The 64,516-nt window shown below is 40.8% G+C and overlaps 2 protein-coding genes across 2 annotated transcripts; both read right to left on the reverse strand.

Moving 5' to 3' along the window:
- Nucleotides 1-12,095: 12,095 nt before the first annotated feature.
- On the reverse strand, nucleotides 12,096-60,273 carry LOC106924681 (teashirt homolog 1-like). Its single transcript, XM_088010269.1, has 2 exons — nucleotides 59,400-60,273; nucleotides 12,096-16,613 (listed from the first exon to the last, which is right to left on the reverse strand). Exons 1-2 carry the CDS (start codon nucleotides 59,437-59,439, stop codon nucleotides 13,282-13,284), a joined length of 3,372 nt encoding a protein of 1,123 aa, XP_087866395.1. The 5' UTR covers nucleotides 59,440-60,273; the 3' UTR covers nucleotides 12,096-13,281.
- LOC148156432 (uncharacterized) lies at nucleotides 46,156-49,680 on the reverse strand. Its single transcript, XM_088010268.1, has 4 exons — nucleotides 48,126-49,680; nucleotides 47,755-47,901; nucleotides 47,409-47,510; nucleotides 46,156-46,649 (listed from the first exon to the last, which is right to left on the reverse strand). Exons 1-4 carry the CDS (start codon nucleotides 49,176-49,178, stop codon nucleotides 46,344-46,346), a joined length of 1,608 nt encoding a protein of 535 aa, XP_087866394.1. The 5' UTR covers nucleotides 49,179-49,680; the 3' UTR covers nucleotides 46,156-46,343.
- Nucleotides 60,274-64,516: the final 4,243 nt, after the last annotated feature.

Raw genomic sequence — 64,516 nt, forward strand, 5'->3', positions numbered from 1 at the left:
TTTCAAGTTGAACTCTCACTATGTTGCGTTTTTCCACTACAGGACTGGTGGAACCAAAAACATGGAGGTTTAGTGTCTCTTGCCTCACAACTTGCAGTCCTAGGGCTCGGACAATGTCTCTGTGCACAAAACTACGCTGGCTACCTCCATCTAACAGACAGCGAGATATTCTTTTTTCTTTTGGTCCTACAGCCCATGCCTTAACCGTTTGGAGCAATACTGTGTTCTGAGTATTTGTCTCCACTTTGACTGGGCTGGTCAACGAAGACAACACAGCTTCTGCATTTCCACTATTACTTGTACTGTCGACTTCTGGTTTAGCTTCAGATTGTTCACAAACTGACAAGTGGTGTTTTCGATTGCACTGTCTGCACAAAATCTTCACTCTGCAGTATTTCGCAATATGTTTCGGGCCCAGGCAGACAAAACACCGTCCAAGCCTTTTCAGTTTCTCCCTGCGTGCACTTATTGTAAAACCAGGACAGTTCTCTGGTTTGTGGTCATTACCGTCACAAAACACACAGGTTTGTGGCACGACGCTGGCTGTGTGCAAAGCAGTCGCTGATGGAATGCTCCACTTTCTAGGTTGATCACAGGCATAGGATGGCTTACCCACATGCTTGTGTTGTGGGCTCGGGCTCTTCAATGTGTGGCCTGGTCTGGTCAGCAGAAGCGCCCGTTCTCTGCTTTGCACTTCATTTTGCAGAAACTGAATCAATTCTGGGACTTTCCATTCGTTAGTTGAGTTTTGTTGCCGTGTATAAGCAAGTGCTATGTCTTCTGGAATAAGCTGTAGCAACACTGGACATAGGAGACAGCCGTAAGTATCACTTTGCACTCCAAGAGACTCCAAGCTGCGTATCTGGATCTCACATTCATCATAAAGGTGCCTCAAAGCTGCAACATCAGATGATCTTCTCACAGGTGTCAAGTTCAGCAATTTAGACATATGAGCACTTATCACAATATCCTTCCTTCCAAAACGATTCTGGAGTAACTCTATTGCAGCATCATAGTTGACATCTGTCATTGTCAGTCCTGCAATAGTCCGAGCAGCTGCTCCATTTAGGTAAGATCTCAGGTAAGTGAACTTGTCTGTCTTACTTAGTCCATCATTTCTGTGAATGGCTGATTCATACTGTGACCAGAATTCCTGCCATTGGCTTATTTCTCCATCATACTTGATTATCGTTAGTTTGGGCAGTTTAACCGTCTGTTTGGATTGTGATGAAAATGAGCCGTTGTTCACGTCACTCACATGCGCTCTTAGGGTGTCTGTAGCGGTCTCCTGCAATCCAATAACGTTGGTGGTGCGAACCTTCCAAATGAGAATCCGGTCCGTGTAATCCTGTGAGTTCGTTATCTCAGTGTCCAAGTCTTCAATTGACGTTTCATCTTCTATGCTCTTGTCCAAATCCAATAAAATTTCCTCCTTAGAAGATAAAACTGCCAGGAACTCACGCAGTCTATCCATATCGGGACTCTCCTTGCCCACCTCATCCTCTAGTCGAGTTAACAGCTTCGTCGTTGCTGTTCGGATAGTCGACCGTTTCCTCTTTAACCGCTCCAGTCCTTCCGTCATGTTGGCTGCTAAACTGAGCCTTAGCTTCACTTCGTTCAGAAAAATCAAAAAAAATCTTATTCCCGGGTTTCGGCACCAAAATGTAGCGGAGTAAAGCTTCTTCTCAAACAAGACGGAGGCTCGTATTTCCTTTACTGAACCCTTTTGTTCAGTATTTATTGAAGAGGAAAAAAAGGGCTTCAGCCGATAAAAACAGAACAACAGCAACAACAACTGCTCGTAACCAAGCAATAAAATCAACAAAGCAAGATAGTGACTAAACAGTAACAGATCCTTAAGCATTCTTCAAAATAAAAGACTTCCTCTATTCAAATAAATCATGTCTTACACTGAAATATATTTCACTTCGCCTTTGTAATTGTATACAATCATATTCAATATAATAATAATAATCATCATGTAAATTATGCTTAACATATAATTGTAATCAGTCACTTATCATGCAAATATACTGAACAACATAAGTGTAAAAAAGTCACAACAACTGGCTGCAGCAGCCAAGAGTGGCAGAATCAGTGACGAGGTGTAAGGAAAATTACTTTTTCACATCAGGCCAGGTTGGTTTAAATATCTTTTTTCCCTCTTAGATGAAATAATCATTTCGCCAGATATTGGAGTTTCTATGATGATCTGAAACATGTAATTGTGACAATAAAGCAAAAATGGAGAAAATCTGAGAAGGGAAAATACTTTCTCACAGCAGTGCAAATAGGAAATCTTTTAAGAATGCATATGTACTGTACTAATTTGTTGAACAGTGCTGTGCTTTTAGCAGCATTAGGCCTTATGTAACGTGATAAACATCTCTATAGTTGACTGCTAATGGTCTCAGATTAGATCTACTCAGATACAGTTGGCCCTTTCTGTGAAAACAGCTGTTTGGGTGTGTTTGGCTCATTTAACTAACTCATCATATTAATGCAGTTTTGCACAAAGTCCACACTTGTCTCCGTCTCACGGCTCCTCCGCCGCCCTCCTGTCATTCCTCTGTCACTCTCACTCCTACTGTGATCATGATTGTTGGATAACTGTTAATTAACGAGATGTCAAACTCATCCTAATGATAGTGGCTTAATTTTGGGGCTGGAAAAAAAAATAAAACACTAATACATCGCGCTGCCGTGTCCTTAACAGAGTGGCAAAAGGCAGAAAGAGGGAAGCCTCTTCTGGCTATTCCAGGGAGCCGGTTGTGTTAACAGATCCAGGACATGGCTCACCCTCAGTGGAGATGTTAGGCAAGACAAAAGTGACAGGCCAACATTCATCCGCCTCCTCATCTTGTCTATTTATAAGTATATTCATATTCATGAGCTATTGGACCATGTGCATTTAGCTTTATTGGAAAAACTGGATCTCAGTCCTTATTCCTGGCAACTGACAGAGAAAGATTGCAGTGCCCAAGTGACAAAGGACTGGCAGCTTCTGGTGCTACATCATCGTCTTGACGTGGGCAACGAAAGCAGGATTTCCTCCTTGGACTTGCAAAAACGACTTTACCCATCACTTTGGACTCAAAGTGGGTTATTAGTTCCTCTTATATAAACTCCAAAATGATGGTAACGACTCAAATTTACAGAGTTCTGGATCCTGTTTACCCTTTTTTTTAATAAATCAAACTGTATATATGTATGAAACTAGCAAAAATGTAAGATAAAAAATTATAAATATTTTTAGCTTATTTAACTACCTTAAAAATCCTTTTCGTCAAAATGAGAAGAAAATCCTCCAAGTGCAGGGTAAAGCGAGGAAGTGAATGAACACTGTGATTAACATGCATTAAATGACCTGCATGCACTATAAAACTGACCACATTTAGACTGTGCAATCTACCTTTGTGGATCTACCGCAGACTAAAATCCAGAACTCAAACTTCAAATAACTCGCACACTGTGAGGCCTTTAGTGGTCTAAGCAGGTAGGGAGGATGTAGTCCACCACACTGCCATGACAGCACTGCAGAACTTGATCAGTAATGACACATTCCCCCACAGTGTCTAAACTGAACCAAGTCCAACTCAGAGTAAGTCATTAAAATGCCAGAAGGCACAGGTGAAGAAGAAACACTGGTCTCCTGAAAACCGGAACATCAAAGCCCTCGATCTGAGTGTAGAGCAAAAAAAAAAAAAAAAAAAAGTTTCGTAATGAACTCGTTTTTCTCCGTCTTCCTTCACAGACTAATATATTTATTCAGGTAATCACGACTTCCTCTGTTTCTCTTATTGATTTGCAGCTTGTCTCGCTCCTGTTCCTCCCCTCTCTCTTACCCCCTCCCATCCCCCCTGCTCCTACTCTCTCAGTTCTTCAAGCAGTGACAGTCGCGCTGCTCATAGACACTGCTGCCTTTGCATAATGCGTATGCGCCTCCTGTAGGTCGAATGAAGCTCCTTCGACATGTGTCAGAAGCTTGCCGTGTAGGTTTGGACTAATGATGGCATAACGGCCAGCCCACTGCCCCCTCAGCGTATGCCCACTCTCCTGTATGCATGTGTGTGCAGGGGGGTGGCAGGTTTCGTCATGCTGATTAAAAGCAACCCCCCCCCCCCCTTCTTCCAGCTCACTCACAAAGCCCTGCACAAAAAGACAGTGGGGAACATGAACCACTGTCAGGTTGGCCCAGATGAGGACACAGGATCCATGTCACCTGAATTTACCGGCCTAATATGACAGCCAAGTTGTGATCCCCTGTCTGGGACGTGTCACGTTTGCAGAGTTTGGGCTTATTCTCATGCAAATGATGTCAGGTTTGGACAGAATGTGAATGAGACTCGTCACACTGTCCGAGAGTCTGAATCCCAACCGCATGACAGTAGTTCCTCGAGCCGGCGCCGGATGAAATAAATACGACATTTGACATTCAAACCAGGCAACTAGAAAAAGAAGAAAAAAAAACAGAAATAGTTCGGAATAATGAGGAATTTGAGGGAGGAACCACAGCGCTGAGACTGTAACCTTTTTCCCTTTTCTGAGGTGCTAAATAGCACATGTCCAAACACTGAGGACATGAAGTCTCTTCACAGACGCATACTGGCATTTAGAAGTGGGAAACAAAGTCTTCGTGGTTTAAATAAAACAAATGAAAGAAGATTTTGAAGTATATTAGACCATCGAGGGCTGCACAGTGGCGCAGTTGGTAGAAGGTTGCAGCAAGAAGGTTCTGGGTTCGATTCCTGGCCCCGGTCTTTCTGCATGGAGTTTGCATGTTCTCCCTTTGCGTGCGTGGGTTTTCTCCGGGTACTCCGGTTTCCTCCCACAGTCCAAAAACATGACTATCAGGTTAATTGGCCTCTTCAAATTGCCACTAGGTGTGAGTGTGTGTATGCATGGTTGTTTGTCTCTGTGTTGCCCTGCGACAGACTGGCGACCTGTCCAGGGTGACCCCGCCTCTCGCCCGGAACGATAGCTGGAGTTAGACTTATTTCATCATCATCATTTGTGCACTCTGCCTAATAAAAGTAAACTTCTGTACTCAGATCTGGCCATTCAAAAATATAAATAAAATTCATTTTGTTGAGGCCACCAGACATGCAAGTCAAGATTTCTCACACTCAAGCTACATTTAAATTAAATGTTGCTGTTATTCAGCCAAAAGATTGTTTCTGATTGGAAATGATACAGGCATCTCTCAAAAGAAAGGACAACATAAAAGGTGTATAATTAAGTTAAGTCCTGTATAATACACTCTTCTCAACAGCCTTAAAAGGCGTTGCAGGAGTCAAAAGGTAAATATAATTTTAAATGTCTCCAGTCGTGTTTCTGATGTCTTTTGTGATAAATTCCAATTTCTTGGGGTTTGAAACAACAAGATGGTATCGTTTAAATCGGTGCGTTTCAATGAACAAAACTGACGATTGACAAAACTGCTTACAGACGGAAGGCCCCGTTGTTTCACGTTGAGCGCAAGTCTCCCTTGAAAGAGAATAGTCCAAAACACAACTACAAAAACAGCAGCTGCTGCAAAAATGGGCTCTTGGTCTTCACTGCTGGTAAACTTCCAGAGGAAAAAAGTTGGAAATCTTTAATGAGAAGATGATCTGAACATAATATTAAAAAAAAACTGTTGATTATTTGCAATGAGTCAAAAAAGCATAAAGCCAATCGGTAAAATTTTACAGCATAAACGTCAATTTCACATAAGAAAAATGGTGAAAATTATGCACTCATTCCAAATCAGAGAAACCCGGCGTGTTCGCCAAAGTGTGGACACTTTTGAGACTCACTGTAAACATCTCAATTTCTTTAAAAAAAAAAAAAAAAGATAGTTTAGCAGAGCTGTGATGTCATCCCGCGGGCCAGGAGGAAGACTTTGATAGATCCTAAAAGGTGCTCCATTCGTTCAGAACGAAGGCAGCCGTCATTATTCTCAAAAGAATCCACTTTGTCACTTCTCCATTCTTCAAGCACTTCCGCCTTGGCCTGACGAATTATGGCGTCTGTATCTTCGGAAACAAGGCTCTTCTCCTGACAGGTAACACAACACTTTACAAGACGCCTTTGACTGCTCGCAGATCTCAACAGGGACGAACGTGTCAACAAGCAATCGGATTCTCAACCCTCTGTCCATGATGAGACGTCTCGGGCGGTTTTAAGCCTTCAGCTTCTCTTGAAAACTGCCACTGAGTTCTTCTTCTTCTTCTTTTTTTTTTTAAAGTTATAACTTGAGGTGCTACATTGTCTCACTGTCAGGATGAGTGCGGCGGGAAGAAATTAGTCTGACACCTCTGTGCAGATTTATTTCGGCTCTGATCGACACCTCGACTTCTGTACGTGTTCATTTGTGATGAAATGATAAGTTGGATTTGCACAAGGAGGTGAAACATTTTAACATGTTCGACAATAAGAGCGTTTCAAGAGAATGAACCACAAGGAACTGGAAAGACGACTGCAGGACCAAATAGGTGCCAAAGACAGTTGCCACAGCTGTGCTTTTTTTAATGGTTGGAAATGTGTGCAAAAAAAAAAAAAAAAATTAGCAATAAGTCAAATTCTGACCCAAATCTTGTTAATAAAATAAATCTCTTCCGTATCATACATGTTTCAATTTTGTTCAACACACCTGGATCAAATGATGGCTCGTCAGCAGGCGCCTGCAGGACATTGATATGCTGTGGAGGTTGTTACTAAAACATGCAGGATACCGGCCCGTGGACATTGCTGCTTTATGCCAAACAGATGCTACGTTCTGGTGTCCAAATAATCATATTTTAGTCCAATCTGAAAAAATAGCATTACTGGTCTTTCTCTTTGTCTCTCTGGCGAACTCTAGGCTGGCTTTTATAGTCACAGTTTCATTTTTATGCTGTCAATTTTAGCTCTCACAGACAAACTGCAGTCTAAATGTGTCTATTATGTAAAATCGCATTTTTTTTTTTAGCCTTATGTTATAATTCCATATCCCATCATCCCAATGTACCTGGAGTGTTGCTTTGATTCTTTTATCCATGTTTTAGAAATTATTCAATCTCCTGTGGCAGCCATTCAGGGACGAATGCATTTCCATTTCCACAAAGCCCCGCCTTTGAGCGCCAGTTCCAAGCCGAGCTTCCGCTTCACAGCGCGCACCTCCTCCAGACTAGCCAGCAGCAATTAGCATCACCTTATGGAGCTACCAGTCTGATGAGCTCATCGGATGAACTACTCCTCAGTCCAGAAATGATGATGTGTTAAAGGCGGAGTTTCACAAACAGGAGAACAAAGGCAGATTTCTTTTACATTTTCATTTTTAGAACTACAAGTAAGAATTACTTATGCCTCAAAAATACACAATACTGCCCTTTAAACAAAATCAGAACAAGCAGGTCAAAGCTTTGCAAAAATCTCAACAGAAAAACTTTACTTGCATCAAAAAATATAAATATACATATATTTTTTCACATCATCATTCCTGTGTCTAGTTCGACAATAAAACAATTACTACATGGCTCTACTAGCTGCTTACTCACACAGGAATTTTTCCTCTTCCTTGTGTTACGTGTGTTTGTTCAGCCACATACATCAGCAGAACGTTGGTCCTAAAAGCATGCAGGAAAGGAAGAGGTTAACTCACCGAGTCCCTGCTGTCGCCATCAGCTGCTGTCTGCACCGACATGAGCTCCTCTCTGACACGTTCTTCATGGATGTACAGATGTTTGTACTCAGTACCAGGACAGCTTACCGTAACCCCAAACCCTCCACGTTGATTATTATAAATGGATAACAGGCTGCGCCGTGACGCCTCTTGTCACAAACAGCCTTTTGTTTTAACATCAGATTTGTGCCGCTGTCTTGTAAGTCTCTGTGCGTCTCATAACGCTGATGACACGAAGCCAATTTATTTTGGTTATTTATTTTTTTATTTTTTTTTAACACAAACAAGAGTCATGCAAGAACAAACAAAAGACTGACTGTCTTATGCCGCCGTACGTGGAGCTTTTTTTTTTTTTTTTTTGTCTGTTGTGACAAGATGACTTGTTTTAGAGCTTGTATATGAAGGAACATTGCCTATGCTATTTATTTGCAACATACTAATAAATGTGCAGTGACTTGATGTAGATGTGGAAACGATGCAGGAGTTGCAGCATGGATTCCCCTACTGTAATTACACAAATCGCATCTGAAATACACTGAAGTGTAAAGCAATCAGATCAATAGTTTGATACAGGATTCATCAAATGTCGACTAGTTGTGGTATTTTTTTTTAATTTTTGTAAAGCTGTAATTAAGCAATTTAATCAGATTCCATCCTAAATTGAATAAAATCAACAGCATTAAATAGTTATTTTCTCAATTTCCAACATTTTAAAAATTTTCTCAAAACCAGATTTCCTTTGTCAATCCCAGAAATCTTAATAGGTTTACACTAATCACCTAAAAAAACAACGAGAATCTCTCTCTCTCTTAGAAGTGGGATTATTATTGTTTGTACTAAAAAAATTAAATAATGCACTAAATAAATTAGTGCATTGTGCTGTACTGTAATTTTACAGATGGTAATTTACAGCTTGTTAATTAAAACGTGTATGCTGTCAATCTTTAATTCAATCTGTATTTATAGAGCTTTTTTCCCCATGTACCATGAAGAAAAGACAAAGTGCTTTACATCAGCTATGCAAGGAGGCAATGACAACTAAATTATGAGAATATATATATATATATATATATATATATATATATATATATATATATATATATATATATATATATATATATATAAGTTCATCTGTGTAAAAGCAAGTAACCTTTTAATATATGCAAAAATAATGGATCTATAAAACTGCTTAGTGTGTGGTTGATGGCTGTGGGAATGTGAAAATGTATGTTGAATTTATGTCTAAATATTTCACTGATCTCTGACCGTCAGTGGCTCCTACTGCTGTTGCTGTTCTGTGTAGCACAGAGGCACCTTAATAGAGACATATCGAGGCATGGGAGTAATGTCTAAAAGCTGCGACTTTCCATTCTCATATAATTTATTAGTGAGAATCTCACAGCAAGGTCAACTGTGCAAGATTGGTTATAACTTTTACTAAAACTGTCCTGGATCAATACGGAGACCTTGAAATGTAATTATTTTGTCAGTTGTTATTGAAAGGTTTAAAATTAACTTTGATGTTTGATTTTGGAGGTATAGGACTTTGCAGAGTTTTGGAGATATACACCAATGTAATATACTGTCTCAGTGCAATGAAATTCAATTTTTACCCAGTTTGGTAGAAGTAGGAGCCATTTTGACTGTTTTTCCAACACGTTGGGTCATGCCAAAGCACAGTTATGTAGATGAACTATAAAGCACATTGCAGAAGCGATCATAATCAGGAATCTCAATCACTTTATAGCCATAAAACTATGTATTTTATTGGGATTGCAAGTGATGAACCAAGAGAAAGTGGCTTGTAATTGTGAGATGGGGGAATAGTGGTACATTTTGAGATATTCTTTTTTTTTTTTTTTTTTTTTTTTTACAAATAGATTCTAAAAGTGTTCAACCAGTCAGTATTTTATTATAGGATTACTCATTTACATGTTTCTAACAAAGAAATGTCCCTGACCAGACATTGCCTGTAACAGAAACAGAAATGTGAAGTTAACAAAAAATAAATTATTGAATTCTTGTATTGAAAATCAAGTGTTGTTCCAAGACTCTATTAAACAGGTGACCAATGAGGTCATTTGGTTGCACTAGATTTTATTTGGGTGTATTGGAGAAAATGTATTTATTCATTTATTTCCATAAAAAATGTTTGAAAGGTCGTTTGACAAAGATTTAAGTTTGCTACTACTACTTGAAGTCATATTGTAAAAAAAAAAAAAATCAATGTGAATGAGGGCTGGAAGTCGTTCCTTCAATCTGATGTTTTTATGCAGATATCTACCTCATCTAGAAGCCGTCGGTTTATTTAGTCGTCGTTTGACATGAGTTAACTTCCCGCGTGTCGTACATGAGCAATACATTGTTCTGTACGTCTTTCTGCAGCTTCCCATGCCACCCAGACACAACAAGCATGCTGCAAGGCACTAGAACTTCATTGTTTCTTGAGAGAAATGCCTCAGGCTAGTGTTTAAGAGCTGCGTGGGGTGGGAGCATGTCGACTTAAATACCTTCAGTGGAGACATGTCATGGCCTCTTTTATCAGCTACTAGCTAAACTATAAAGCTCAGCCCTGTGTATTACTATAAAGTCAAAACTGGCATTTAAAAAAAATAAAATAAACGTTTTATTCTTCTCCTTCTGATGGGGGATTATGCTTGAATTTTAAATGCCTCACACCAGCTTAAATTTTAAAAAGCTCACCTTTTTAAAAAACTGAATAAGAGTCACACCAGTCATACTGGTGAAAGGAGCCACCGCCTTTTCTCGACCGTCGAGCTGAACTCTCGCGGGTTAACAACTTGAAAAATAAGATCTTTTAGAAAATACAGGTAAAGAATACAAAAAAAGGAAATGTTCATTATGATTTAGAACACTAAACGTTTTTAGTTCAGATGGTGTTTTGAAGAAATAAAATAAAAATCACCGTTTACATTTTATGCTACTTTTATAACTAGAAAGTATCAAATAGAAGAGTCGTATTTATTGTGGTACAATTTTTGCAACATGTTAAAACTTTTAATATACATCTGTTGGACAAGTATGACTATTACGAGTATCATAATAATGCAAAATTACACAAATCGGTTATTATATTGCAGGAATAAAGTAATATAACTGATTACTGCAGTTTTGTTCATGGCATTAATTCCATGTCATTTTGTTTGATGTAAGCCTACCTGTTTAAAATTGGTCACCCTTTTTGTGAACACCTGACTGTGCAAAAATATTTTTTTTCTCATATTTGTGGAAAAAAAAAATTCTACATCAGCCACTCAGAAAAAGTAAAGCTAAGAGCTGACATGCTGGGTCATTTTACAAAATTTAATATTCATTTTTATAACAGTTATAGTTTTTATAACAGCTTAAGAAAATTATTTAGCGAAAATCTGCTGAATTTAGAGCCATTTGTTTAAAGGTAGAATGTTTTGTACTTCTGCAGTTTACAGGGCAACATAGAAATAAATGAATAAGGAAAAGACACCGGAGGTTTTTAGCTTTAAAAGCTTGAGCGTATTTTCCTGTCATATGTAGCCAAACAACCTCATTGTGGAAGCAGAATAGTTATTATTTAAAGCTCTCTGTGAGTTTCCCCAACATATTTAAAAAGAAAAAAGAAATTAGGATGTTTTATTTGTTGCTGAAAACATAGATCGATGAAGAACAGGTAAGTTAACGGCAAATAAATGGATTTTTGAAATTTACTATTCCAGCTAAGCATATCACCTAACTCAACTTTAGTTTTAACATGATTAAAAAAATATTAACAAAAAGCTCAAGTCAGACTGGCATTCACCAACATCTTACTAAATGTACTTTAAACTAATTTTATTAAAGAACATTTTGAAAATGTAACTTTTTTAAGCGTGGGTATGCCTTGATACAGACAATTTACTCATACCCAGTAAGAAGATATCAAATTAAGAGAAGAGAGAAGGCATGTCCTGAAACACATCCTCAACAAGGTGGATGTGTAAAGTTGTTGCAGATAAAGTTGATGAGATGGATTCAAAGTGTTTGTGGCATTGCATCAGGTTGACAGATGACATTGTGATTGGTAGCTGCAGTATGGAGCACAGGTAAGCGACCTTGGAAAGTCGGAGGTATCCTGCGGCTTGATGAGGAATGAACGTCTGAAAACCGAATGCAGACCGTCTGTGCTGGACTGAGAAGCTGTTGAGATTTTGCATTGAAAGCGACAAAACCTGACAGGTTTAAAACCTAGAGTAAATTGTTTTGGAGGTAAAATTGTGGAGGCACGGCTTAGATAGTTTAGGCATTTGCGTAGGAGGAACAATGGATCCTTAACAAGGCAATTTAACGTGTTCATGTGACAGACGAAATTGTTAGAGACGGTGAGATGAAAGTAGATGATAGACTGTGGGCCACCAATTGACTTTGGCCATTTATTTGATTGTCACATCATTTTAAGAATCACAGCACACTGTAGTTTATTCCAGGACATGATGTTTATTTTACAACTAAGGATAAAAGGATGCCATTTAGAATAACTGGTCATGACAAAAAAAAACCTGGGAGTTTTGAGAGCAAATTTCTTTTTTTTCAAGCTTATGTACAGTCATGGACATCACATCAGATGCCGTTAACTTCATTTTATATAAACCACGTTGAGCGACCAACAATTCACTGAAAAAAATGGACATTTTTGGTCCAACAATATTCCGTAGCTTTACACCCACACCCCTGAACTGGTCTAGAAAATAACACTGTAAAAATGCACACAGTACAAATAATACTGAACTTGTAAGTAGCAAGATATGCCAACATACATTTTTTTTGTTTTTGGATTATTTACACATTAAATTTTCAACTTCGTTAACTTTACAAGCTTAGCTCCTTCATGATAAATTGGCGGACTACTTAGTAAGTACTGTACATGTTAAAAAGAGAACATTAAAATATTTTTTTAATTGAGGAAAAACAGGCATTTGTAATATATCTGTGGTATAATGGCAAACAATAATACAGTGTGATTAAGGGCCTTAAAAACCAAACTTGATCTTTTTTTTTTTATTTTCCATCAAATTTTTCTTCATTGGTTCACACTCACTGAAAGTGCAGAAACATTTTAGAATACCATCCAACTTTAGACAAGTATCTTTTTCCCCAAACTTTGTTCAACAGGGACATCAGTCAAGTCATTCTGAATAAGATGCAACCAGACTTACTGTACCCAATGCTTTACATGAAAACATGCACAGCTTCATAAATAATATGCAAGTAATGGTGAAATATATTCATTCAAAAACAATTCTTCAGAAACAGTGATGAACACAAGAGCATGGGTCAGTTTCAAAACAACAGACGGCTGTGAAAGGCTCAGATAAAATGCAGTGCATTGATGAAGCAACAATCACTCAATGACTGTATAGTGCCATGTTTGTTGCACCAATCTGTAGAGTCGTGTCAGTGAAAATAGAACCTTTACAATCTGGGGTTTTTTTTTGAGCTGCTTCACTGAAAGCGCTATTAATTCAAAACATACCAAATGATTAGAACTAGAATATGAGGTATGAAACCTCATGTTTGTGTTAAGAGTTGTGGCACTATCTGTGTTGACAGATTGAGACTTAGGAGATTTAGTGCAACAGAAATCTGTCAAATTATCACCGATTTCACTGTTTATCTAACTTTTCAAGTTCTTTCACAAAGATGAGATGGTCCTCCGGCGACTTTCCGTGCGTTTTACAAAGGTGCAATTTGATTGCATGTTTACTCACAAATGTCCGGTTGCACAGTTTACACTGATATGCTGAGCCAGAGTCATCTTCAGTAAGTCCAGAGGACATAAACGTCTTGTCCTCAATTCTGCTCACTGCCTGCTGCTCAAGTAAGTCTACGGAAAGCTTGGAGAGGTCCTTTAGGGTGAATCCCAGGTGGGACTCCAAATGGTTAATGTAGGACGAGGGAGTCCTGAACTGGGAAGCACAGTCACTACACAAAAACAGAGGTTGGCCGGAATCAATGTTTTTGAGGAATTTTGTTCCGCCTGTCCTCTTTAACTGGTATTTTACATTGGCCAGCCAATGTGAGATAGTGGTCATGGAGAGACCAGTGAATTTACAGATGTGGACTCTCTCTTGGGGTCCCAAGTCACTAATTATGAACTTTCCCTCAGGTGTCTCTCGAAGACTAGAAGCAAACTGAGCCTGAAGAATCAGGAGGTGCTGGGGATTCCAGTTCGACTGTCGGCCTTTCCTTCTTTGGATAGGAGACAGCTCCTCCATGCTGTCGTCAAAAGTAAAGCCATCCATGTCGGATTTCTCCGAGACGGAGGACGGCGTAGTAGACTTTGGTGTCAAACGGCCTGTGAGATTTTTAACCATGTCTGAAATATCCATCAAAGCATTTTCTCGAAGAGGCGGAGATGATGATGATGACGATGAGAAATTTCTAAAAGCTGCTTTGACACTATTTGTGTTACTATTGTTTGGTGTTGTAGGACTAGCTTTAGCTGAACTGATATTGCTGCTGCTTTTGGATTTTGTCAAGTCAATGGGCTGATCATATTCATCGTTACGATGTTGACTAGCTGGCTCTGCTTGCTTACTCTGGGCGTAACTGCTCATCTTATAAAGCATTGCAAATGGGTCCACAGAGGGTCTGGGAACTTTTGTAGCTTTCCCCAAGTGGTTGTTCATGACAGACTGCAAAGCACTGAGAGGGCTGATGAGAGGTTGCTCAGACAAGTGATCGGTGATAATGCTGAGGCTACTGCAGCCATTGCTACCTGTTTTTTGTGGTGAGTCATGCCCAGTTTTGATCTTTACTTCTGTTTTGGGCTCAGGTAGCTCTTCTTTACCTTTTAGATCAATAGGGATTTCAACTGTAGAGCTTTGCATTACTTTTGACAGAGCTTCTGCACTGGCCTTGGGATTTTGCAGTGGTGACTTTGCAGACATACACTTACTCTCACACGGTTTGTCTTCTTTTCTGTCATTGGTGGAACCACTCCTTGTCACTTTTTCCACCAGCTCCTCCATAGCCAACACATTGCTTTTGTGGCTAAGAGGTGGAGAGGGGCTATTTGGTGAATGGATCAGAGAACCCATGTCGGAGGACATCACCTTCAAACTGGAACTACTGAACAGAGGTTGAACTGATGCACAAGAGGGCAAATTAGACTTCAGGGATCCATGGAGCTGATAAGCAGCGTGAATGCTGGGGTATCCGCCCCATGTTGGTGCTCCAGTTTGGGCCTTGCTGATTGCACTTGAGACTGTATTTTCCAAAGACTTTAATATGTCTAAGCCACCCTTAGGTGTTTCCTCCAAATCCTCTTCAGTAAGATACTGATAAGATCGGGTCTTTACAGGCTTCTCAGGCTTCTCAGTAGGGTCTTCTTTTTCCTCTTTAATTTTTTTCTCAGGTTCTCTCACTTCAAACTTCTCTTCCTCTGTCTCGTCATCTATCTTTTCTTCACTTCTGTCTTCCGGGCTGCAGGGCTGCAACGGGGAGTCCGGCTGTGGCTTACCGTTGGGTGCCGGGAGACGTTTCGTGGTAGGAGGCAAAGGAATTGACTGAATTTTCTCCTCGATAACAGGATCCAAAACTAACTGCTTGCCTTTTTTAGAGGCTGAATTTGTAACTTTCAGAAAGTGTCCTGTGACCATCATGTGGGCTGTCAACTGTTGTAGTGTGTCGTGGGAGCTTCCACATTCCATGCATTTGAGAATTTGTGCCTTTCGTGCCTCAAACTGCCAGGTATAACTGGCACCATTTTGGTATCCATATCGATTGTTAGGAGTGACGTAGGGATTAGCTGCTTTTTGGTCTTTTGGAGAGTCTCCTAGGAATATACCCGAAGACACAGACTCTGGTGAGCTTGGAGACATCAGGTCCTGAAATGCTCTTTTTTTGGTCGGGGGCACCAGTTTCGAGGTAAGGGCTGGCATTGGTTCTTTTAGAGGCACTTTCTGATAGTGTTTTGTTTTTATCATGTGAACACTAAGATCTTGCAAGGATTCAAAAGAGTGGCCACAGTACATGCATTTAAGAACTTTCTGGGCATCTTCTTTGCCTTCCATCTCCAACAAAGAACGCTTGCGTGGCTTGGACCACTTCTTGCTCCGATCATCCTCTGGATCCTTGTTGTCATCGCGATAGTGGCCGGTCTCGTTCATGTGCACAGTCAGACCAACTAAGGTGTCATAGGCGGCACTACAGTCCTTACACCGAAATTTGCTGGCTCCAGTAAAAACCGGCCCATACAGTTTGTTGTTCTGCCTGTAAAGCTGCACGGTGCTGAAGAGGCTTGGCTCAGGGAGAAGTTGGTACGGATTTTGCTGAAGAGTTTTAGCCAAAGCTGCCTGATGCCAGTCGTATGCTAATCCTCCAGTGCTTGCAGAGCTGATGCCAGTGTTGCTGTTGCTCGATACTGTTTTTGCGGTTGTGCTGCTGCTGTTTAAGTGAGTGGTGACTGGGGTGTCGCTACATCTGCTCTTCGCATGGCTGTTGCTAGAACTGTGACTATTCAGGAACCCATTGCTGCCTTTGTAGCTGCTACCACTCCCATTGCTAGCTGCCAAATTGTTCCCTTGTTTACTTTTAAGCATGTCCAGGGCAATACTGGACCAGGAGGCATCTGAAATCAAGTTTGCATAGACGGCTTTCATTTTTGTCAGACTGTCCTGGAGAGAGAGGCCATTTATCGACTCAGTACCTTCACCAAGCTTTTCCTCTAGCTTTTCCTGATCGCTGGAGGAGGAAGCAGTGGTCTTAAGGTCCACCAGTTGGTCACTGGTGGTACTGAGTGGCGAAGCATATCCAGCATCTTGGTTAGTGCCATTGCTAAGTGGAGAGTTCTGGCAGCTATAATGCTCTCTCGGCTCCTCGTCGTCATTAAAGAGAAACTCTGCATCTTGACCATCGAGGGAAAGGCCATCGTCCAGGAGGTGCTCTTCTTCATCAGTCTTCCCTGTTTTAAACTCATCCTCTGGTCCATAAGCTGCAAGACAAATAAGAAGGAAGAAGGATATTAGATGCTAATATTTTTGACAAGAACACCCTGAGTGGGTGGTGGAGGCAATAATCCTAAAAAGGAAAAAGGTTTGTGATAATAAAGTGGCAAACATCCACAACTTGACAATGACCTTTAACCCTCTTCACTCCTCTCTATAACTAAAACATTATGAACAAAATATTTTTTTAAATTATGTTTCAGTTATTAAATTTGTCTGAGTAAAGGAGTGCAATAACATTCTTCTGTTTATTCAAAAAAAGCAAATAACATAATTGTTCTACTTTAAAGAAAATTTGTCATTGATTCATGAGGTTTTTTTTTTTACTGTGGATTTTAAGCAGGCATATTGCTTTATTTTTAATATATGAAACCTTGATTATACAATCGCACAAGGAATGAAAACGTAAAACAACATATCGCTGGGCGGTCTATATGTTTTCTGTTCATAGTATGTTCTTGACTTCCCTTTATTTGCTGAAATTTCTTCATGCTATGTATTAACAAGTTAGGAATAGTGGAACAAAATGCCAGCAGTATCAGTCTTGCCAAGCCACGCTTGGCTGGAGTCGACTTGGCATCAGTTGTGGAAGTCCTCCCAGCGTGATGTTAGGAAACGGCCAGTGGACATGAGAAGACATGTTGTTACTGCCTCTGCTCCCTGTGTGCTCAGACTGCCAAGTTATATCATTTTATGAAAGCAAATGCCTATACATTTTACAAATATAGCTGTGTTAAAATATGTTTGTGATGACCTAGGTTACAATTTTTTTTTCTTCTACCAAATGAAGGACGATGCTCGCAGTGAAGCTCAATCCACAGATGGCAAAACGAAGAGGGTTACAAATGCCAAGGTTTCTTTACCCATCCCTCATTACATGCTTGCCTAAAGTGCCAGAATCAGTCTCAAGTGAGGTGACGGATATGTTGTCAGCTTCAGACTGCTTGTAGCTCTCTGTCCTATGATCAGAATGGACATAATGCCTGATGTTTGCTAGGTGCTCTAACTTCTGTGAAATAAGCTTTAGGTCTTACACCTGGCTGTGTGTGTGTAAGGGAAAAAAGAACATCAATACCACTTTCTTCTTCAAAATTACAGTGTATGTCTGCTATGATAATTGCTGCTATGTCTGAACAGTGATGGCTACACCTGGTGTATGCCTGTGTGTCTTCAGAAGAGTCCTTCAACAGGAACGGCACAAGCCCTGTTGGCAAATGTCATATTTCATCGTTTCTCTATATTTGTAATTTTATGATCTCACTTAACTGGAAGAGCAAATGTACTTTTACAAACACATACATAGTTAAATGTAAACACAAAGGCAATAATTATTTTAAAATGCTACAAACACTTTCAAAAGTTCTTGAGTTCACAATAATCTAGAGAAATTTATCGCACAAAGGTATACTGTATTGTTATAGGGCTTCTGTTTTGGTGGTGTTGAATCTCTAGGCTACGTTTGACATATTTATTTATTGTTTAAAGGTTTTGTTTGCTCTTGTGGCCTTTATTTGAAAGTAGTTCGACAGGAAACAGGGTAATCAGAGAAGGGGGTGACATGCGGCAAATGTCGCCAGGCCGGGAATTGAATGTGCGACCGCCGCCACGAGGACCAAGGCCTCAATATGTGGGTCGTGCTTTGCCCCCGTGCCACCACAGCGCCCACGTTTGACATACTGATTGATCAACTTGAAAATGGGTTGGTGTTATACAGTAGTAAATTAGTTGGGATCTCATCTGGCAAACACCAAACACTGTGCTAAATTTGGCCATTACACGTTGGAACAAACAGAGATGACAAGGTGGATTCCTATAGGCTGCATCCTTGGACCACTTTCATTCAATATAACACTTATATGTTCCCCCTTGCTCAGGTTATAGAGTATAACATTGCTTACATGCGCTACTGACACACCTTCACATTAAAAAACCGTAAACATCGTTTTTGATTCCAACAGAGCAAAATTAGACATCAGCGCGTAACTAAACTCAGAGGTTCAAAGCCAAAGCAGGCAAGAAACCTGGACGTATTTATGGAGTGAGGATTAATTTTAAAACATTCAATAACTCTGTAACTACTTAAGTTGACTACTATGCTAACCAGAAGGAGGGACTTCCTGCCAAAAGGGACACAGGAAAATGATCTAATGTTTTACTTCAATTATCTTACTTCTTACTTTTACTTCAATCAGCTTATCAAAAATGATGTTGTCAAAGTTATAAACAACACCAGCTCAATGGATCACAGTACAGTCAGTGTTTACATGACAAGAACTAAACCTGAGAGGAAACATATTTTAACTTAATGCTGTTTTTAGTGCATTTTACCTATACTCCTCTCTTTACCTCAAAAGCGCTTTAAACCACTTTATGTATAAATGTTGCTACTCTCATGTACTTGCATTGCCCCTTTGTTACACATTGTGAGAATTGATTACAAAATGTAATCTGTTATTCCGATCTTTTCACATTTTGCTAAGCAGTTGTGACTCTTTGGACTCGCCTCATGCTCCCTCATCAACATGCAACCCGCTGTATTGAAATTGATGCAAAGTCAAAGGGGGAGAGTAAAGACAAAACAGTGAGAGAAACCTGACAGCAGTACAAACACACACACACCCCGCCCAGCACACCAACATTAAAGTCTACTTTTTTCCCTGCCATCCTCTGTATGTTACCCTGACAGGCATCAGTGTCAGAGGTATGTAAGTGTCAGCCCAAGGTGTCAGTGTCCACACAAACAAGCCAGAAAAGCGATGGGAGGGAAGGAAGAGGGGGAGAAAGTAACAACAACAAACACAAGTCAGCCATTTTTTTTTTCTTTTTTCTTTTCTCCCTTTTCACCCCTGCTCGAGCCTCCTCCTCTTCCTTCACCATCTGTGTCAGAAAAGCTGCGGGTGCCACCGCCGGCTAATAAGGCAATCAGAGATGGAAAAGATGCTGACACGGCGGCTTTCGAGCGTCACTCAGAACAAAAGAGGAAGCAGGGAGAAGGAGGGAGAGCGGGATGGGGAGGGGATTAAAACAGGAGGCTGGAGGGGAAGGACGGGGGGGAGAAAAGTGTCTGTTGTGGTTGTCAGTCAAAAACGTAAGCCCACTTTGTGCTGTCAGGGAGGATAGGCGAAAGAGAAGTTCTGAAAAGAGAGAAAGAAAGATGTGTTTAGGCTTACGAACGTGAGGTGAGTGTGTGTGTGTGTGTGTGTGTGTCTCAGTGTATCTGACATAAAGAAATCAAACGGCATCAAGTTTAACTGCTCAAAAGCATAAAGAATCGTAAAATGGTGGCAATAATTACATCTTCTCAGTGCAAGTTCAAGTTTCTAAGAGCATGCCACCACAGGTGTGGTCGATCAGTTGTGGGTGCGCGTTGCACGTGTTTGTGTGTATTCTAGGTGTCACAGTGTGTCAGGTGCAAGCAGAGCTGCAATGTGGCTGGTGGGGGGCGAGGGGGAAGAAAGCGAAGCCATCTGTGTCTGGAGAGGAGCCTGTCACTATTGTTGTGCCCAGAGAGTCCAGGATTTCCTGCTGCAGACAGGTGACACCACAGTAGGACAGCTCCTCCCTCTAGCCCCCCCCCCCAGCCACAGTGACATATGCACACATGTACATGCAAACTAGCAGGCCTTCTTCCCTAAAACTGCATTCCTCGCCAGAGGAAAAGATCTGTCGGGCCTATTGCTTTTAAAAAAGCATGTAAAAATTTCATGCATGAAAAGCAGAAACAAAATACTAGAAAGAGTGAAGTGAGGACTTATTGAGATCGCAGAGATGTAACGAGGACAGTTTTAATCTCTCCTGTAAAGCAAATTTGCTCTCACCATACCGGGTAAAATAAAAAAAATATCCTCAAGCCCTTGATTTAAACTACAGCACTATCCAATATAGTTTTGATCTGTAAAAAAAATAAAATAAAAATCTGTTAAATTTGACATATTATATGTTTAGTCAGGACTGCTTTTGTATATGGCATTATATTGCCTGTTAAAGTGGAACTAGCTACGGTTCTGTTTTCTGTATCAAGGAATCCCAGAGTTTTACCAACATACCATTTCAGAAATGCTGCAGGTTTTTGTCGTCACGGTTCTGCTGCTGAAGGTCTGTTTAAGTTGCTAAAAGAAAGAATCAGAGTGATATTCTCTAGCTGCTTGGAGAACAGGAACAGAGCGCAGACCTTCGCTCTTGCCGAGAGTTGCCAGTCTGTCGGGTGTAAGAGAGTTACTGCACTTTTCCCTTACATTTTGTTACTTGGAAATATTGCTGAAACAAAGACAGTATTGATGTGGATACTAAACTTTTACTAAGGCAACAGAAATTTAAAATGAGTAGAAAAGATACCAGCATCATGTTTGCTAAAGAAGAAGCAGCAGCAGCTGATTGACAACAAACCCAACAATATCAGCGTGTTGAAGATGCATTACCTTCCAAAGAGCAGGACAGGAAGGGTTAATATGAACTAAAACTTAGTTCTATATTTTATTTAAGATTTGCAGGGGGATGGTATTGACTTTTTTAAGATTTATATTATGCTATAACATCATTCCCTCATCAAACACAAATCCGGAATGTTGCTTTGACTCATTCATGCATGTTTTGAGGAATCCTTGAATCTCCAATGGCAGCCGTTCAGGGTTGCTTCAACGCCCAGTCATGCAATGCGCCACCAACTTACCCAAAGCTCTGTCCTGGAGCTTCGGTTCCCCCAGCCAAGCCCCCACGCCAAAGCCCACCCCTCTCCCACTCAACTCCACCAGACTAGCGGCAGCAGAAAGTAGCAAACGCCCGGAGGAACTAATATTTTCTAGCACCAGTATCAACAACTGCTTTTGTGTTTTAAATAAAATTAGATCACAATATCAGTTCTCTTAGTAAATCTTTGCACAACTGCTGTACTAATACAAGGTTATTATATTGTGGGAGTCCTAAGGCTCATCGCAGGTAGAAAATGTCAATAAAGCAATATAATGACAGGAAAGACAACTTGCACCACATATTTGCTTTCCTTTCACTTAAGCACTCCAATGCTTAGGATGCGCTTAAACTTGTGCAAAGTACTTGAGTGTCTGATCTACGTCCTTCAAGTTGAAAACTGCCACAATTCAGTTTATTGAGCTCAACGTTCATTACGGACATCTGCCTTATTTCAAGATACAGGGTAACCTGACCATGACGTGGCCCTGACAACTTCAACCCGGCTTCTTTTCCCTCTCTTTTCTCTTCGGTATACACACTCACACAACACACACGCTTCCCCCCCTTTAAGCCTTTCTCATTTATTCATGTTGTCTCAGAGAAGAGGGCAATCCCGGCTCTCATTTGCAGTGCTAATGTCCAATTCCAGCAGCCTTCACCCTGCTGATTTACCCCGCGTGCCGAGCGCTTGCATCTGCGGCGGGGCGGCCGGCGAGGCTCCCTCACAGCGTTTAGCGGCCCTTCAAAGCGGCAGCTCCGGCGTGGCAGTCTTATTTCTCTCTACCGTTTCGCTTTGTCACCGGTCCCTCCATTCCCTGCCACTCACCTCTGATGGCTTTGGACAGGCCTGATCAGTGTGTGTCATTGACCTGCGCGGTGTGCATGAGTGTGTGCGTGTTCGGGCGGGGAGAAGGCTGTAAATAAAATGACATTATTATTTCCTCTGTCCTATCATGTAGAAAAGCCAATTATGGTAATGCTTAGTATGTCGGGCAATATCTGTCTCCTCCCCACTCTCCCCTTCACTCTGTGCATTCTTGCTTCTCCTTTCAATGCAGAACTTGCGGTTGTGGTTTCATAGGAGCTGACACTCTCTTTGGACTTCTCTGACGACGGTTCAAATCGGCGCAAACTGGCACAGACCAGCAGCCTGTCCTCAGCGAGATTTATTACCCGTCAAATCAGTTTAATCTTTCCCGCGCCCCTTGAGTGGCTCAAAACATTTGGGTGGAATCTGCAAAATACCTATAATGAAGAGGATTTTATTGCGACAAAAAGCTCTTTTATGGCATATTTTAGCTGTGACTACGTTCCTACATGCTGTAAAGCTGCACTGGTGCAGCCATAATTTAATCCACAACTTCTTTGACCAGACATGTAAAAGCTTACCTTAGAGTACTCCCCTCCCCCCCTCTTACATCTCCCCATCAACCCACATGGAGCGGTCCACCATATGGCACAACAGCTCTGGGCTTTCCTGTAGCTCATGTGTTGTACAAATCCACCATCAGTCTCCACAGTTCTGCTATGTTGGGGAAATTAAAACAGCCAGTGCAGCCTCATCCTCACAGTGGTCGCTGTACTACAGCCAACTATTCTATTTTTATACAAGCTGACTGAATTGATAAAAAAAAAAAAAATGCAGTAATTAGAGTTTTAGGGTATCTTTAAATGTTTGTATGAAAGTCCCTGAGAAAACTTCACTTTCTGATTTCTGTACGTTTTTCATGTTCCGACCTTGCAAAGCTGCGTTACAGGACGTGCACATTATGTTTTAGATGAAGTTAATCAGGTTTTCCTAACAATCTTCTAATTGTTCATGATGTGAATGGTGAAAGAGATTGGATTGGATGCTGAAGCTCCCTGCCGTCGTCAGATACACTCCATTATGACTAACAAATAACGATTACAGCATTCAAATCAAAACTGTAAGTCTATGAAGGCAGCTTTTCCTTTAAACAAGATTTTAAAATGCATTACAAATCAAGTTATTAACAAATCTATTTAAAACAGAGCAGAAACGTTGCAGCATTAGTGCAGCATGCTGGCAAACTGCTCTGCTATTTACGATCAAGTAGCTAATTTATTTAAATAAACTCAGAGATATTATCAGTGTGCTTCACAAAGTTAAAACACGTTTCTAAAATAAAATGGAGGCCCAAAAAATATGCTGAAAACATGAAATAAAGGTAAGAAATTATAAGAGTACAGGAGCTATGAAACTATCAACCAAATGCTCATTTAAATTGCAAATATCAAATACTAACATCTAGAAAAATGCCTTTTCAAAAATTTAGATCTTCAGTTTTGTAAATGAATCAATAGAGCAAAGAAATTAAAACGACTCAGGTAGAGAAAAACAAAGTTTATATGCTGTTGTTCGTAAAGACTGGCAGAGGACATAAATATTTTAAAAGTAACAATTTGAAACCAGTAAATCATTACCAATGAGAATGTAGCACAGAAGGAAAATGCATTTTTGCTGGTTGTTTTTAGCCACATGGTAGTTGCCTGCTCACTGTCCCCTCACTCTTTTTGCACAAGTCTGACACGCTGTTTTTAAATTCATCTGATTTTTAGGGACTGCAACACACAAAAAAAGAGAAACTATGTGCAGCAAGTTATTTGATAGAGCTTGTACTTTTGAATTCAGCAGAAAATGAACTGCTAGATTAGCTCCACTAATCTAGCACTAATCTATTTGATTTTTACTGCGCTCAGAAAAGGTGGATAAAAGTATTGATGCTTTCATAGAGTGAAAATGTTTAGAGTTCTTCTGCGTTTATTCAATAGGAAACAGAAACTGATTTTTGCAGGATTTGACCTGCCCATTACAGATCCGAGCCAATCAGAGATGGAGAGGGGAAAAAAAGGCAAATTATTTGGGAGATTCTAAATAGGAACAATTTTTTTCTAAAGTTTCATTGCCTGTTATCTTTTATATCTATTCAAAATATAGGCTTGAATAGAAATAATCTTAAATCTCATTCAAATATATGAATAACTGTGGGCTTAATTGCAGATACGTGCCCTTTCCTTAATATACACCTTGTTGTGCTGAAAGCAGAGATTGTATTTTGCTCTGAAAAATGATACTAAAAGGAGCGAGCATGTGTCTGGTGTACTTGGCATCATCCTCCTTGTGCATTTATGCTGTTTCAGTCTCATCAGTCTCTTTTATGAGGGGTCTGTGGGTTGCTGCACTACTTTTGGCACGAGAACCTGCTCTCCTTGTCTTTCTGAGACATAATTTTTTATGCGTCTGTATGAGTTTATGTTCATCATCACTGCTGCAAGAAGATTATCAGCTACAAATAAAACTCCACAAAAAAAAAAAAAAAAAACCTTTGCAATTATGGGAGCAAATTTTGCTAAAAGCTTTTTTAAATCATTCCGACATCTCAGATTCCCCCTGGATTACCTTCATCAATTACATAGAATTAGAAAGACACAAAACGACTAAATCAGTGATGAAATGAACTCCTTCCCCTCCACCTCCTTGAATTGCCAGGCAGTTTTGATGCCCCATGACAGTGACTGCGGTCTATAAATCACCTTCTCCCTGAACTGTCAGTGCCCACTTGTTCCGAGATGAAACAACAGCCGTTAGATCATCGACGCAACAGATTCCAGCCCTTTCTGCTCAACTCTCCTGCCAACCTCCGCTCACCACCGCCGTGCGCCCCAAGCCCCCCGCCACCTCCTCCTGAACGCTGCTCTTGTGCTGCACAGACATTTTTTTTTTTTTAAACCATCTGGTTCGCCTTCAAAGCAAGAGTATGGATAAAGCATTACTGCTGCTAATTAACAATGATGCGAGTGTGGTTTATTCAACCTGTGCCAAGCGGTGACTCAACATAGGCACATAGTATTTGTTGAACAGATTCCTCACCATATCTAATATTTTCATTATAAACAGGGGTTTCGCTTACACTGCCTTAAATTTTAGCTCGTCTTACAAATCTTTGTGTGTTGATTCGGTAGTTTTATATTTAGCAAAGTGTGCAGCTCCTTGCTAAAGTATTCACACCCTTTGGACCTTTCCACGTTCGCCATGTTACATGTGCGACTTATTGGGACATTTTTTTTCCTGAGAGACGAACAAAAAGTAGTGCATAATATAAATGAGGTTAACTGCATACGTGATTTTCAAAAAAATCCTTGACAAAAACTAAACAGAAATTATTTCCTGACACTTTTATGCAAAACTCTGCAGATTCCCCCGTTACAGCTGAAAATCTGTTGTGGTATATTTTTGCCAGTTTTGCAAATATGCAGGCGAAGAATCGTATTTATTATAAAATAGCTTAAGCTTGGTCAAACTGAAAGGGGGACATCTTTGACCAGCAATTCATACCATAGGTTCTCAATTTGATTTAGGTCTGGACTTTGACTAAGCCACACTAACACAGTATGGTTTAACCGAAACTGTTACACTGTATCGTTTAGTTGCTGTTCAGGTCGAAGGTGATCATCTGCCCTACTCTCTGCTACACCTGTGCCCCCCTACATGACTTTTATCAAACTTTCAATACATATTCTTCAGGCTTGTTCCTTTTTAACAGACTGATGGTAGTTTAGTGAACAGATTCCCCCACTTCAGGTGTGAATCTCTGCAGCTCCTCCAGAGCTACTGTTTATATTTTCAGAAGATAAACTGAAAAATTGCTTTATAATCTAACTTCTACACAACTTTCTCCCTGACCTGCCTTTTGTGTTTCTTGGTCTTCATTATGCTCTTTGCTCACTAAACCCAACAGCTAAGATTAAATTATAACCAGGTGGAGTTTGTTTACTAAAAAGATGACTTGTGGTTCTAGTTGGCTGCTTTGTTTTTAAGGGTATTAGTGTAAAAGGAACTTATTATACAATATATATGCAGGTCACACATTTCAGGTTTTATTTGGAGGCCATTACATAAAATCTTAACCGTAGTACACTGAGGTTTATGGGTGTCGCGTAACAAAACATGAAACAGGGATGAGGTACTTTTGCAAATTGCTGCTTCTCTGCCTAATTGACAATGGACACTGCAGGCCTATAAAGCTGTTCAGTCTAAATCAAAAATAAATGGCCCACAAATCTGAGGTACTAACAAAATAACAGTTTCATGCTTTCTGCATAGATGCCGTCTTTTGAATTCACCTGCATTAACCCCGACAGTGGAGCTTCCCCCTCCGACTAAACAACAGCTGCTCTCATCGCGTAGCAACAACCACTTGATGGATGACCCCAAAGATGGATAATTACCATAAATCACTATGGCGGTGTGGTGAAGAGAGGCAGGAAAATCATTGCAGGGAAGAAAAAAAAAAAAAACTAAAAAATACACGGGATGAAAGTCTTAGCTGGTGTGCATAAATTAAAATTAGAAAATGTGTTTATGTGTGGGGGAGCTGTGTGGTCCATCTGCAGGTTAAAACTAGTTAGGAGGGAAGTGTTTATGGCAGAAAAGTCATGAATAAGGGCTGTAAAATGAAGCCTGATGGAATGACTCATGGGATCAAATCTGTCCTGGAGGATCTCTGACAAACAAAGTGAGTCAAGGAAGGAAGAGAGAAAACAGCAGACAAAGAATAATGGCAACGGCAATGAGTTTAGAGCAGCAAAAAAAAAAAAAAGAGCATATTTGTTTGTGGTGAGAGATTGACAGAGGCAGGACTGTAAGATACAAGAAAATGAAAAGGGAAAAAGAACGCCAGGAGAAGAAACCAAGAGAGCACGAGGCCAAAACAGGGTCAAAACCTAACCAGTTTGGTCTAGCTGAGCCCAGTTGCACAATAAGCCATCAATCAACGTTCTCTGCACTGTCAGCCCTCCCCTCAATTCACAAAGGCCATCCACTTTGTACACCACTGAGGAACAAAACATTGAAAACCAACTGAGACACAGGGGGAAAGGGAAAAACACACACACACACACGCACCCCACCCCCCCACCCCCCCCACACACACACACACACACTCTTACATGAATGTGATCCTTTACTCTCAGCAGTAAGGAGACACCCTACTGCCGCGGTAACAGAAAGTGGCACAGCAAGATTTTCATCTGCTCATCTTCATGAGGTATTTGGTTCTTAAGAGTAGATGGAAAAGATTAGGAAGCCAATAAACATGTGAGAGCCAGATTAATGGGGTGAAGACTTTCTGTTACGGCGCTGATCAATGTTAGATTGTTTGTCAAATGTTTGCTCTTGGAGCAACAACGCATAGAGAAACCATTGAGTTGTTTTAGTTTCTTTGTATTGGTGACGTGCTGGCCTTGTTTCGCTCATCAGTAAAGTTTGTGTTTCTTAAATGTGTAGCCTTACTCAGAATTTAAACAGTGCATCTTATACCAGCAATTGGCTCGGGGCTATTATTGGTGTGAATATAAAAAAAGGATTTAAAATCTCTCAAGACGGTCACATGGTTCCTATAGTTGAAAGTCGTTTTAACCAGAAGGCAAAAAATAAATAGTTTGAACTGTACAGAGTGCAGCAAGTTAAAGTAGGACAGTGCTACTGCTTGAAAGAGGGAAAGTCCACTTTACCTCTGTCTGTTTTTATAGGAAAATATTTCTGATTGCTAAAAATTGCTATTCCCATAGTTTGAATACTAGAGAAGCACCGCCCTTCATTGTAAATCAAGACATTTAGCCTAAAACCACATTAGTAACGCGTTTGTTACCTGCAGGCTAGCTGCCTGAGCAGAAGGCCTCACTAATTCAACCAGTTGCATCAACTCTGAGTTTTCTATAAAGAGCAGAACGACATCGAGAAACATCGCCCGCTTGCGACAAACGTTTGAACACTGCGACTACATTACGTGACTCTGTTAAATATTTAGTCTGGATAAAAAATGTTTGTTTTTTTTAGGTGAAGATATATATTTATGTTTGAAATTTTTGTGTGAATACCATGGCACTGTGGAGCAGGGGTATTTTTACTTGTTGAGAATCTCAAGCCGACAGAGATGGGGATTTACTGCTTTTTGAAAGGAGACATGTTTTGTGGGTCTGTTCCTTTTAGAGAACTCTTTAGGAAGACGTTTATAGCCGGCCTAGGGTAGCTAATCGTATCTAGTTTTTATTAATGTTTTGGATTTTAGGCAATATTTAGATCAGGAGAATAATTTTCTATGATGAGGCAATTGGGCTTATACTTGAAGAAGATATTATAATGGTAAATACTACTGTGCCAGTTTGTCATCCGAAAATCCAACTCAAATACACATTTTCTTGACTCAAACTATTTATTTGGTTTTTCTCCCCTGGTGCCTGTTACATCTCTCTCTGCAGAGAAGCAAAAGAGAGCGTGCATGTGCAACTGTGTGACACAATAAACTAGAAAATAGAGGGGCTCGGATTTTTTTTTGCCAACTGTGTGTGGCAAACACCACTAGTCTTGGAAAATTTGACGCTTTTTCTGCTCTGCTGGTAATCAACACAAGCATATATAAATATGGGAATATTTGAGTAAACAGTACAAAGAATCTGATAAATGTGGGCAAACAGTGAGAGAGACAGTTTTTTTTTGCAAGCAAATTTGAAAACAAGACCAATCTTTTTGAGGATTTTGTGAATCAGAGGGATTTACAAACATTGGTTCTCGTGCAAACGTAGCAGATGCAAATGCTGAATCTGAGTCTTAGTTTGTGATTTTTTTTTAAAGGTAGATGTGGGTTTTCTTTTACAAAGATCCGTGTTTTACTTCTAATACCAATTTATTTGTCAAATCCATCAAATTTTGGCAGGTTTTCCCACAAGGCGGATATCATAGGGTTCTACTTTACGGTCTTATCAAGTGGGTTCGTGCTGCGGCAGTCAAGTCGACGCAGCTGAAAACAGTGGCTTTACTGTGTCCCTGAAAGGAAATCCCCTGAATGTGACAAGTCCACTTAAAACAACTAAATTCACTGTTTTCAAAGCTCTGGCCCTAAACTGTTCAAGAGTCAAATAAATAAGAAAATTATGAGCTCCACGTAAAAATACAGATTCCCAATGTCATGACTAGAGTCTAATTTGGCTCCTTAAAACATCTCGTTGTGTTACAATAAAGCAAATTAAGCTAAATAACTAGATTTTCTTGCCCCAATACGGAAGACTCTTTTCAAATCATGAGTCACGCTTGAATTACAAACACACACGCTTTTATTTTGACAAGACATGTTACCAGTTTTTCCTCCATCCTCGTCTTCTTCTGTGTGCCAATCAGAAACAACTCAAATACGCCAAAATACACAAAGTCAACACAGTGGACTTGGTGAGAACCAGACCTCAGAGATTTGATGCCAATCCCTTTGGAGACAAGCAAAAACACACACACACACACAAAATAACTTTAGAAACCTTTAAAGTCACTCCTGGGCTGGAGGATACTCTGGACAAGCAAATATTTTAGTTCTTTTAGTTATCACCAGGGGAAGTTCCTGCAATTGTGCCCCATCAAAACCATTATCCTTTACATCGCCACGTTTTCTTTGTCATTACATCCGCTCCGGCATTGAGTTAGCGCCTGAAGTTTGGCGCTCCATTAAAGAAAGTTGTACTGTTTCATTTCAGCACTGGCTTAGGATTTAAGTATGATGAATAGCACAGGGGTATAAAAACAAAATAATAATAATAAAAAACAGAATCAAAGGAATAAGCTGAACCAGACAGAAGGTTCGAGCATGCGGGGTTTTGTGGAGTTTTTACTTCTGATTACCATGGCAATAAAGTGACAAAAGATAGTAGCAGAGGAGAGGGCAAGAAACGGGGTCCCTGGAGAGAGTCAGTAAATAATAAAGTGGGCTCTTAAAGTGGACTTGTATCAGCAGACATCTCAGCCTAATTGTGTGTGTGTGTGCGAGAAAGAGAGAGAGAGTATCTGTGCACTATGGTTATGAAGTGAGGCAGGAAGGGAGGAAGCAATCCTTCAACAGAGCACAATATCAGACTGTGGACAGACAACGAACGGCTGGAAGGTTCTGGAAACGAGAGAAAAGCCTACCTCCCTCACATTTCTGCTCCCAGCGCCGCCTCCCAAAGTGCCCTCCATCTAGCATTAACGCACACATACTCGCACACATAAATGGCACCATAACTCTGTATCCGCAATCAATCTCCGCTATGAAGACACATCCATCTTCAGTAATGTTAATGGGAGGGTTCTTTTGGAGGGGAAGGAGGGGGAGAAGGAGGACAGGGGTAAAACAGAGGGTATGTGACTGCAGAGCTTACCTCAGAACAGTGTGAGGTAATAAGGGCTATGTCTGTGTGTGTGTGTGTGTGTCTAATAGAGACAAGGTAAATGAATAAAAAGCGAGAAGGGGGCGGTGTGCATTTGTGCATGTTAGTGTATTTGTCTGCATGTCAGGAGGTCGTGTGTGTGTGTGTGTGTGTGTGTGTGTGTGTGTGTCAGTGAGAGAGAGACTGATGGCTGTCAGGTTACATCTGGCAGAGAAAATAAATTAGGCTTATGAAGAGAAATGAGCCGTCTGTGGAAGGAGTAAAAGGGGGACGGAGGAGGGATCACGACAGAGGGACGGAAAGAATGAAGATCAGGTAGACGTAATGAAGAAGAAAAACACATTGTGTGCGTGTGTGTGTGTGTGTGTGTGTGAAGTGGCATGGGTACAAGACAGCAATAGAGTTCATTTTAGCATACGTGACTTTTCATTAAGAAAGGTGGGTCTGCAACTGGAAACAAGATCAAGTTTTTCAAGTTAAAAGAGGAAACATGAGAGTATGTGTGGGAAGCAATGTTTCAGGATAATTTCCCAGCATATTAAATTCACAAAAACTGGTTTTTAACTTTTACGCTTAAGTAGATTTAAAGTATCTTTTTTATATATAAACACCAAAGTGTTCAACTCTATAGGTTTACCCTCCACACCAACATGGTGACAATGCTTTATAAAAAAAAAAAATTGCTACACTAAAACAGATTTGGCAAAATATGTCTGTCTATGTCATCTGCAAGTCAGGAATCATGCGAATTTTGCTACCTGAGTTTGAATCATTTGCCAGATTTGTATTTGATTGATTTTTGCCACAGAATTTTTTGCCTAATTGTTTGATGTTATGAGCAATAAATTAAAAAAAAGATGTAAATAAGTCCTCAAAATTAGTAGTATTGTTTTTTTTATCCTTTTCTTTTGGTCATTCTTAAAAACTGCTTTGTCAAGCACATGTTTGATGCCTCCTTTCTGAGAGGATGTTTTATTATCTTGCAAAGAAAACTGCAAGATTTTCTTTGCAGTTTTATCCAAAAGGTCAAGTATAATTTCTGAGTTTGCTGCAAGTTTTACCAACACTGCAAAAAGTGGTGTGATATCTCACTGGTCTTTTTCCTCAAGAATACACCGAGAACATATGCGTGTTTTTTTTTAAACACAGCAAACTGGCTTTTTTTTCTCGAACCAAAAGGCAGCTCGGATACAGTGCGTGATCCCTGGGCGAGCGTCTCACAGTGTGTGTTTCCTCTCCTCTCATGTCGTGTCAGCGTGTATCCATGTGCATTCCATCTCCGCAGATTTGTCAGTGTCTGTCCCATGACAAACTCGCCTTGTTGTGAGTGGAGGAGAGCTCGTGGAGGGCTTTGTCACAAAGTGGTCTGTTCTCTTCCTGAGGCCTGGCGCCCCCCGTGTGATAAATGACACATGTCATTCCTGTCAGCCCCTGCCATCCGGGCTGGGAGGCCCCGAGCTGATGTATGGCCGCTTGGGCTAGAGGAAATCAGAATGTTTTGGCAGCACCCTGAGAAAACGGCCCCTTATTTCTGGTGTCTACTTTTGTGTCTGCGCAAGTGTGTACTCGCGTGTTTGTGCCTGTCTGTCTGCGCCACAGAGAGGATGTTTAATTGTGTGCGCGCGCGTGTGTTTGTGCTCATTAGCTAGTGTCTGCGTCTCCCCAAGTGCGTACATCTTGCGTGCGTGCTCTCAACCTGTCAGGCGGACGGGTGGAGGGAGACAAATCATCGTCATGACCGGCCCAGCTGTTCCCCAAATTTGGTGTGAGGAGGAGAGCTAAGGAGAGAAGAAATCCTGCCATTTGAGTTTCAAACGCTTGATGCTTCCCAGAAACGGGAATGAGTGAGAGGACAAGAGGAGCTAAACAGTCATGCAGATGCATAAAGTCAAGCAAGAAGCGAGCGGACAGAAGTTCCTGCTGCAAGAGACATAAACGTCCACAAATATGCAAAAGTCCAAGACGTATTTGCAGCTTGTCACACAAGCATGAGGTTCTCATGAAGCTGAAGTATCACGATTTCACAATATTTGGACAAAACCTTACAACTAATGTATGTGGTGCTTTTATTTTAAACAGAAAACCAACAATTAATCCTCCTGCTGCTAACATGCATTATGTTAGCTATAGCATTACCCATCCTATACTTTCCACTGAACAACGGTTTATCAACAGGTTGGGGAGGGGCTCCTAGCAAATGAAGGAAGACCGGATCACTCTTTTAATACCAGCAACTGGGCCGTTGCTACTGATGGATCGGAGAAACACACAAAACGAAAACAAAAGGTTTGCTACCTTAAACGATCACAGAGATATGAATCACTGTGTTAATCCGGTACCTTACTTTCATCGCAGCTGCAATTCTCCTGTTTTAAAAATGCCCTCGAATCGCTTTTAAAACTGATCTCCTGGTCTAGAGACTTTTTTTATCTCTTTCCACAGCACATACACACAAACATTTCCCTGGTGGAGGACGGTCCCACCTGGAGGTGGTGAACTCTATTCGACCCCGTTTGATTGGGTGCGGGCCGAACTCCCTTCTCTCCCTCCCCCCCCCTCTCCCACAGAGAAGAAACGAGAGAAGGGGGGGAAGAGAAAAAAAAACGGCGTCATTAAGCTGTGAGTGATGAGTGGCAGCCATGGGTGACATCCTCCCTCTTTTCCTCTCTCTCTCCACTGCTTTCCAACTGCTTTCACTCTGTTTTCTCTTCCTCATTGCCCTGATACTTTTCACTCCCGCTTCATTCACCTCTCTCTCCATCCCTCAACCCCTCAAGTCATTTCTCTTTCACTCCTCTGTTGCTTTGCCTCCTCTTTTTCCACTCCCTCATTCCTCCCTCCCCTTGGCTCCCTGCTCTTTTTTTTTTTTTTGTCTCCTGTCACTCTCCTTTTCTCCCAACCTCTTATACACCATCTTTCTACAGCTTCTTTTTCTTTCACACATACAATGGCGCTCTGCTCGGCCCCGTCTGGCTCTCTGGCCCCGGTCTTGGAGACACTCAGTTTCTCTGTACATAATTGATCACCAAACAACCAGAGCAAAGATGCATGTTTTTATTTACAATTCCGAGTAATTCTACTATCTTAGACCATGGGTTGTGATTGTTCTTCCTCCACCATTTAAGACATATATCCACACAGAAAACAAAATATTCCAGAAAAAAACTGAAGTACCATGTTGTTCTAATCGTGACACGGTTAACAAGTCAGAATGCAAACAATTCCCTTCACCATATTTGAAGATGCAGTACACCCCAAACAAAAGCAGGTTATCTTTGAAATTATATACTATATAATGTTTTCTGCCCTTAGTTAGTGTCAACAAAGTCAGCACAGGAAGTGTACATGATTAATTTTTAATTTTGCAAAAAGAGAAGCATGTACTAGGCAAACTTTATTGGTCTTAGTAGAGAACCCTGTGGGACTCCATGACTAACTCTATGACACATTCAGATTGCCATTATTTCTTTAACTCTTGCACAAAACGCTCCCAAGCTCCTGCGTTTAGCATTTGGGCCACTATCGTTTAAATGAGATGAGGCTGAAACTAGAACTAAAAACCATCCAACTAGCCCGATAGATCACTGGTGTTCAGGCCGTAAAATTGTGGCACATGGAAAATAGTATCCTAGCATGAAAATAGCATCCTAGCATGAGTTGTGGATCAAGAAACTGTGACATTTGGTGTTGGGAATGTCGATACATCTGTGAAAATGTACCTTCTGAATGTTAATTGTCCTGCTTACCATGGAATCATAATGCGAGCAAAAAATGTCATTGACAAAGAGAACTTTTTTTTTCTTCATTTTAAGAAAAATGTCATTTGTTGTTGAAAATCTTGGTCACATCGGCATCAGCTCAATTTGTGTGGGTCACACAAAATTGGGCAGCAAATGGCTCTGGGCCTTGCTTTGGACATTCTTGTTTTAGAGTGAAGCTTTGAGTGCATTGTGAATGGTTGGTGCTCTTAAGAGTTTTAAATTTCAGCTCAAGTCTCTTGTATCTTTTGTAAGCATTTTTTCCCATTGTTTTCCCTTACTAATATTTTATTTAATGTTATATTTTATTGCTGCTTTCATGTACAGATTCCCAAGCACTTTGTAATAAATCTGCCAATTTTCATGCACATCTCAGAACTCAGTATGTGTAGTGTTATCATAGTTACTTGAAAAACCATCAAATTTATTAGTGTCTTTACGTTTTTAGCCAATCCATGCATGATCTGTTCATTTAAATGTTTCTGAAAACACTTTCCCCCATATTGTTCTTTTAGAGAAATCTTATCTGTGGTGTATACAAATCCTGCATACAGAAAGCTAGAGACAAAAGAAAAAGAAAAAAAAAAACAGAACAAAAATATTCAACAGCAAAATGAAAAATAAAAAAATGCAAAATGTCTCCCTGTACTCTTCTGTTCTCCCTTCTTCCTCAGAAAGAGGTAAATCCATATTTTCTTTGTGGACCAGTAATTAAAATCGCCATCCACCAGGCGTGCGTCTTTGCAGCATTGCTCCATCTGTTTTAAGGCTGTTGTCTGATGAACAGGAGATTCCGCAAGTGCATAAAAAACCTCCGTAGAACAATTATGTTCCTGTATTTTTTTTTTTTTTGTCCTCTTCTGAAAATATGTTTAATATTTTATGCACATGCACACATACACATCATTTGGGAATCACACCTTCAAATCACCTGGTGAAAAGCTGTTTTCTTTTAAACTATAATGTCAGAAAAAGTCAAAGCTGCTCTAACAACAGGACTTATAAAGTATTCATAACTGTACACACTTGTACTGCTGCAGTTTTTGAACTACAGAGCAAATAGAGCAAGCAGCTGAGGGACCTTAATTCGGTGGATTCCTCGCCGCCTGCGACTCGTCTCTGTCTGCCTGTTGAAGTTTAAACACCGAGAGGAGCAGAAAATCTAACAAGGTGATGGGCTAATTGACTGAACTTGATGAACGTGATGTTAATCAGTGAAAGCAATTCAGCTCGTTGATCTTGTTTAGTTTGACAAAGTTTAATTAAACATTCCCGACATGCACAAAGTGCTCTGTTAAAAAAAACAAAACAAAAAGAAAACACGTCTTTATTCTCCACCAGCGTCAGATTTTATATTTAATTAAGATTATTTTTTTACAGCAAGTGCAGTCGCTTAAAGAAGGCTTTCAGGTTTGTCAGCGTGCACTAGTTGAAAAACTAATCTCAGCTCCTGTTTCTCACACTGATAAGATGATATTGTCATGATCCGTGTTTCTGTGTATTTATTTTAAGGTTTTTCTGTGTTCAGTTTCTGTCCTGAGTCTCTGTTGTTTCTGCGTCTTCCCCGTTGATTGCTTCCCAGGTGTGTCTCATTCCTTGATTACCCTCCCTGTGTATTTAGTCCCACCTGCTGTCTGTGTTCCTCGTCAGATCCTCGTCGTACGTCTACTGTCACATGTTTATGCTCTCCAGTCGTACTGATAAGTCCTGGTTTGCTTAGATCTTGTTTTTCAGTCTTCAGTTATCAGTTGGTATTTAGCTGATGCTAAACTCTCTGCCGTGCCTCCTGTTCTGAACTGTATTGAGCTTCTCATCATTAAATTCATCATCATCTGGGTTTCCTGCTTTCGTTCTCACCACCAAAACACCGCATCTGACAGAAGGACCCGACCAGACCGAGGTGAGGAACGCTACCACCATCATGGACACAGTAAGCTGGAACGCCCTCACGGAACCGGATTACCTCCACCTCATGCATCAGTTCAAGAACCAACCGGCCATATTGGAAATAGTTTTTGAACTCTACGAGTCTTTCATTCAAGAAAAACATACCTCACTTGTTCCAGCTCCGTCACCTCCACCGTTCACTCCACCTCCGCCAGTTCCAGCATCCGCTGCCAGTAAGCAGCCCCCAGAGGTTCCCGTGCCCGCTGCCAGTGAGCAGCCCCCAGAGGTTCCCGTGCCCGCTGCCAGTGAGCAGCCCCCAGAGGTTCCCGTGCCCGCTGCCAGTGAGCAGCCCCCAGAGGTTCCCGTGCCCGCTGCCAGTGAGCAGCCCCACCCCGTGCCCGCTGCCAGTGAGCAGCCCCACCCCGTGCCCACTGCCAGTCAGTGAGCAGCCCCCCCCGTGCCCGCTGCCAGTGAGCAGCCCCACCCCGTGCCCGCTGCCAGTGAGCAGCCCCCAGAGGTTCCCGTGCCCGCTGCCAGTGATCAGCCCCCCCGTTCCCGCTGCCAGTGATCAGCCCCCCCATTCCCGCTGCCAGTGAGCAGCCTCCCTCCCCCCTGTGCCCGCTGCCAGTGAGCAGTCCCCCCGTGCCCGCTGCCAGTGAGCAGCCCCACCCCGTGCCCGCTGCCAGTGATCAGCCCCCCCGTTCCCGCTGCCAGTGATCAGCCCCCCCGTTCCCGCTGCCAGTGATCAGCCCCCCCATTCCTGCTGCCAGTGAGCAGCCTCCCTCCCCCCTGTGCCCACTGCCAGTGAGCAGCCCCCCCGTGCCCGCTGCCAGTGAGCAGCCCCACCCCATGCCCGCTGCCAGTGAGCAGCCCCCAGAGGTTCCCGTGCCCGCTGCCAGTGATCAGCCCCCCCGTTCCCGCTGCCAGTGATCAGCCCCCCCATTCCCGCTGCCAGTGAGCAGCCTCCCTCCCCCCTGTGCCCGCTGCCAGTGAGCAATCCCCCCTCCCCCCGTGCCCGCTGCCAGTGAGCAGCCCCCAGAAGTTTCCGTGCCCGCTGCCAGTGATCAGCCCCCCCGTGCCCGCTGCCAGTGATCAGCCCCCCCGTGCCCGCTGCTAGTGAGCAGCCTCCCTCCCCCCGTGCCCGCTGCCAGTGATCAGCCCCCCCGTGCCCGCTGCTAGTGAGCAGCCTCCCTCCCCCCCGTGCCCGCTGCCAGTGAGCAGCCCCCAGAGGTTCCCGTGCCCGCTGCCAGTGAGCAGTCCCCAGAGGTTCCCGTGCCCGCTGCCAGTGATCAGCCCCCCGTGCCCGCTGCTAGTGAGCAGCCTCCCTCCCCCCCGTGCCCGCTGCCAGTGAGCAGCCCCCAGAGGATCCCGTGCCCGCTGCCAGTGAGCAGCCCCCAGAGGTTCCCGTGCCCACTGCCAGTGAGCAGCCCCCAGAGGTTCCCGTGCCCGCTGCCAGTGAGCAGCCGCCGGAGTTTCCCGTGTCCGCTGCTGACGAGCAGCCCCCTAGCTCTCCAGCCAAGCCTCCAGCCGACCTTCCTGCGTCCACTGTCGGTGAGCAGCCCCCCACTCCGTCCGAGTGTCCCAGTACTCCGTCCGAGCGCCCAGCTGGCCCCCCTGCCGGACCTCCAGAGCCTCCAGCCAGCCCCCCCTGCCGAACCTCCAGAGCCTCCAGCCAGCCCCCCTGCCGGACCTCCAGACCCTCCTCGCCTCCGCGTCCTGCAGCGACCACCAGACCTGCATCCACGGCTTCGCTTCCTGCTCCGTCGGCAACGCCCGCCGGACCCGCCTCTGGGACTCCCTGCCTCCTGGTTCTTCGCCCACCCTGGTTGGGTAGTTTTTTGTTTGGACTAGGGTTCTTTTTGTTTTCTGGACTCTAGCCCCCCCATCCAGAGCCCCTCCACCCACCCTTGTTGGATTTGGGCTGTTTTGTTTTGTGTGTCTGGTAGCCGCCCTTGAGGGGGGGGGGTACTGTCATGATACGTGTTTATCTGTTTAGTTATTTTGGGATTTTCTGTTTAGTCCTGTTTCCCTGAGTCTCTGTGTTGTCCCGTCAACCCTTGATTGTTCCCAGGTGTGTCTCGTTCCCTTGATTACCCCGTGTGTCCACCTGTTGTCTCTGTCTCTTGTCGAGTCCTTGTCAAACGTACATCGTATGTCATTTGTCTGCCTGCATCACAGTAGAACTATAAAGTCCTGTGTTGGTTTAGCTCTCTTTTTCAGTCCTTAGTTTTTCAGTTGCTACCGGTAATTAGCTGTGTGCTAACTCTCTGCCGTGCTGCCTGTTGGACTGTTGAGCTTTCTTCATTAAATCCATCATCATCTTTATCACAACCTGGGTCTCTGCATCTCTCTTCACCACCTTGCAACCACCACACCTGACAGATATATTTAACAAACAGAGCAGAGCAGAGCACAGACAAATCCACCCGACATCTGCTTTCTTGGTAACTTGCATGTGAGAAAAAAAAAGAGTTCGTTTTTAAATTTATGTTCAGGAAACCTCAAAAAGCTAAAGGGAATTCTCCTTTTGAAAAGAATAGTGTTTGAAATTATGTCGACTGTTACTTCCTGTAAAAAAAATTGTAATATTTGTGTTTATAGCATTTTACAAAAATGGTAAACATTTAACGCATCAGGCTTCGTTCTACACTTGCTGCTTCCAAATTCTGCCAGAAAGTAATTGACAGTTTAATTATAGGTTGACACAATCCTTGGTCAGAATTCCTATAAAATTGTTACAGTCCTATTTTTTTTTTTTGATTAAAGTTAACACATTAAAATGAACCACTTATACACTGACAAAAATTGTTTTTAATATACATAAGACGGCTTCTTCAAACAAGCTAATAACTTTCAACCCAGCTTGAATCTGTTTTGTGTTTTGGGCTCTGACAATTTTGCAGCAGTTCTGTTGGAATAAAGAAAGCGGTTCTAACTCTTCACTGATCTTTCAGGGCATTGAATTTAATCCTGACTGAGATATATATTTTACAGTGGCTTCTGTCCAACTGTGAAACATGAAGTGCTGATCAGTTAGTAAAGTAATACCACATGGGTCCAGATTAAATAGAAGTGATGCAAAAATCAGCTGCTTGGAAACAGGTTCCAAACAGCACACAGTTTCACATCACTGAAATGTGTAAAAAAAAAAAAAAAATCACAAATAATAAAAGAAAAAAACCTCAATTGAACTCTTGGTTTTGCTTAATGTATTGCATGTTTCCTCACAGCAAAACTAATCACAGAGTTCAACAGGGTTCAGTCCAAGCATCAATACGGTTTGCCTTACGTGCGCTTCTGTTTGACATAATTTAAAAAGAATGGCAATATGTTTTTAATAGACGTAACGGCTTGGAAAGACAATTTTTCTATTTTCTATTTTTTATTTTTTTACCTCTTCGACATAAATCAGTATTTCAAAAATAAGAGTTTCAAAATTGCTAATACGCTCTTGGGAGTATTTTGGGTAGGTCTGCAACTCTAGAATAAATGAACTTTCTATCTCATTTGTTTTTAAATTTGCCAGATAGGATGTGTGATATCTTGACTCTACAGGCCAATCAGTAGGCCAAAAACACTTAAGAGTGACATCGTTAAGGGGTCAGATATGTTTTCACGACCTTGTAACTTAAAATTATGACAGCTTTAGCTTTGATTATTTATATTTGTGCATTAGTTTTAAACAGCAAAGGTATTATTCTTTCATTACCTGATGATTGTTCACAGATGTAGCTGTGGCAGAGGTTGTGAATGCATATTAATAAATTAGATCAAGTTACTTTCATTTAACGAGACCAATAAGGCTATTTATTATCCACTGTATCAAATATTTAACTAGCTTGAAGACGTGAATAAAAACATCTACAGATGAGATTCCAATTCCAATCACGCGGTTAACAATTGGCCATTATAATTTCTAGCATTGGTCAGAGAATGAGAATATCATGCAGGTTCATACCAACTGAACACCAGATACAGTACATCATTAGTAAGTAATGTGCATGAAAATGCATCATTAATTTAATGCATATATGAAAAAAACAAAAAACAAAACAAACGCTGGGCTTTCTGGGCTTTTAGGGACAAAACAATCCAAGTTATGTTCCATAAACTAAACTTCCAAAGAGCTTGCGATGAAATGAATCAACAAAAACTGCATATTTAGCCAATATGCACTCAAAGCACCCAACAAACTCATTAAGCAATGATCAAGTGTTGCCTTCAGCAGTCATCACATTATTTATTTGATTACATTTTCATCTTCTAGTGGTGATGCAGCTACAGACATTATTCAGTGGGTAGCTCAGTGGCTGTTGTGCCACTGGGGACTTTTGTGAGGTAGAAGCTGAAAGGCAGACGGACCAGAAATAGACGCCAGGCCAACGTTTGGGTCCTCACACAAAGAGGGGCAAGGTGATCAGAAACAGACATCCAGCCGGAGAGACACTGAGAGACAGAGTGACGAAAAGAGACCCGCTAAGAGATGTGGATGTAACAGAGGCCTCCCGCTGCTCTCTCAGAGCCAGACGACTTAAAGAGCCGGAGCTGGGCTTATACCCCCTGCGACTGACAGTGTCTGAGACAGCGCGGCGGCTCTCGGAAGATTTTACAGGAATTTTCTGGGGCAACATGTGGTGTTGTTGAACTGAGTAGGATCCCGAAACATTATATCCCCCTTTCAGCTGCCCATCAAGCGGTGCATTGCGGCTGATGGCGCTTCAGCGATGGGTTTGCTCAACCCCCCCCCCCACTAACAGAGTGTGCTTTCATTTGTTTCCTGTGCAACATGCCGTACGGATAAACCGTCTGTTTAATGGGACAGGAAACAGCTCTGGAAAAATATGTGACAGTCATGTGTTTGGGCTTCAAAAGAACATGACACAGGGCTTTACTGCTTTGTGACCTTTTGGATTGTCACAACTCAGAAGTGTGACTAGAGGAATCGGCTGGAAATCCTACTATTTGAGGAAGAAAGAAAGAAAGAAAAAAAAAAGGTTTCTTGAAAGCTGAGAACAAGGCCAGCGGGCCTGGGAGAGGAGGGTATTACAGTCTCCTTTTCAGATGTCGAGTTCATGTTCTCGTAGCCAGTTCACTGCCTCTTGAGCATCCGGCGAGAGAACGATAGATGAGGCTGAGAGACGGGGAGGAAGATGAAAGAAAGTATGAGCCGGCTGGAGCAGAATTGAGTCAGTAAGATAGAGATTGATGACAGATAGGAAGATGAGAGAGGGCTTACTGGGGAGGGAGAAAGAGAGGAGGTTAGTAATCCCAAAAAAAACGAGCAGCGAGGAAGAGAGGCGGAGGGAGTAGGACGAGACAGAGATGAAGAGGCAAAAAGTGTTGAGATGGCACTACGCCGGACTCCTGCGTAACCTTCCTCGTCGCCCGCTCCCAAGGACACAGTGTCATCTGTTAGCTGTATCCAATCCCAGATGGCTTATCTGTAGTAAACTAGTGTCTCAAAAAAATAATATTCATTGCTTCTCGGACCACTTTATCAGTTAAACATTGCTTCGGGGACGGAAAATTCCACCGTTTTCTGACTTCTGGATATGCTGTGGTTGGATTTTATCAAACGCTATGCAATAAAAACACACAGACTTATCTGTGGAGTCATGGGGGAAGCCAATTACTTCATGTGCATGAAAATACAACTCTGCTAATGTTCACACTGGAGAGCTATACATCGCTGCTCTGCTCTTCACTGACTCGTAACTTCCTGTGTGTTTTCATACAGACCTGTCACACTGTAGATGCCACTTGTCATGTAATCAACACTAATTAAGAAAAGGACTGAACTTGTGTTTTAGTTGCTTGTTGTTAACTGCCAACAGAGGCACAATGAACCCATCAGTGAATTAAGCTACTAGCTAAAGCACTCCACACCAAATTATTGCCAGAGTGAGCGAACGGTTATACAACAGACTGCTTAAGGTGTTTTAAAAAATGTCACCAAATGTAACTAAGTAACAGTTTCCCATCTTACAGACTTTATATTTTGCTGTCTGGAGCCGTTCTGTGTGATTTTTGCATGCAAATGTATTTTGGCTTCCTCCCAGTGTACAAAGTCATGCATAATAATGGCATGCACTTTAATAAATTGAACTTAAATATGACTGTGGCGTATGCATGACATTTTGTCATACATGCTTTTGCCCCACTGGATACTTTTTAAGTATACGCCAGATCGAAACTTCTGAAATATTTTTAATTCCAGGAAAACTGAACAGCATACCAACCCTGTCCTTCTGTGCACATTCTCGCACATTAAGTACTTTTACTAGAAAAGCTGAATTATTTTTCTACCAGGATTATTTTTGTTTTGTGCAGTTCTTTTTATTTGTAAAAATAATTACACTTGTATGTGCTGTTACACCTCTGCTAGACTGTCAGTCATTTACCACTTTAGGACTAGATCTCTGAGGCTCTGTTTAGAAATTACTTTTTTTCATAATTGTTAGAAAACAAAGCAGGACATTGAGATATGGACATAAATGTGTGATGCCTTCACTTCACATTGCCTATTAAGCATCAAGGTGAAGCTAAAAAAAACAAAAAACAAAAAAAAAACATGCAGATCTAAATTTAAAGCAGATAAATAGCTTTGTCACCCTTTTGGTTTGCTATACTAAAGTAAATTATCTCGGTTTCAGTGTCTGAGTTCTTTTTTCACCTTAAACTTGGGCCTTTGACCTTAATTTCACAGTAGGTAAACATGTTGTGGCCCGAGAGAAACGGAGGATGACTTGAGGTCACAGAGCTACAGGTTGGGACTTAATCCCACGAGGTACCAACTCGCCCAGCTGAGCTCTCTGGTACCCCAGCTGTTCAGTGATGGTTGGTGCTCAGGACAAATATTTGTCCAACGTCATAAATTTAATCTGTTTTTGGAAAAAGATGCACTGATTCAGTCTGGATAGACTCTTCTTTTTAAAAGATGTAGTTTACCTAGATGTTTTTAATTATTATTTCCGGTTGGTTTTGAATTTAAGTGTAAAAACTGGACTACATTAGAGAGCAATCTTGTTAGCAGAGAAATTCAAACAAAACCCAACTGCATATCCATTTTTGCCTATTTTTAAACACACAAAAGTGCCTCATTTGGTGTAACCAACATATTTACAAGAAGTTAAACGTCAGTGAAATTCCTACTCATTAGCAGCCCACATAACTGTATAGAAAGTTAATATTTTTTTAAATGACAAAACTTCAAAATACCTAAAAGATGTTACAAAAAGCTAATCTTTACTCAGGACTAACTTCCCCACTAAATGCACGGACTAACACCAGCTTGATTTAGCAACCTTATTATGTTGGGTTTAAGGTCTGAATGATAAATATTGTTACTTTTAAGTGCCAGCCAATCAGCTGTTGGGTTCAAACACAACTGTTAGAAACACAGAGACGGTTCTCCAAGGTCTTAATTGCCTTTGTGTCTTCCTACTTGTGTACTTGGCTCTACCTGTAAGGTTAAACTACCTGGCAACACAGTGTGTGCGCTGCATGTCTTGCAGTGGCAGCACAGGCACATAAAATCAGCAGCTAATAAGACCACGTTGGGAGTCACTGGCCCGGCATAAATCAATGGGCAAAATAATTGCTAATACGCCGGATATTGATTAGAATGCCCGCCATGCACTTATTTTCTGGGGCAACAGTGGCGAGGTGCTAACGCGGTGACAAGGGTAAAGTGCTATTTCTCCGAAAAGGCACGGAGACAGACAGCTGGGCAGGGGGGGAAAAATGACTACGGGGTTTCTGCAGTAATTCTTAATTGACACCTGTCAGAGGAACGGCAGCAGTCACAGCTGCTGCAGGCGAACGTCTCCCAGAGTCTTGTTCATCTGTCACTTTTAATACCTTTTTCTTCACAACCCCTCTGTTGCGCTCTCCACCTCACCCGCACCCGCGCTCACCCGCCCTGCTGCATGCCAGATGTTCAGGGCTGCTCAACAGCAGCAGCAACACAACTCCAAGGCCGAGCGGTGCCGCGCGACTCAAGTCACAAGAAAACGCCGTTTGCGCTGATCAGTTTGTGGATCTCAAGACATCTTTTCAGCTCAGCAGACTGAAAACCAAGAGGAGCTCAGTTACATTGATCTTAATTAAGGGGGAAAAGTCAAATGTAATCCAGAAAGGGACTAGAAGTAAAAAAAAACTCTTAGACCTTTGTAACTATACCAAACAATCACTGTGTCCACGTGGTGTGCAGAATCAATCATTCAAGGTCAAACACAATACATACAGTGAAGCAACATGCATAAATAATAAGAACACAGATGCTTTAATAAATCTAGCTCACATAAAAAAAACAAAAATCATCCAGCAGAAACGATAAAACAGTTTGTACAGGACCTCTCGTCCTCATTTCCCATTAAAACTTATTGCATCCAAGTTTTTCTCGCCCTCGCCTCGGCGTTACTTGAGATTTTATTCAGGTACAAACACTTTTTATTTCTATTTTGGTGGGGTTTTTTCTAGTGCAACCCTCACAAACATCAAAAAACTCCGCTGAAGTTACGACGTTTCAGTGACTTCTGCGCACGGAAAATCCCTAATCTGTCCCTAACTGTGAAGAACATGTGCTCTTCAAAACCAAACTCGGCTTTTTGAAAGTTCAAAACCTACACTGAGAAAAATTTGACCAATGGTTACTTAAAAAAATTGTGGCAACAAAGTGACACGTAATATAATTGAATAGAATTTAAGTTCTACAATTTTGATTAAAAAGTATTGAATATGTTAACTTAACTTAACTTAAAAAAATGAAGTACATCTTAATAAAAGCAACAGCTGAAATGTGTTTGATTTATTAATATCAATGCAAATGATCATTTATATTGCCCAAAAATATTTAGTAAATCCAAGTCAATTTTACAAGAAAAACTAATTTTTATTTACTAAGTTTCTGAGCAAAAATGATGTAGATTTATTAAATATCTGGGGGAAATTTAATCATATTTACTAATAATCTAGGTGAAATTAACTTATATTTATTAATTAAATGGGTGAAATTGATTTACATTTACTAAACATCAACATAAAAATTATTTGGATTAAGTAAATAATACAAATAATATCAACTCATATTGTAGCACATTATTGGTTAATTCAACACATTAAAACTGTTGTTCTTATTAATCTGTAGCTAAAATAATTGATCAATTTTAAGTTTTTATTTGTATCATAGCACTTTAAATCTATTCAATAATATTGAATGTCACTTTGTTGCCATAATTTTTCTGTGTCTAATTTACACAATATCCTGACCAAACTTGAGTGGCATCAAAAAATAACAAATTACAATGCATAAAACAGCAGCAGCATTTATTTGTGCAATTTTATAAAACGTGTTTATCCAGCACCAACTAGTGCAAAATTCCTAAATACAACAATAAAACAGAGAAGGGGCAATATATATCAGTATCAAGTCAAAAACATAGTGCCACTCTGCTCAAAGTATAGTTAACATGATTTTTTAGAACCATCACATCAACATCAACGTGGACTCAGTTAAACTTGCTTCAACAATTTATCAATCACATAAGAGTTCACTTTATGTTTACTTTTGTGCTCTGCATGTTTAAGGCATGCAGAGCACAAAACAAGTATGCACATAAAACTTACCTGGGGAAAACACATGACGAGATGTGAGAGTTGGGCGAGACTTTTGAGGCATAAAAACTTCCATTTACTTTTTTTGTATGTTTATGCTACATCTTGTCACTGTGTTGGGGCCCTTGGCTCCGTGACACTTACTTTCCTTTTCGAAAAATAAGTTGAAAGACAGAACTGGAAAAAAACATATTAAATAAAGTGCAAATGAAACACAACAAAGTTTTCCAGCCTGCAGATCATCACCCTTCAGTGGTGAAGCCTGCATGGACTCTCCAAAAAGGCAATAGTGGATGCTCTATGCTGTATAAGGGTTCATGTGACAGACCTGAACAGATCCAAGCCATATAACAGGCACATATGAGAACAAGGGGTCAGTCCTTAGAAAGGGTGGTTAACTGTAATGTACTGCAAGAAAAAATACACATGCAGAAATCCACTGAACTGAAAATGACCCTAATTTTAACTAACTTCACCGAGCATTTCACAAAGTTTTGCGTGTTGGTTTTGACAGTGACTTGTCTATTCCCTTTTGTTTAGCAAGGGTCCGTTTTCTTAAGCCAGTAGTTTATTCTTGAGGCTGTTCACTTTTGGGGAGAGCTTTGAACTATCCAGCCCGAGGAGAAGTTTCTGAAACACTTCAAACGTGTATCTGAGCTCCTTTGGATAGGCGAGATTCACAGCATACGCCAACCCAACAAGCAGGGAGCAAGCCCTTGGAAAGTTACCCAGAGCAGTTAGAATTTTCATGCCGTCCACCACGATACCGATGTCTGGATCCTCTGACGTGTTAGCTTTGATGTTGTAGATCTTCAGGCTTTGAACAGCAAGGTCCTGTGACACACTGTCTTCATCAGCATCCTGTAATAGCAAGAACATTGTGCATATCAGACAGTGCAGCCAAAGGAGAAGGTTCCATTTCCCAAATTGCTTGCAACTGTTTGGACAAGAAAATCTGGAGTTTGTCAGCCGTTGCTTGTAATGCACTCTATTTATGTCAGTGTTTTAGACAAATCTGAGATAACAAAAAAAAACGCACATAATTTAAAAAGGAAAAATATATATATAAATCAATCATAATAATATATTATATTATAATCAATTATGCAATGAGGAGCTGAACAGTTACAAATATTTCTAAATGAAGTTTCTGAAATTAAATCAATCCATTACACTATTATTTCTTCCTGGCACTGTCTTGATTAATATCTTATTCTGCGTTGCCTCAGTCTTTCTGTAAAAATGTCTTTGTATTCACAAAGCAGCGTCTTGGCCTTCATTTCTTAGCTCACTTTTAGGGACAAATTGCCAAGACTTAAAAAAAAAAAGTTATGGTTAGGTAAAGCATTCTTAGGGAAAAAATTACATAAATTACTGACAAGTTTTAAATTATGCCAGTTGGTGAAATCAAATTGAGATAGCATTCTGCACTAGCATTTAAAAATTACTTAACGGAAAATAAGAATTTAAACACACTTAACAGAGGACAATGACATACCTTGCCAAGAACTACTGGGAGAAATACAGTTATGACTATTTTGTGATTTGACTTTCCAACAAATAAGTACAAGAGATGAGAGAAATCACCTACTTTATATTTTAACATCTAATTCAACTTACATCGTACTCTTTTAAGAGTTCATCTGTAGATTCCCCAAGGTACATCATCAAACATCGAATGATAACATCTCTGGTCATGTTGATGTCAGGATTGCTTGGAGTCTGAAACGAAAAAAAGAAACACCAGGTGGTTTATATTACTGTTAATATTGAGTTCCTGCGCCGTCTTGGGGACCAGTGCAATAAAACACTACTCATACAAATTCTCATGCGATTATTACATATTCCATTTATAAAGACAATCACAGGCTAACCTCCAATAAATTTAAGTAATGATATTCCAGAAGTTTAAACACAAAACTTTGAGAATAAAATATTAGCAACGATAATGCTCAATGAAAGATACCTTGAGTAGGATAGCCTGCAATCTCAACCCCATGCTTCCGCCCTTCGAGTGGAAGAGGTTCAGAAGTCGAGGAGTATATTCATCCAGTTTGGACATGAACTTTGATTCAAGATGCACCATTGTGATTCTGTGAAACTCATCCTGGATCTGAAAGACAAATCATGAAACCAGTTTTAAAGCATCAAATATTACAAACATACATACTGTTCTTACGACATTTTTCAAAAGCAAGAAGATGGATCAAATTTGATCTATAAAAAAGATGACAGTAACGCAACACATTTTGTATCAAATTGCTAAGTGCAGAATCACAAATGCAATCCTTCACATTGACTAGGAATATTTCTGATTGGCATGCACTTAGAACTCACGTGAGATGTCTCAAATAGAGCGGGCCATCTGGCTTTGATGTCCTCTATACTGGGTGATTGGTTGATTATTTCGTTTCTTCTGTGTGCAAATGTTTTGGCCATTTTTTCTTTTATCAATGCGTTGTTGTTCTTTTTCTTTACTTCAGTAAGCAACAGAATTCTCTCTTGTTCTTGACTTTCTTCATCCTCTCCAGCCGGGTAAGGAGGAAGGAAGTTTATCTCTGCTTTTCGAGGCTTTTTAACATTCTTTGCAGACTTCTTGTCCGCCGGGGTCTTGCGTTTTAGTGCATTGCATAACACCTCAGGAACACCGTAGCCTCTGAGTTTGGTGCGATAATTTGACATCTTGTATTTAAGGCTTTGCTGCCAGCCATAGTAACCTGCAAAGGAACCGGGTTCCTTGAGACAAGGATATTTATTGACAAGTGCCTCAGCAACATCACTTATCTGTGAACCTGATGGATAGGCTGTATAAGTATATACAGTTTCAGCCAGTTTCTCAAGTATGTCTGCCTTGATCTTAGAGGTAGTGAGAAGTGTTCCATTCTTCTTGTAGTCCTCATTGCCTCTTTCAAGATACATCTCAGTTTCGTATGCAAACTGCGGAATGGGGAACTGCTTTGGCCATGGCTGACAGCGTTCTGTGGTACTGCGCCCAGACAGGATAATGGTGTCCTGTGAAGAAGATGTTCCAGCAGATGACTCTGCATTTGATGCAGTTGACTCTTCAAACGATGCAGAGTCACAGTCAGTGGACTGTTGAACAGAGGAACTGTCCAAACTTTCATGAGCTGCATACAAGTTCAGAAGAATAGGAGAAGTGTGAACAACCTTTATGGTGCCTTTGTGTTGGATAAGATCACTGTTGTGAAGAGTAAAATAATCTTCAAATTCCAAGTCAAAATACTGAAGACTGAACTCAGTAGAAATCCCAAAGGTCTCCTTCACAATATTATGCAGCTCCTCCACAGTGGGCGGGATTCCTGATGGAAGGACCAACTTCTCAATTCGGTCGTCAATTATTACTCTGAGTTTTTCCTCCATCTCTGCCATCCTGACTAGAATAGACAAAAGTTAAAGATATTCTTATAAAGTACATAAAAAAAAACCTATATAAAACATTTTATAAATAAAATCTGTACTTATTTAAGTGCAACACCACACTTATAATCAGAACATTAAATGTGTGTGCCATAATTATGATTCTTAAATTGCAAAAATGTCAACAAAAAAGGATACTGTTGTTATGTTTCCAGAAAAAATGTGTTTAAAAACAGATGTTATGAGATGTAAAGGTTAATATAATTTACCAAAATTACCTAAAACAAAGTACAGATGTGACGTTTGAGTGTGACCAAGCGTTTTCCTCCCACACTGTATGCAGCCAAGGGGTACACATCACCAAGTTTCTGCTGCTCAACAAGAGCCATTTTGCCAGTGTTCTCAAGTTGAAAAGATCTAAGATGCTCTTCATACCATGCATCTAGTAACTTTACAATAAAATGTGCACGGTTGTTCAAAATGGCTATCTGAATAATCTCAGCAAAGTCAGGAAGTCCCCCAGTAGAGCCATACGGTAAGATCATCCCAACAGTGTACTTTGTTCCATAGCAGGTGACAGTGTTAGCAAACTGCACGGAAGACAGAAGCGGTGATGTTTCTCTTAAAGCTTCCTGTATGTCTGAATGCAGTACATCTAAAGGCACCACAGATATTTTTGTGACACACAATGGCTGTTTTCCACCATCTGTATGTAAATGGCATGCCATCATCATCTGATGTTTTGTAGCAAGGGTCACCAATATATTTTTGAAGTTCTTTGTGTGCCTCACAACTTGCTTGAAAAAGCTGTGTTTCGCTTCAAAGCGCATTGTCCACACACCAACCAGAGGCCCATACTCTGCAATCAGTGCAGGGTAATGTTCTAAATAATGGTGTTTGGGTGTCAGTGTCTCTTCAGGAAAAACTTCTAAGAATCTGTCGCGATGCTCAGATATTTTAAAGTCAAGGTATGCAATACTTTCAACTGAATGAACAGGGGCAACCACCAATTCAACTATGTCTTTTAAAGTCAGAAGAACCTGCCAGGCAGCATCATCCTCAGGTACTCGTGAACCAACAATGAGTGGCAACAACCGTATTAGGGCCCAATTTTCATGGGCATTTCCTCCTATCGTTCTGCGACGAATGTAGTTTTGAGGGACTGCTTGAGGGCTGTTGGCTTTGTCTGAGCCCTTATAGGGAAAACGTGTGATTAACTCGTTGAGTTCAGTCAAATTAAAGTACTTCTTCTTGGTGAAAGTCTGAAAACACAATGCTAGTTCTCTTGGGACTATTCCTTCAAAAAGGTCATGTAGTGCATCTGGTGGATACCCAGATACAAAATGAAAGTGATTCAGTTTATCAGTCAATGGACACGAGCGCTTAACGCCAAAGCAATGGGTTAAATTTGGATTTTCTCTCACAGTTTGCACATGCAAACTATGGTCCTTCTTTGTCCGAGGTGGAAACACTCCAGTCCGCACTTCGTGTGTCTGGTACTCTGAAGAATGTCCAAGACAAAATCTACAGATGTACGGCCCCGTGAAACTTTCAACTAGTCCACTAATTGAATGTGCACCGAGATTATCGGCTACAACACAGTGTACAGTTCCTTTAACTCTTTTTCCAACACTGGAAATGAAAATCCCGTCCTCTTCTAGAGTGGCAAGATCTTTCAAGAGGGGTTCCAAAACTGCTTTGTATTCAAACTGTTTGACATCAACAGCTTTGCAAAGTAAAGCTAGGTGTATCGATGTTAATGCAGACTGCAACTGTAAAGGTACATTTGCCAAAATCCAATAAACGGCTGTTATTTTGTGTTTTTTTTTTGACGTTCCTAGTGGGTTGCACACTTCAAAGTCATCGACATAAAGGATTATAGAGAGTTTTATCTCTTCTCCAGCATAGAAGGCATTTTGCTTGAAATGTTTGCCATCAAAAGTTGACTTAATATATCCAGTACTGTTTAAATGTCTGGATGACAGTCCCTCTGCAATGTGTTTATTCTTCAAAACCTTCTGCAAAGTCTCGAGAATAGGTACATATTGAAAGGTCTTGTTCTTTTGGGAATCAAGAATATATTCAACCGGATCAACACACTGGAAATGCTCCTTAAAATACCTTCTTCTCTTAAAAGCTGAACCAAGTGGACCACCTACAGCAAGTGCTGTACTAATGGGATGGAAGTTGCACAACTGTTCTGCCAAGTCTGTTATGATGGCCTGGTCAACAATGCTCTTATTTAACTTCAATGTTGAATCAAGTATATCTCTAACAACTTCAACAGATGCTGAAGATGAAATGAACTGAAGGTCTTCAACCAAGGCATCAATGCACTTCACTGAGGCATTATAGACACTTTCTAGCTTCAGCAGAAGTAAACCAATTCTTTGAAGAACCAAGTATGATGCACTTTCGTTATCACAATCTAAACTTGTGCCCTCATTATCACTGGCCTCTAATGAATCAGAATGGTCAACAATCTGATCGTGGTGACTCTCATACACACCTTGCTTAAAATCGCTCGAAGAATAGGATTTGTGTGTTCTACTTTTGTGTTTCAAAAATGTATTGTATATATTTGTCCGAAAGCTGCATCCTTCAAATACACAAAAGACAGTTTCGTGGCTCTTCAGGTGATTTCCTATATGCTGAAAGTAGTCCTTCTCTGTAGAACAACTAGCACTGCAAACTAAACACTTAAAAGCAGGAATGATTCCTGGCTGTATACTGCCATGAGCTGTATGATACCTGGACAAATGTGTGCGAAGGGCACCCTGTGTTTTAAATGTGCAAGGGCAACTGTCATATAGACATGGCTGGGTTTGCCCACGACCAAATGTTGCGTGTTGTAGTCTGTAATGTTTTAGTAGATTCCCTTTTGTTGCAGACAAAGACTTGCAGATCTTACACTGCCACCCCATAGGCCAGAACCTAAGATAATAAGAAAAAAAGGTGTTTTTAATTTAGTGTATAACTAGTAGCCTACATCACTAATAGATCTAGTAATTAAATAATGTGCCAGGGCTGAACAACTAATCAAAATTTTATCAAAATTGCAATACAGCCTACTGCAATTTTCAAATCACAGGAGGTACAATATTTCTTACATTTCTTAAATCTTAAAAAATTATTTTAAATGAAATGTTCTGCTGCAAAGATGTCCTGGCCTACACATCCTAATCTAGAGACTTAAAAAAACAAACATCCGTTACACATCCCTGCAAGAATCACGCCATAATCATCTTAATTTTTTTTAATAAAAATAAGAAAACAATTATACAAAATTATATTTCCCTCAGAAATTGCAAATCATTTCGCAACTGTAATGTCACTGAAAAGATCATCACAATTAAGTTTTTTTTTTTAAATCATCCAGGTCTATAATATACCAACTATGGATGAATACCTCATCCAATCCCACTTCAAAAAAATGAACTATCGTTTTAAGATGTTAAGACAAAAATATGAAACAGATTTTAAGGTAATATGCACATCAACAAATGCCAAAAATAAATATTAAAATCAAAGATGCCCAAAACGGACTAAGGAAACATTTCTCTCCCTCTCTCTGTGGCAGCTCAGAGTCAGTACGAAGCTACATACTGATTTCAACCCAACATTCACAGACGCATCTCACTGTAACTGTTGATCTGTCAGTGTGAGCTGCAGCCACAGTTTGAAAGCATAACGTTTTTCCGAGAAAACGGGGAAAATGAGGAAGCCGTTTGTGCCAACTGAATGTAACTAACGTAATGTTAATGGAGAGCCTCAGTGCGAGCCGGTGAACTGGGGTTTAGCAAAACACCAGCCATTGTGCTCAAAACACGCCAAATTAAAAGAAGAAAGAAGAAACAGCGCACTTTGTCTGAAAATGTAACTATGCAAAACGGCTGATTTTTCTTTCGAAATGTGTAACGTTATAAAAACTGATTAGAAATCTGCTTTTAACATGCTACTTGAGTAAAAATGTTACTTGAGTACATTTTAATTGTAAAAACTACATGCAGTAACTTTAAATGAAACTCCTGAGTTGATTAGCTCATTGATAATCTCACCGTTGAAAACAACGTCTGTTCCTCCATTATGGTGCCCAAACATGCTAGCTAGCTTGTTAAGGTGGGGGAGGGGAAGCTTGGGCTGAGGCCAAGAAACTAAATTAAATAAAAGAGTAGCTTGTATTCTACGGCCACTATTTAACGGTGTTACGTTAGTCACATTAAATTGTGACATTGAGACTACTTTTTCAATCATTGCAATGCATTTAGTGAAATCAAAGACGACGTAGAATCCTTCACAATATAACTTAATTGACTTGCTGTACAGTAAAGTTGCCATGTTTGCTAATTTGCAGTAACTTAAGACAATGTTTAACTGCTACAGACACTTGAATTGTTTAACTAAGAACACTTAAAACATGTCTTACCTTTAAGCAAACGGTAGTCCACGAAATGCTGAGCAGACGCGATGTTCCTATGATGAAAATGCCTTGGGCGGGAAAAAGTCAAAGCCTCCCAAATGAGTAAAATTTATCAATTTTCTGCATTTTTGACTTTACCAATGAAAATAAATAAATAATACTTATTGTTTTTTTGCTGATTATATTTAAATAAAAACAGAGTAAAATGCAATTAAAAAAATATTCAAATTTGGTTAATTCAGCTCAGTGAGATTCAAAACTGCACACAGTCTTTTTTATTATGTATAGTTTGCTCTTATTTATTTAGTAAATATTACTTAATCCTGATCACACTTTTTTCAGTGTAACAACTCTCCCTCGTTTGTCACAACCCCGTCGAGGTGTTGATACTGGTGGAAAGCACTGAAATGCCATCAAGTCTTATTTTCTTAACACACACACACATTTAATTAAAGTCAGGAAGACAATGACCTGTCTTTTAATAACTTTGTAAAACTCGGTTGAGTTCACACTTAAAATGTGTTGTGGAAGAAAATACAGCACATACAGAAGAGCATCACTCATTTGCATCTAGATTTGGTAAGCTATAAGCGACATTACTGTCAAGCAGCAGACTGCAGGCTTGCTACCTGACCACATATTGGAAACTAATTAAAATTAGCTAAAATATTTATATAAATACATGATGTGGAGAACATGTAACTGTAATATCTAATATGTCGATTTAATTCAGGAGATGCTTTATTAATTCTTGATTTTCTGTTTTAAATTAAAAGAAAATGTTGTACATTTTTATTTTACACTTTATATTAACACCTTGAAGCCGTGCTATTTTTAGTCGAGGCTGTTATGGGAATCATTCGCGCTCTTTACTAGATCCACTCTCGTCTCAATCAACTCTTTATTACTTTATTTATTCGCACAGGAATGCTTCTCTTGCGTCTTCAGGCCTCTGTGTGGTCACCGTCAGGTGGTCTAACCTTCCTGTGACACAGCAGAGTGAGAAATATTACTCATTTCTTCAACACTGCTATTGTTCTACGTCTAAGCCATAAATTGTCTTTAGCCTGCAGAATGTTAGAAATGTTTCCCAAGACGTCTTTGCGGATCAAAAGCAGCTGGGGACACGATATGAGCTACGAGTGAAAAAGTTTGATTTAAGGCAGAGGAAGCTGGCCACTTTTAGCTCTGTAAAAACGACCTTGATTTCACGTCTTTTTCAGTCGATCCTCCTTTTTGTTGTGCTCGAGTGAAAGTCCAGGTTTTTCCTGCTTCCACTGAAGCTCATTAAGCGAGGGGATAGTTTTACCTCTCGCCTGCAGCACAGAACGCCTCTACGTCTTCACTCTTTCGGGCGCGTCTAATTCCCACGTATTTTTTTTAGCTCGACCCTCTATTTTCCATAAGAGCAGTCATCGATCTTCATTTGTCACTTAACCTCCACGACGATGAGGACAGAGAAAGCGGAGTCGAGTCTGCGAGCGTGTGTGTGTGTGGGTGTGTGTGTGTGCGCAGATTAGCGCACGTCTTTGATTTCCAGAAGGCCTCCTGGCTCCGACGGCACATGCAAATGAAAACTAGCAGTGTGTGTGGAGAAGCAAATACATCCACTGACTCCTTCAGTCAATGTCACCTGTTAATGCCACTTTACGTACTCTGCCGTATCAGTGAATCTGAAAATTACACACGCACACACGCACACACACGCAAACATGCTCAGTTGTCCACAGACTTAAGTTCAAATAGCATTTTCTCGTCTCACAGCTGCTGCTTCTCATCCTGACAAATGTCATTAAATTCTTTATCAGGAGCAATCCTGATAAAAAAAAAAAAAAAAACAACTCCGAGTTTTGCGCTTGATTCTTCCTCGACTGGTGCCACAAGCTAACCGCCTACCCAGTCAACAGAATAGCAAATATCGATGTTAAAATGTATTTTATGCAGCTCTGTGAATAACTTTACCCTTTCCTCTATCACACAAAAGAATAGCAATAGGAATTAGGGACGCATCTGCTGCAAAACTATTAAGAAGCACCTCTGCTTCAACAGCACTGTGTACACTCAACAGCAACTTCTGCTGTTGAGTGTACACAGGAGGAGGAAGATAAAAAGCTGCAGAAACGATGCAGCGTTGATTTCATCAAGGCAGCTTGCAGACTTGACACTGAGCTGAATTTGTCAGCAGTAATCTGCGGACCCGTCACTGATCTGCCAGCTACCTGGATAATTAGGGACCTGGGCTAATGATGCCGTCAGGATAAAGGGAGGCCCCACCCCGCGAGTCGTAATTAAGAGACTCCTTTTTGGAAGTGGCGTTGGAGGCAGAGCACAAGGAGAGGGATGCAGCTGCCGAGTAGGATCCGGACAAAAACCGCACGGCGAGTTTAAAGAGATTTTGGTGGAACGTTGTTTAAAATCTAGCAAAGATTGATAATTATTAGTGTTGTGTGTTAATCAAACCTGGCCAGCGACTGAACATCAGTGTCACGATAGTGAGCAAGGTAAAGTTTCTCCTCACTAATGAACTACCACCAAGGCTTCAAGCAGTTACAGTTTCAAACCTGCCCAAACTTTCCTTCACACTGTTTGTATACATTTGTTTTCCATTTCTATATAGCTTCTTTCGTCTTCCACACTTCCTCTGACTTTACTTTTAGCAACACGCTGATACTGAAAATAACTGAGGTTTCTTCCGTCAGTGACAACTTCAGCTCTGAAGAGTGTTATTAGGATTTCCCGTATCAGGAAACACCATTTACAAAACTGCTAAAATTACCCGTGCTGAAAGAAGGCTGCTACACTTTTTCTCCTCCCTTACCTTAGGAACTAAAGTATCACCATCTTTCACTCTGATAAATGCTGTTTTGAAACCAAGACAGTCTGACTGAATAACCTGCCAATATCAGCTTGTGTTACTATAAAAAGAGAATGGAAAAATGTTTTTTTTTTTTTGTAAAGCTGAATTTAGTTAAGTATACACCGAATAAGAAAAAAAGGCAAAAGTTAAGGATTAGTTATAGTTTTGTACATTCTATTTTATTTCAGCAGCAGGATTAATTACTGCTTTTCTGTTTTCTTTTAAATAAGAGCAATTAGATCATGTGATAATATATTTTTTGTTTTGTATCAGCAAAAATTTAATTGAATCTCACTTCAGTCCATACCTACCAGTGCAGCTGATCTATCCAAAGGAAGCGAGAACTCTGTATGTGCTCCAACCGTTTTACTGTGGCTGGACTTTTCCTCAGACAGAACAGCTAAATGTTCAGCAGAAGAACTTTTTTTTTTTTTCTTTGTTAATGCTAAACCCTTTTTTAACTCTCATGGAACGCACTCGACATGGTGCCACGCTGTAATCACAGTGATGTGTTGAATGATTAGTTGACAGATTCATTACTCCGAGTGTCAGGGTTTGAGATACTGCAGTTGGCAAACTAGGAGCGCAAGTAAGACGTGCGGTGGTTTTCATTTTCTAACAGCGACCTCAGTCCCCAGTTATGGCTTTTATGTCTGTGTGTGTGTGTGTGTGTGTGTGTGTGTGTGTGTGTGTGTGTGTGTGTGTTTTCTTCCATCTGCTAATTAAACTCCTGTAATTACTGATCAAACCTGCTGTAACGCATATGTAAACACGGAACTGCAAGATCCAGTTTCCGTTCAACGAGACTCGGGTAAAGTTTTAAAGTCTGCTGGATAATTTTTTTTTTTTTTTCCCTGAGTCAGTGATGCAACTTTAAACGTCGTAAGAGAAAAACACATGAGATCATAGCATAAAGGAGCATTTAGGAGACTAATCTACTCGGCAGGAGGCAGAGTAATATCAGTGTAAACAGGTATTGAATTGGTGAAATGTTAATGTCATTTTACCCGTAAAATCGTTTTATAACTAAGTTGACTGGATGATAGGAAACCCAGATTTGATTTTAACGTCAAGATTGTGATCTCTAGTTGTGTCATATTACAGATTGTCATTGCACCGTTTGTCACTAATCAACCCTAGTACACAACAAAAAAAGAGAGAAAGCGAGAGAGACGAAACCTCCTGGAAATGACAACAAATGACTGCAGCAATAGAACAAAAAAAAAGTCTCTGCAGCTCAGATTGCAGGGCTCTGCATCCATCCGCCAAAACTAACAGATGCAGTAATGCGGTTCCAAATGAGAGAACACTGATGTATTGTCACTGGTCATAAAGCAGATAGGGTGCAGCGCCATTACGGGTCTAAAAAAAAAAAAAAATCATCACTGTGACTGATGAAACAGAGCCCATTTGAAATGGCATACAAAGGCCTATTGAGAAGCTCTCTTGCTTGCTGAGGTGCATATGCAACATTCAGTATTCGTGACAAAGCTGAGCTAGTACGTTGTAAAATGTTAACTTTTAGCCCTGAACTTTTTGGGATTGTCCAAAATGTGGATCCAGAGCAAAAAAAAAAAACCGATCACAATATAAAAAGCTAAACCCAAAATGAGGCCACCTCAGATGAAGGAGGCTGGAAAATATACAGGGAACATAAACACAACTCATTTCCCCCTTTGTTCCTCCTCTCCATCCATCCATCCATCCATCCATCCATCCATCCATCATCCATCCATCCATCCCCAAAGCTTTGGGTCAATTAGAGACTACAGCCACGCAGAGTTCAAAGTCTGCTCCGTCACAACCTTGATTAAGTCTGCTTAACCTCACATTTCCACCGCCTATAGCTGCTTAACATTCTGCAGCTGTTTTATTCGGCTTTGGTCATTACGGCGTGAAACTTCAAAGCGCCGCGGTCGTTCTGGAAGCGCGTGTCAGTCAATCACGCGCTCGCATCTGTCGGGGAAGAGGGGGGGGGGATGGTCGTCTCGCGACATACTGAAAGCAGACATTTGTAACTGTGTAGCTGTTAGCTTAGTATGAAATCACGTCATGTAATTAGAATTTTAAAAAATAAAAATAAACTGAGCCAATCAGCGTGATTTCCTCCTTTTGTCTGGAACATTTTCAACTCAAAACTTGAAGAATTTCACATGTTGTTACTCTGGAATTTGATGTATAAGTTTCCTACACTAAGCTGGACATGAAATGCATTTTTTTTCCGCCATCTCTCTTTTTATTTTTTTCTAGAGGTCAGTTGAAGACATTGTTGTGACCCTGCAGCGTCTGAGGATCATCTCCCTGTGATCTCGCTACGCTCCAGCACCCTCACCCCCCCCTCCTCCCTCTCTCTCTCTCTCCCATCTCCACCTCCCCTGTGGATGTTTAATCGTCAACTGTTTATCCCACATGATAACTTTTTTTTTCCCCCAATTTGTCTTTTTTTTTGTTGTTGTTTTTCCTCGGTGGGAAGGTTAAAAAGTTACCCCCTCCTCACACACAAAACGCCTTTTTGTTCCCCCTTAATCCACAGAGAGTCTAACGCATGCGTGTCTCCGCGTGGTGAATGATTTACTGATGTTTATCAGGAATGAATAGATCAAAGGCAAGTTGCATGACAGGCGATCAATCAAGCATCAAATCGAGGATGGCAATCCCAGAGCGGAACACAAGCTGGAAATATGCAACTTTTCATTCTTTTCTTTTCACATCAAACAACGCTGGGGTAAAAAGAAACATCTAGAAATATTACTATTTTTATTTTTATTTTTTGTAGAACTTAAACTAGAAAAGTTCACTGCACGAATTGGGAGGTTCTGAGTTAAAAAGTTCATTATAGAAAACTGATGTAGAAGTTTTTGTATAAGCTGCGGTGAAGAAAACTATCCGTGCAGATTTCAGGGTGTGTGTGTGTGTGTGTGCGTGTGTGTGTGTGTTTGCAGAGCTGGGGGCTTACCTGCTGACCGCCGCGGTGCTTGCTGCTTTCTCCTCGGCATGCTGCTGCGGGATTTTCCGCTTGATTGTTCATGCAGAGATCAAAACAGCGGACAAAGCTGGAAGCGAACGAAGGTGGATTTATTTTAAAAGTGTAGATCCCCTCGTAGGGTGAAGAGTTTCTAAATCTTTACGTCTTTTCCCCTTTTCTTTATGTATACAGACGATTTTGAGAAGGAAACGTTAACTTCGTCCGATCAGGAAAAGAAAAGGAAAAAAAAAAAAAAAAAAAAAAAAAACTCCAGGAAGGGCTGATGTGGTTGGAAAGAGCTCGGTGCAGATCTCAGATCAGCCGCGTTTCCGTCCGAATAAACGCGCTCCCGCCGCCGGACTCGGACTACCGTGCTGCTCCGATGACGGAACACATCGCGCCGCCTCGTCGGAGGAGAGGAGTCCGAAGTGCGGGTCTGGCGTGGCGTGGCGTGTCTCGTGTCTCTCCGGTCCCGGCCAGGTTCCAGCCGCAGCTCCGGGCGCGCGCGCTCCAAAGCTCCGCTGCGAAGACGAAAATCGGGAAAGGAGATCAGCGAGTGGGGGGGGGAAAAAAAGAGTGACACGCTTAAAGCGGACAGGGGTGTATATGTCAGTCAGTCAAACGCGAGTGTTGAGAGTGCCGAGACCCCCTCTCCCCCCGTCCCCCCTCCCTGTCCTTAGCTTTCCTCCCCTCTCCTCACTCCCGCCCCCACCTGGATAATGAAATACTCACATAACACCGTCCGATTGTCAAAACACGGACACTTGGAATTTCTCAGAAACTCATCGGGAAAGAAGCAGGCCTGCTCTTCTTGTTGCTTCCTGTTGTTTTATTACATCTAACGCACTTCGACTGAAAAGTAACAACAAGGAGCGTCGTCGTACCCCCCCCTACCCACCCCCCCGAACCCCCTAGATAGTCTCCCGCACAAAAAAAAAATGTGCGCACATCGCCTTCAGACGGTTGCTACTGACAGACAAGACACATCCAGCTGCCTTTCCGGGGGCCTTCTCCTTCTTTTACTCCACCCCTCCGACAAGCGTCACCCTGACAGTCAGAGCCCACCTGTCAATCTGCAACTCTAATTATTGTAAGGAGGGATGGCTCTCCTTTTACCTAAGCAGGGGTTGAGGAGAGGTGCGTCCCTGACGTGCGCGTAGAAGAGGAGCATGGACGCACCTTTGGAAACCGCGCTCAGACAAAAGAATGAGTGGCGCCGGGAGAAACACAGAAACAGCCCCCCCAAAAAAGTTTGTTTCGCTGTCAGTTTATGCTCCTATTTTATGAGGATTTGAGTATCATTTTTCCTTTTTATTATGAGAGTAATGTGATTTATTCATAACCTATTTCTTAAGTTCACTGTAGCCTACATGCATGTGTACAAACACGTTGACTTATTTTAGGTATTTTTTGTTGTGATCAAATTACTTTTACACCAGTTGTCTGAATCATAAGTAGGTTTTTATGTTTAATTCTACTATTCTAAAATTAGGATTCTTAATCTATGCTCACTTTAATTGTTGTAATAGCATCTCATTTCTAGTAACTATTGTCGTTCAGTGCATTTTGTAACATCTCTGTTCCTCCTCCCGCCAAAGTTGAGGTACACAGCAGTTTTATTGTCTCCTGTTTTTATCTCAAATACATCAGCTGACATTTGACTAATCTGCTATGACTAAAAATTAACTACTCTGATAAATCAAATCAAATAATTTATCCAATGATATCGGTACATGCATTTTATTTGCTTATATTTTTGTCAATTTTGAAACAGAAATTATGTATAAGATTACCAGCTAACTGGTTGCCATTTAACTTATAGTTATATTCTTAGTTAATAAGAAAACAATTAAGAATAGTTACATGCCAACCACTTTTTAAAAGTTGCTCACTATTACTGCAGTTATCTCTGTGTATTCTGAATGTACTTCTGTTTCAGCACCTCAGATTTTTCTGGGTTGCTTCTTGTCTTGTCAGCCTCTCGTCGTTCATGCTGATCCTGGTTCTGCTGGAAGATCCCTCTGGTTAAAAGTGGGTGGCTCTTTTCCACTGTCACCACATGCTTGGGGAATTGTTGTGAAATCTAGTTAAAGTATAGGACACAAACTTAAATTCTTGCTCAAACAAAGCAGCTTTCCCAACAAGTTTCATTACCAGCCACTGCTTTTCACAAAGTTGATGCTGATTTATAATTCAACGCATATATCAACCTAACTTTTTTTTTTTTTTTGCTGTAAATTGTCCAAATTTCTAAGAAAAATGTAAACTGTGCCTAAGATTTCAGTCATTACAAAGGCGTTTTAAAACCTATCTGCTGGATTTGATTTGGAATAATTTTATTGACTAGAATTTAATAACCTAAAAAAAACACGTTTTACAGTGTAAAACCTAATTTAACCCATTATTTGTTGCTAGCAATTGTTTTTTTTTCTGTTTTTTTTTAAAAACTAATAGATCTGGATGATTAATGAGATCACAGATCTGACACACATGCTTGCTTTTACTACATAAAGCTTTTTTAAGCACTTTGTAAAAATTCCCAAAACACTCTTTTTCTCTTTTGCGCACAAGTTTCAAGAGTTCCTTCAGAGCTGCTCTGCATCACAGTAAAAAAAAAAAAAGAAAGAAAAAGAAAACATTGTGTATATTTTCAGTGACCTCTTTACTGGGACAAAGGAGGCTGCAGATCGATTCGTTACACCTTTTTAGCGAGGCTTCTGGTGAAGGGGAGGGGCTCTGGAGCCACTGGAGACTCCATTAATAGCCTCCTCTACGTCCAAACTATTATCTACCATAAAGTGTTTATAAAGAGCCCCCAACTTGAGCCTTAATATGTTGTTTCAAATGAGGCGATGTGACGGTGGTTAAGAGGGAGAGAAAAAGTAGAGGGGAGATCAGATTATTTTCTCTTTAAATAATCACTTGGATGGCATGAAATCTAGCGCTGTGCGCATCACGCATCGGACTTTCTTTTTTCTTTTTTCATTCCTCCAGCTTCATGGATTCCAATCTTACAGAAACGGAGTCAAAACTTTCTCCAATTCTAATTCTGGTGAGTTTCTGTTTTTATTCCCCTCAGCAGATTTTTTTTTTTTTTTTTTTTTTTGCTGGCCGCTGTCCGTGCGCGTAACCGGATCGCGGCGCGCACAAGAAGATAACCAACGCAGCTTGTAATGTGGCAGGGAAAAGAAACGGCAGAGTACCGCCCCAACATGTGTCTGTCAAAGGGGCCTGCGCGCTGATTGATGAAGCCGACCTACGTCACCGACGTTTCCATCAAAAGTGCGCAGAAGGAACTGCCGTGGATCAGATCATGTTCGGGGTTTAGCCAACGCTCAAGCGCGCGATTTCCTGAAAAGCAGCGCTTTGTGTTTAATCGGATCTTGGATCACACGTTTTCTAATTTAAAGTCAGGAAACTGAGCTCTGCTGCTCTTCCAGTAACAGGGATTACTGCGTAAAGTAAAAGAGCATTCATTTTATGCGTGTAATAAAGGACAACTGCACAGCTAATATTTCATCTTGCGATGTTAATTTGCAAACTTGTTTTCTCTGCAAAATCTATTAAATAGTAACGGGAATTACAATTTGCAATTGACATTTGATCACCCTCACAGCGCAAGTTTATACGGAGCAGAAAGAACAAACTGTGTTAAACATGATCTGAGGCCAGTAGTTGGTTGTGAGAGAGAGAGAGAGTGTGTGTGTGTGTGTGTGTGTGTGTGTGTGTGTGTGTGCGTGGTGGGGAAGTGGAGTTTGATTCTCGGGCCATTGCCATTTACCACTAAGTTGTTGTTAGGATGTATTCTTAATAGAAAGGTTCTCTAAAGTTCTTTATGTGTGTGCAGTTTGCTGTAATGCACTTTGCATTTACAGTGCAGGCCTTGCATTAATTGTCATCCTGGTGAAAATGCATAAAAAGCCTTAAAATAAATGCAACTTTTACTGCAGCAGCATAAATCCACATTGAAAAATTTGGAATAATCCTACTTTTAATTAAGTACATTGAATCAACGGGAGATAAATTTCTCACTGAGAAAAAAAAAATTGTTTATGCAAAAACTCAAAATCCACAATTATTTTTAGCACTAACCTTCCTTTCAAAATAAGTTTAACTGAGCAATGTTTTTAATTTGTATATTGCTTTTTTTTTTTTTTTTTTTTTTTTTTAAAGTTGATCAGAGTGTTTTCAAACACTTAATTAGTGATTGATTTGTTAAGTTCTCCTAGGAGATAAAACTGTCACATATAAAGACACTAGACTGTCTTCAAAATGGAAAAGACAGGAGAACATACAAGGCAGATGTCTGTTGATTTGCCTCCTGGACTAAACTTGCCAGTTTCCACAACAGGATAAATCACAAATGATTTAAAACGTTTAAAACAAATAATTCAAACTGGAACCTTTAAGACAATAATTGTGTGCTGTAATTCAATTCACAGCTTTTCTGTCCTTGAAGCTTACACTTTCACAGTCCTCTGCATCAGAAACACACTCACACGCTCCACAACTAGACATTTGGCATGTTGAGTGTGACACGTGTGTGAAACACACACCACCTTTAAATTCACCCGTCCGTGTCCACATATTGACCGACACAAAAGCCAAAACACAATCCGTGAACAGTCGTTCCGGTTGTTTCCCGTCACCCTCTGCTTTTACACATGAAGAACCCCCTGTGTAACCACGGTGGCACGGTCACAGCATGTTGACACGGAGCCCCCCACCCTCGTTTCCTCCACTCCCCCCACCCCCCTGTCCCCGTCCCCTTAGAGCGGGCGAGAACATGCGTGTCCTCGTCATGTATATATCCACATACATTAAAGCGGAACCTGTTTTGTTCCTGTCCTCTGTCTCCGCAGCTCTGACACATTCATGCGAAGGAGAAGACACACTGCAGAGAAGTCCTGCATGCAGGATGTCGAATCAGGTGAGAAAAGAAAGGGTGGATGCTGTCACAATTTTACTTGTAAACACACTCCTTCTCGCTCTAATATGTAATTAGAGCAAGCCTGTGATTAAAAGATAAATACATAAAAATCACAAATTGTTCTTTTGACAAGTGTAGAGCTGTTTTTTTTTTTGTAGGATTTTGTCTTGAATTCAGT

The sequence above is a fragment of the Poecilia mexicana genome, unplaced genomic scaffold, assembly GCF_051168715.1.
Source record: "Poecilia mexicana isolate PSO_F unplaced genomic scaffold, ASM5116871v1 scaffold_11, whole genome shotgun sequence".
In the NCBI taxonomy this organism is placed as follows: domain Eukaryota; kingdom Metazoa; phylum Chordata; class Actinopteri; order Cyprinodontiformes; family Poeciliidae; genus Poecilia; species Poecilia mexicana.

Bases quoted from the DNA above. Each gene is read 5' to 3' on its own strand.
- LOC148156432 (XM_088010268.1), bottom strand. From the start codon at position 49,178: ATGGCAGAGATGGAGGAAAAACTCAGAGTAATAATTGACGACCGAATT. The intron at 47,511-47,754 runs GTATCTTTCATT...TTTTCGTTTCAG, and splicing joins TGCAGGCTATCCTACTCAAG to ACTCCAAGCAATCCTGACAT. The intron at 46,650-47,408 runs GTAAGTTGAATT...TTGCTATTACAG, and splicing joins AACTCTTAAAAGAGTACGAT to GATGCTGATGAAGACAGTGT.
- LOC106924681 (XM_088010269.1), bottom strand. From the start codon at position 59,439: ATGCCGAGGAGAAAGCAGCAAGCACCGCGGCGGTCAGCAG. The intron at 16,614-59,399 runs GTAAGCCCCCAG...TTTGTCTTGCAG, and splicing joins AGCACCGCGGCGGTCAGCAG to CTTATGGACCAGAGGATGAG.